General features: G+C 33.0%; 3 protein-coding genes across 4 annotated transcripts; 1 reads left to right on the top strand and 2 right to left on the bottom strand.

Annotated features, from left to right (window-relative positions):
* Positions 1-1,530: 1,530 nt before the first annotated feature.
* LOC134721865 (regulator of G-protein signaling protein-like) lies at positions 1,531-32,505 on the bottom strand. Of its 2 annotated transcripts, XM_063585126.1 has the most exons (20): positions 32,411-32,505; positions 31,597-31,679; positions 30,200-30,277; positions 28,447-28,579; positions 27,545-27,802; positions 26,409-26,912; positions 25,104-25,660; positions 24,069-24,131; positions 23,048-23,303; positions 20,928-21,038; positions 20,288-20,456; positions 18,386-18,579; positions 17,694-17,811; positions 16,102-16,219; positions 12,293-12,446; positions 10,126-10,243; positions 6,715-6,844; positions 4,462-4,586; positions 3,038-3,219; positions 1,531-2,032 (listed from the first exon to the last, which is right to left on the bottom strand). In XM_063585126.1, the coding sequence occupies exons 1-20, from the start codon at positions 32,427-32,429 to the stop codon at positions 1,566-1,568; spliced, it is 3,837 nt and encodes a 1,278-aa protein (XP_063441196.1). In that variant the 5' UTR covers positions 32,430-32,505; the 3' UTR covers positions 1,531-1,565. The 2 variants fall into 2 exon arrangements, with proteins under 2 accessions (XP_063441196.1, XP_063441197.1); XM_063585127.1 differs by lacking the exons at positions 23,048-23,303; positions 25,104-25,660.
* Positions 32,506-36,943: 4,438 nt separating this feature from the next.
* On the top strand, positions 36,944-48,896 carry LOC134721867 (uncharacterized). The gene is made up of 3 exons (XM_063585128.1): positions 36,944-37,258; positions 43,808-43,993; positions 46,585-48,896. Exons 1-3 carry the CDS (start codon positions 36,964-36,966, stop codon positions 47,325-47,327), a joined length of 1,224 nt encoding a protein of 407 aa, XP_063441198.1. The 5' UTR covers positions 36,944-36,963; the 3' UTR covers positions 47,328-48,896.
* Positions 48,897-53,001: 4,105 nt separating this feature from the next.
* LOC134723017 (probable E3 ubiquitin-protein ligase MID2) lies at positions 53,002-55,457 on the bottom strand. Its single transcript, XM_063586647.1, has one exon. It carries the CDS (start codon positions 55,455-55,457, stop codon positions 53,448-53,450), a length of 2,010 nt encoding a protein of 669 aa, XP_063442717.1. The 3' UTR covers positions 53,002-53,447.
* Positions 55,458-60,948: the final 5,491 nt, after the last annotated feature.

Raw genomic sequence — 60,948 nt, 5'->3', positions numbered from 1 at the left:
CACACATAAACTGCTGGCGACAGTCTTGTTGGACACTTAAACTTCTTGCTAAAACTTTTTTTATAAATTTTATAAATTGACCCTAAAATTGTGAATGGACAGATTATTTGTGTTATCCTGCAATCAGCCATCTATTGTACAAATTATAGGTATACAAATAAATTTTTGCTCTATTTGTACATGTACTAATAAAGTCTCCTGTTACCTCCGCTTCCATGTTGAGCACGCGGTTATGGGGATTTTTTTTCTTTTGTGAACTAGTTCATTTTTGGTGTCCTCTTCGCGGTCCGTGTTTAAACTGTCGATTTCTTTGAAACATTAGAGGTAATGATTTACATTTGACAAGTTTCGAGTGTTGGGTGTAAATTTTAGGATAAAAGCAATATATAAAATATGAAATTTATTTGTACTCGCTACGAAACAGGAGAAAACCTCGGCGGAGCCTCGCTTTTCGTCCTGTTTCTAATGCTCATACAAATAAATTTTATATTTTCCGATAATGTACATATATTGTATATTTATTTGCCCCCGTAGAACTTTATTCCCTTTGTATCCCAACTGTATGATTTAATTAAAAAAATGTATTTGTCTAAACAAATATGTTTTAAAGTTAATAATCTGCGACTGAATCATTAATTCCTGAACTCAAAACAAGGTATAAAAGGAAATATTTCAGACCGACTATAGATGATTTTGAGTTTGATATGTTGTATAGACTCTGTTTTCTTCGTCGGGTTGCTGTCTCATTGGTCTAGAAACCACACATTCTTTCATTTTTGTACTCACGTTTCGATTAAAAAATGAATAAGACCAACATACAACTTCATCGAATGGTGTGTGTATTTATTCAGATTTCTAGAATACCGCTTCGAATAAAAGCTATGTTAAAAGACATTCCAAGTAAATTTCCAAGATATTCGGTTTAATAATATTCATTTATAGAGATTACTGAACAAAAACATCTAAACTATAAATATGAAAATAAGGAGATATGACATGATTCAAATGAGACAACTATCCACTAAAGTTTAATTATAAATGGTTTTAATTAAGCAATTAAAGGCAAATGCATGACTTAAAAAAAAGAAGAAGAAAAAACTTTATAGTCGCCTATAAACGACCCTGCCATGAAAAATACGAAACAATATACTTGAGAAAAGTAACGGTCAAATGTATAACAAATTAATATACGATTTTTTTACGACAGAAGTTAACCAACAACAACAACTAAACTACAGGCTACTAACTTGGGAAATTAAAGGCACATACATATCGGAGGGTTGTTGTCTCTTTGGCACATGATTCCCCATTTCCATTCTCAATTTTACTTAAAGCATCTAACAGCGTTAAACATACGTCAAACATGTTTGTTCACTCAAATGTGTGCTTCAAATGGAATTAATTTGTGTAGAATATAAGACCTTTTGTTGAAATTATTTTGGAAGATCTACGGCTTCAGCTAAAAGCTCTATCAGGGTATAGCCTTTTAAATCAAAATTTTAATTATTTGACGGTGAATGAAAACAAAGATTAAGAATAGTATGTTTATTATGTCTGATGATTTTTCATTCGGTTCCAAATAAGTGTTGATCCATGTCCTCTTGTACTGCTGCAGACACAAGGTCATCTATTTTTCTAAGACGACTCGGTGAGTTGGACGATCGCTCCACCAGTTCATCTACAAGTTTCCCTTTGCCTTCTGCTGGTGTAAGCGAGCTCCTTGACTTGCTTGGTTTAACGGTTTGTGACGATAACCTTGAATCTGCTTCCTCTGTTAGAGCATCCATTTTCTTTCTTGATTTTGATTTCAGTTTATTTTTGTCCTTATCCTTTGTTTTTTCTTTCTTGTGTGAAGAATCACTCATTTTAGAATCACTTCCGGTAACAGTTTTATGGGAACCTTTCTCCATTAGACTCGTTCGTCTTGCCGCTATGCTTCCTTTTCGGTCTCGTTTTGTTACGTTTTTAGGTTGAGGAAGTAGAATTCGCATGCCATCAACAAGTGAAAAATTAATTATCCACTGATCGTCATCTACAAAAAGACAATGGTGCTTTTATAAACTCTGCATGTTTACGACAAACAACGCACGGTACATAAACATAATGTTTATATCACACTGTCATATTACAGAATCGTTAAAGACTTAGTTGCTTCTCAGTTTCAAAATAACTAACTTTTCAAAACACTAGTTTATTTTGATAGGATTTTAATAAAGAATTCAATAGAGTAAAAAAAATAATAGGTCAATGTGCTTATTTTCGAGATATTAGCCATTGAAATTTTGGCGGGAAAATATTTTCTCTTGACTTTTCATAGCTTTATCAGTGACAAGTTTAAGGTCTCAAAAACTATTAAAAAATAATATTTTTTTTTAACTCTTACAAATGGCTTATCATTATACTTGTAAAAGATTTATAAAAAGAAAAATGGGGATCAATGGGCAATTTTTTTTTGAGGCATTCAAATGGATAAAACCAGAGGATTCTAAAAATTTGACAAAAATCCAAAAACATGACAAGCGAACTTCCTTAAAGTAAGTATACTAATAACAGGCAAAGCAAAATTTTTTCGTGTTAAACTCTTATGCTTTATTTAATAATCGACATGATTACCTATTTATTTGAGCGGTATTGTCAAAGTCCGTGAAATATGTTTTATTGTAAAGATAAATCAGTTGCCGACAAAATAATGTATTTCCGTGCGCAAGAAAAGCAAGGAAAAATTATGAAAGTATCAGTGTGAACTTCAACTTGAAGCGAACACAATAACAAATTTTGTTAGCTTCCTTTTCATTTTTCGTAACGGTTGTGGAAATTAAACCCCACACTGCCAGAAACAATTGCATGTGAATTAAACATAGATAATTGAATAGCTATCCAAAATAATCTATAACATCTTACAGCAATGTCAACATGTTTTTATGTGCATGGTCCGTATAAGTTCCCCTCTCTTGACATACCCCCTGAATTAAGTGCATGATCCGTATAAGTCCCCCTCTCTTAACATACCCCCTTATTAATGCATAATAACATTTACCAATAATATAACCGGAAACGAATTGTGTGGCGACTTTTATTTGAGATGCTCTAACTCGAAGATAGTCCGGAACCTCTTCATATTTGTGTGGGGTGTGTGGTCTTTCCCATGCTTTTTCTTCTTTTTCTATCATCTCCATTAACTCTGCTGCAGTATGATTTTTCATCCAATCCTTCTGACATCTAAAGACAAGTTTAATACAAACAGTTAAAAACAATGTAAATACTACACAACTATATATTGTAGTTGTATAATATTATAAATAAATTTGGTGTATTTACTGTCTTCTGATTGGTTAAAAGTATTATTTTTATTTCAATGTTGTCCTTTTTTTTTTAGAGTGACACGCCCACTGTTACGTTATGTATTCATACGCCAACATGTGTGTACAATATTATTGTTAATATTAATAATATAAAAAGTTCTTTGAGCCCTATTTTTGACAGAAATTGATTCATAATGAATGGCAATAATTTATTATACATTTATTGAACCATAAAATTAATTTTTGACCCTTCACATTTTACATAATCTGTTTCAGTTGTAAGGAATTTGGTGTAAATGTGAACAAGAAATGAACTCTATACTCCGGAGTAAAATTCAAAGCGGAAAGTCCCTAATCAAATTGCAAAACCAAAAGCGCTAAACGAATGGACAACAACTGTCATATTCCTGAAATGGTACAAGTAAATTTGATTGTAGCAATTTGCCAAAGAAACACGTGCAGGACTAAGAAACACAAGATTTAATATTTTTGTAATGTCCGACCATATTCTTATAAATTGTATAACATCTGCTTTGTAATAGAAAATAAAATTTTCTGTAATTAGCACAAGAAGGAGTCACCACATACAAATGTTCGTGCTTAGGTGTCAGACCACCAATTAAAAATCCCTATCTGTTCAACCAAATTTTGTAATTTTCACAGCTTTCTAAATATTTTACCTTAAGTTTAACTTCAAGGAAACCAGGTATATCCTGAATTGTACATGTATCACCTTTCTAAATGCTAATTTTCAACTAATGTTTAAAGTCTTGTAACAAATTTCTGAATTTGAAAAGACAGGTACTACCAAAATAACTCCCGGTTTTCTGGAAATCTTAAATAAGTGTACTATGTGGCGCATTGATCCTGAATTTTTAATGCAAACTCATAGGCAAGTTAATTTTGGCTCAAAATGATCTCAATATAGTTCCCTTTCACCAAAAGTTTCATTTCTGCAAATTTGTTGGTTAGTTTAAGTAAACAATGACATCAAAAGCACTATTTTGTGTCAAAGTAGGACGACTACTTTTACATACGTTCTAAATTGGAGGGAGTAATTGGTGGTCTGACACCTGCTTAAAAGCCCGTCAGGCCGCATGATAGAGAGAAACCTGTCTTGATTTTAAAGGTGCACACGAACGAATGAACGAATACTCACTGTCTCCAGTAATGGTAAACTAGCGGGAATATTATGAGTAATGCATCATGAAAGAGTCCTCTGGTCGGTCCATCTTTTTCCAGTGAGTAAGACATATGTGATGCTAAGTCAGTGGAAATGTTGAGCTGAAAATGTATTAAATGGGTTAAGCTTGATATTCGCTGCAGATAGGTAAGGTCTTCTTGGTCGAGATTAGCGTGGCCAACTTTGAACATGTTTGAAATATTAATGGTCCGGTCGTGGCGAAATCAGGTTGTAGTAGGGAGAGCGCAGTAAGGTCGTGGTAACAAATTTCGCTGTTCGATCGCACTGCGCTTCCTCTACGACTAAACCACGTTTAAATCACGATATGTAAGACCAAATTACGATTCGAGCACGCCCATGCCGTTCTCATCACGCTCTTCTTACGACCTGATCACGTTTAAACTACGACCATTTTTATTGTCGTTGCCACATAAAATACTAGTATATAAAAGCTCTGCAGGTTTTGTTTGTCTGTATGTCATTGGACTTCTTGCCTTTTCTCCAACGGCCCAACCATGTTTGACCTACATGTGTCATCCCTACTATCGTCATTTGATATAGATGTACCAGAAATAATTTTTTTTGATTGGTTGGTCCGAGATATCTTCTGGATCAGGAATCGCTACTATTAGAGCCCCCTCTGTCTCTATCTCCACCCCTAACATCCCGCCCACGAATTCTAGTAGATTTTGGTGACATGTCTGTGTTGTTTCCGAGAAATCTACAATAACTCATTAAGTTGAAAGGGAAGGAATGGAACAATATTTATATGGAACACGATGTAGACGTTATTGCGATGAACGTAGTATAATCGTGCCAGAGCGTGGTAGGATCATGATTCAATCAGTTTGTACACAGGTTTTCTACACATTGATATCATAAAATATCAGCCGCGAGACACATTATGACCCTTCATTTTTGAAAAAGTTTCACTGTTTCGAGCTGCTGATATTTTACGATATCTAAACGAAGAAAACGTGATCATTATCTGTTTATAGTTATATTACTGGTCTTTTTCCTTTTCCTAAGACAGCTTTACGCTTGACGAAAATAAGCTTGATAATGTCTCCTCTTGCATTGTGACATACGTGATAATGCCTGATCTCGTTTTGAAGCCATTTTACGAGAATTACGGAGCATAAGGAAAGACGATACATCGTGGTATGGTATAGTGAGAAAGAGATGAGCGTAATTAGTTCGTGATAACCGTAGTGTGGTCGCAGTAAAAGTGTGGTGATAACGTGTCATATTCGTAGAGGGATCGTTGTAGAAGCGTAACAAGGAGATAATATCATCGTGAAAACAATGGAAATTTATATGTTCATGCCGCTCATACCGCAACCTCACTCCGATCTGAATTTATTTAAAATCGCAGTGAGCGTGGTGCAGTCGTGGTCTAACATGGGCTTTAAGATAACACAACGAAAATATAAAATGATCGATGTAGCATTTACAATTATTCCACTGCATGTTGATTTTGATGGTAAAATCAACATTTGATTGGTTGAAACTATCACACGTGACGTCGAACAAAACTTTATATTCCCCTCTGAATATCATATTCCCCTCAAAACATCATATTCCCCTCTATAGATCGGGACCTCGAGAAAACAAACGTATATAAATTAATATAGTATACTCAGTAAGTAAACGAAGCATGGGCAGTGGAATAAAACATTCATTTCCCTGAGCTTCGAGAGATATGAAGATTTGTTCACCCTCGAAAAATCACATTTCCCTCGGGCACAGCCCTCGTGAAATATGAATATTCTTGGGTGAACAAATCTTCATATCTCCCTCAGGAACGGGAAATAAATGTATAATATTACACATTTAAAAAAAAAATAAATTAAAAAAATGGTGAAACTCCGTCACATTTCTCTTTTTAGTATATTTTTAAATTATGTTAGATGGCTGGTGGATTCATCTAGATTATCTAGAATGATTGTTGTCTTGCTTTATTACAAATGGAATGGTAGTTTGAGAGTAGATTATATTTAAAAAAGTTAACTGACAATACATGCTGATGGAAGTCAAGTGACTAGAAAAATACACACTTGTTTTTTTTTTGGTAATGATGAACATCTACTAATTCGGTTCTGAAAAGAGCATGTAAATCTATCATAATGAAGATATTATTTTTACATGTTTTATTTTACAAACTCTGGATTAACATATATATAAAAGACTAGTTGTCAAACATCTAGAAGTTTTTAAATGTTACCTTACCTGATTTTTAGGTGGTATATCAGAGGCTACATAATAGTTTACAATTGTTTTTGCTTTCTCGTACAAAAAGTCCTGGTTGTCACGGGAAAAGTGACCGAGACTACGGATATAATCCACCATTTCAACATATCTGTTAAAATGTATAGAAAGTAATTAATAAATAGACAGGTTACGTAAGTCAACGTAAGATCTTTTATATGCTAAATCATCATTTTTTTCGGCTATAAAAAGGTCCCAAAATTACAACATGTGGAATAGTTCAAACAAGAAAAAACAAACCGTCTGATTCATAACAATACAATAACGGAAACAAATTTACCGGCAGCCATCAACAGTTAACACTAAAAACAAACTCCTGGCTAGGACCAGATAAACACATAAATGAATACGACGGGATTAAATTCCTTAACAATCTACTATGGACAGTTGTATTTAACCAAGTATCAGTGTATATAAAGTGCGAATCCAGCTAGTTCATTTTTACTGTTATATGCGGGGATGTCTATTGTAGAATAAAGGATCATGGGAAAACTGTATTTGTTTACGTTTTGAAAATATCAAGTTAAAGGATTTTAAGTTAAGTTTTAACATATTTTCATTGTGATATGTCTTTATAATATACAAACATAGCATTAAAGTTCAAATAAGTGTTATAAAAGCATCATAATATAGCATATCGATTATTGAAAGCGATCCATTTTAACTATTATAGATGCGATGAATTATCACTGTTAGTGCAGTCATTATTAATGTAGAATTTTCAAAGATGCGAGGAATTTTTATTGTAGAATTATGTGATAAATGCACTTGCAACAAATGAAAAAAAAAACTTATTTGATGACTTTAGGATTTATGATACATGTATTTTCAAATTGAAATACAAACTCCTCATTCATTCTTCATCAAATATATAGCTTTTCAAACTTGTTACATAAGCGATTCTCAAAATGTCATATTGTAATCTTCAGATTACGTTTCTCCTTGATTTTAACTTATATAGGGAATCACTGGAGCGTGACAGCAGCGGGCCCTCTTAAGCAGCCAGTGGGCCCCTACTTATGAAAAATTCTAGATCCGCGAATGGATACTACTGCAGAGGTAAAACCATGCACATTTGGGTTATTGTACACGAAATGCATGCTACAATTCATTTTTGTTGATTTTAGACCCTTTGGAACTCTATGTGGGCTATTTCAGCAACTAGGCAAAAAATCCCCAAACTAGATACACGGTTAGATTCAGCATGTCAACGAATTCCAAATATCTATATTAAAGGACTTTTGTCTATAAATTTGGACCCCACAAAATTGAAAAAGGGACCAAAAATAAAAAAAAATGCATGCATCGGATACATTTGATATTGCAGGCATGACTGTAACAATAGGATGAATATACAAAAATATCTTATTCTGGGTTCTCATTGGGGGGTTCTGATCCCGGATCCCGCTTACTGTTTTGGCAGATTCCCGTATTCCGCTTATTGTTTTGTCAGATCCTGTATCCCGCTTATACTATGCAATTCTAATTTTTTGTATTTATCCCTGTCCCGCTAGACATCATTTCCCGTTTATCACTACACAATCATATGACTTTCACCTGTCACGCTTGCAAAAAATCGGTAATCCGGCGTGACGCTTATACCCAAATGAGACCCACTATTTTACTCTATTTTGACTCATATTAAGCCCATTATAAATATATTAAAAAAGTAGCGTGGATTTTTTATCCCTTTGTATCCCGTCTCGTTTCGTTTTTGAGCCATATATAGATGTCATATGTGACAATGAGACAACTCTCCATCCGAGTCACAATTTATAAAAGTAGACCATTATACGTCAAAATACCGTCTTCAACATGGAGTCTTGGTTCACACAGAACAGCAAATTATAAAGGGGTCCAGAGTAAAACCTTTTAAACGGGAAAACAAAGGTGCAATCTATATCAAGATGTACGTAATTAGTGGTGAAGTGTCATGGAAATGGATAAAAAAATTAAGGATAAAGATCCCTTTACGCTTTATAAGAAACTAAATGGAATACATTTGAAATAAATGTTATTTCTATTGAATTTAATAGAGTGTTTTAAAACCAAACTTTCCTCCGTAAGTTTAATTTTATCAAATCTTTCTCTTACTTTATCTATTGTTTGAGCAAGTCGGCTAAATTAAGGCTTTACATCTAATTTCATAATACATGTAAAGCATGTAAATTAAGCAAAACTTTGGTTGGCTTGCTTGCTTTGTTTGTATAATTGTTTATACAAACTTTGTAAATAAGATTGACAATTAAACAATATGTCGAATCGGCATAGTTTAACCTGTATTTTTAATATTTGAATTAAATTGGGTGTTATCCAATAAAAAAAAAGCAAGCAAATCAACTAAAGTCTTGCTCTACATGCTTAAAGAAATGAGCTGTAATAGATAAAAATAAAATTATACAGTGAAAATGTACCGCATATACAATACTAATGATTCGCTCCACAGTAAAAATGAAAGAATAGTATCATTATTCGACAGTAAACATGACTAGCATTACGAAATCATCATAGTGGAATTTAGTTAAATATGAAGAAACTGAATGACAAAACATATTCTACGTTATACAACTTTAATAATTGTATTAAAATGAATATTTTTTACTGCAACAACATCTTACTTGTTAGTTATAAAGCACCTGCACGATCTGTTCGTGAAATGTCCTAAATATTTACCTATTTTGGTATATATTTCACAGCTGGATGGCTTTAGGCGCGATAAAACCCCGCTCGCATCTCTTACTTTGTTTTATTAGTATTATGTACTTCTGAACATATACATTTTAACTCATTTTCTTCATTTTTTTCAAAAATTTAAAAAAGTTCGTCTGTTTATTTATCATTCTACATTAGACATTTATGGCATATACAGTAAAAATGATATTTTAGGATCCGCACTTTACATACACTGAAGTATTAACAACACAATATAGCAACACTCTGTACAAACCCGTTGGAAATGAAATCACTTCTTAAATTGGAATGAAGAACAAAAAGAAACAACTAGTTGAAAGCAAATTACAAATGATACAATAAACCTGTTTTCCAAGACAACAGTATCATTCAAGGATGTATTTGATTCTTATAAGTTAACAAATATTTATATGTACTAGCACTTCAAAACATGACATATATAATTAAAAAAAAATCACAAAAATTGTTAACTCCGAGGAAAATTCAAAACGGAAAGTACCTAATCAAACAGCAATTCAAAAACTGAAACACATAACAGAGAAATATACTAGTATATGTAAATAAAGTTTAAAAAACCCGCAGCATTACACGAGAGTTTCGGTCATACGCTAGTTATTAAAAATGCCGATTTCACACGTTTCTTCAAATTTACACGTAAAGTAAATGTCAATAAGATCTAACCTTGCAACTTCACACCAAAATTTCAGATCCATTGGTAATTTGTCCATATATACAAGTCGATTTTTTAACACAATTCTCGTTTGGAACTGAGTATTAGATCCAGTATTGACAGCTTTATCTGTAAAACAAAAGCAAATAGTATCAGTGTCACATGGTTCGTCAATTATTTAACGTCAGCAACATTTGTCCAACGTAAGAAAAACAAATGTTTCACTTTGAAAAGATCCAGTACTTTTAATCCCCTGATGTCACTCATTAAGTGATTTTATGACGTTGTCAACGAAGTGAAATCAGAATAAAGTAATATTGACAAGCTCTAGTATTTTCTTTGATGAGTCTTATTATAAGATTTTATTTTCATAAGTTTTAATGAAATAAAAATCTTGCAACATGTGAGCAAATGCTTTTTTTGTCTCCTGAATTTCACATTAAAGGAATAAAGGAATGCAGACATGAGAGATGGGCAAATGATTCAATAAAACTAGTGTCCTCTTTTGTATCTTTATGGGTCATGTTCATAACACTTTTAAATTTAAAATTAAAAATAAAGATTTTTTTTCTCATTGAAAGAACAGAATTAACAGTATTTACTTTCTAACAAAAATATTTAAATAATTGATGCATCTCTAAAATGCTTGCAATATATATATTTATTGTATAGCAATATAATATTTCCCACAGAAAGTAACCAAAAGTAAGCGTGCAATAAATTCCCATATTGCACTAGTGCAATAAATCTTCAAAATCCATGACGTCATCAACGACAAAATTGTAGTTTAAAACAATTTTTACCTTCTAATATTATATTGCTATACAATAAAAGGGTTATCGCATGAATATTGGGGAATATTGCCCTCGTAGAACATATATTGCACTCGCAAGCTCGTGCAATATAAAATTCTACTCGGGACAATATTCCCCAATATTATTAATTCGTATAATTCAACAAATTTGATTCGTTTAGGGAGAGTCACATGTTAAACTATATTTTCGAAGGTAGAGAGAAAACGGCGTATAGCAAAAAGCATATTGACCGGCAAAAAGCATATCGCACGGTTATTTTTAGAATATCTAAAAACCGTTATACTTTGTGACGTCATGTAATGAATTTCAGGATATTGTTTAACGTTTTGAAACACATGATATTTGTTATCGATTATTTGATGAAAAAAATCTTCAAATACATAAGATGTCAAAAAAAAAAAGTAAATGAAATAACAACTAATATGTTGTTATTGTCAAGGAGACAAGGTAATATCTCCAAAATTCCAACAAACCTAAATGACGATTTTGATACAAATATGGTCAGAAATTACTAATATAACAAATATAGCCTTTGTATGAGGTCAATACAGGATGTATCGACCCAAAGAAGTATATCGACCTCGGACTTCGTCCTCAGTCAATATACTTCTTTCAGGTCAATATATCCTTGTATCGACCTCATACAAAGGCTATATTTGTATAATATTGCACTAGTGCAATAAATCTTCAAATTCATGACGTCATCAACGACAAAATCTTAGTTTAAACCAATTATTATTTTCAAATATTATATTGCTATACAATAAAAGGGTTATTGCATGAATATGTACCGATTATCAGGTTAGTTGCATGTTGATATCGTAAAATATCAGATGCGAGACATAATATGAAGCTTTTTGTCGAGTGAGCGTAGCGAACGAGATCAAAAAGCCTTCATATAATGTCAAGCAGCTGATATTTTACAATATCAATATGCAGATAATCTGATAATCGATTTATCGGGCTATATTTGTGTGTTTCAGAAGTGTTTTCTTTGTTTCACCAGCACACAAAAGATTACTTGATAAGTTCGGGTCAAAATTATTAACGTCGGTTCAAACATTATGACGTCGTTAATATGTCCGGGTCAAAGTTATTAAGGCCGGGTCAACGTATTTGACGTCACAAAGACATGATACGGAATAATATTAAGAGCTGAACAGAGTGATAAAGACAGTGGGACAACCGATATTGGGGAATATTGTCCCTCGTAGAACATATATTGCCACGCAAGCTTGTGCAATATAAAATTCTACTCAGGACAATACTCCCCAATATTCATGCAATAACCCTTTAATATAATAAATAAAAACATACCAATTTACCACAAATGAATTGCAATATTACTACGACACTATCTTACTTGACGGGTTATCATTTTGCTTGTCGATTTGTCTTTTGGCTTCTCGGCGAATTTCTTTCCTCATATATAGCTCTAGGAGTTGAACCTCTCTTTTGTCTTTCATTGACTTCAGGAAAGTACAAATCGTAGTTAGAAAGCTAGTCCATAGATATAGCTAAAACCAAATTAGTTTAAAAAGTCAGGGTAAATAAATGTATAAGTACAACAAGGATAATAATAATAAACTGGTATTGTGTTGTTGTTATTGTCTTCTTGTCGAATACATAAAAGTTTTTACATAATCTGATAAGTTCATTTATCTTACCTTCTATACATTTCTAGGAAGATGATTGGTTAAAAGCATCCTCGTGGAGACCGTGTATATTTGATATTAGGTTAGTAGGGGCGGGACTTATTTTATTGACGGTTAGTAGTGGTGTTACGTCCCTTTGAATTCTATATTAGGTAAGAAGGGAGGCGGGGCTTATTTCATACACGGTTATTAGTGGTGCTACGTCCCTTTATAACAACAATACGGTACCGAGAAAAACTCATAAAGGCTTCAACAGAGAATGACATTGATGATTAAGATTTAAATAAATAAATAAAACATATTTAAATCTAACAAGTTGTTTTGGTTGGCATCTGCTTTTGGTAGGATCAATTGAAGAAGTTTCTTAATGCTAACATCATTGATAAATTCGTTACATAGTGTGCTAGTGACGTAATGCGGTATATATATGGCCAATATGGAATTTACTGACCCCATATACACCGTATTAGATCACTAGCACACTATTAACTAATAATATTAGATGGCAATAACGATGAATCAAAATGGTGTTATTTTTGCGACGCGGCGTCTGTTGAATATCTTTGTAGAGTTCATGTTGCTAAGTCTTTTTACTTTCTATAATTTGTTTCGTGTATCATTGTTTTAAACCATGGCGATGTCAGTTTATTTTCGATTCAAGAGTTTGAGGTCCCTCTGGTATCTTTCGAACCTGTTTTGCAAGCAATGTTTACAACATATGCCATTTTCTGCTAAAATAAAGTGCTTAGGGTGCAATCAACAGTTTTTTTCTATGACGTCACATTTGGAGGGACCATGCATAAGTGACCCTTAGTGGTGGACTGATTAATAAAGATACTTGTATAAAACTAGATATCACTGGAATCAGAATGTTCTCTAGTTTATAATGAAATAAAAATAACGTGTAATTTTAATGTATTAAAAACATTCCATCCATGATTATTTTTAGTCGGGGAATAACCCCTAGTTTTTTTTATACGAAACTGTTTTAATATAGCACCCATATTCTGAATATATTTTGTGACATAATCTGCTTATTATCTGGTGAAGGTTCTAATTTTATAAAAAACTTATAAAACAAAAGATTTGACAATGTCACACAGTAAGACTAAATAAACCGGCGAAATGAAAGCAAACAGCTGTTATAATCCAACATTGGTACCGGACTATTTATAAAAAATGGTGGATATATTAAGAGAGTTTTATAGCTGGCTAAATATACCACTTGTATGATAGAAGTTTGTATAAATAATATGACCATAATAATGAATGATGACCCCTACAAGACTTAGTCTTCGGTTTATCATCGTTTGGTTACTGTATTAATGTCGTCTTCCTACAACTCCTTTTCTCATTCGAATTTCGGGTTGTAAATATAAGACCAAAATAATACAGCAAGAGCGGTGAAATTGGAGAAAAAAATAAAAACTGTTATTAAAATGTCAGAAAATATTTGCATAAAATATTTTAAATGCGCTAAAGGTAGAAATATGTTAGTCTTAAGGAATATGATGGAAAGCAATAGGAAACAATATATCAAGGTATCAATTTTTAATTAGCACAGAAAGACAAACTTATCTCAGGTTTGCACTGAAATGTTAAGATTAGAAAATTACAGATGATTAATCTGACATGTTTCAATAGCTTTTTTAAATTCAGTGTCATCGAGTTCTTGTTATTTCTAAGTATTGCGAATATGTGTCAAATGTCAATTCTTTTAAAGCATTTCATAGGAATAATAAAATATTATGATTTATCAGTTAAAAAATGCAAAATTTTATCATAAAAATAATAAGGCTGTAATAATTTTATTCCACTTCTCTGACGTCATACAACAATAGGTTTTGTAAAGATTTTTGGAAAACCTACATAGACAAATATATTTTTCTTTGCCTGTTATATTTTATTCAAATTCAAAAATAAGTTTTACGAGTACGATCACGAATTGGTTTTCCGATACGATGTATCTGTGTCTCAACTGACTAGCGGAAATATTTTGAGGTCTCAGGATCTTTGGATAATATAATAGTCGTCTGATCTTTATATTGAATATTTCGTCTTATTTCTTATTGTAACAGTTTGACTGAAGGCGATTCGTGCATTGAAGGACACACTCACAATTTAACATGTCGACCAATCCGATGTCCATCCTTTGGAGCTCAAACGATTCCCTCAGTGTTTGATTTGTTAACCTTGATTTGTTTGATTTGTTAACCTTGATTTGTTTGATTTTTTAACCTTGATTTGTTTGATTTTTTAACCTTGATTTGTTTCATTTTTTAACCTTGATTTGTTTGATTTGTTAACCTTGATTTGTTTGATTTTTTAACCTTGATTTGTTTGATTTGTTAACCTTGATTTGTTTGATTTGTTAACCTTGATTTGTTTGATTTTTTAACCTTGATTTGTTTCATTTTTTAACCTTGATTTGTTTGATTTGTTAACCTTGATTTGTTTGATTTTTTAACCTTGATTTGTTTCATTTTTTAACCTTGATTTGTTTGATTTGTTAACCTTGATTTGTTTGATTTTTTAACCTTGATTTGTTTCATTTTTTAACCTTGATTTGTTTGATTTGTTAACCTTGATTTGTTTGATTTTTTAACCTTGATTTGTTTGATTTGTTAACCTTGATTTGTTTGATTTGTTAACCTTGATTTGTTTGATTTTTTAACCTTGATTTGTTTGATTTGTAAACCTTGATTTGTTTGATTTTTTAACCTTGATTTGTTTGATTTGTTAACCCTGATTTGTTTTGATTTTTTAACCTTGATTTGTTTGATATTTTAACCTTGATTTGTTTGATTTTTTAACCTTGATTTGTTTGATTTTTTAACCTTGATTTGTTGGGTTTTTTAACCTTGATTTGTTTGATTTTTTAACCTTGATTTGTTTGATTTTTTAACCTTGATTTGTTTGATTTGTTAACCCTGATTTGTTTTGATTTTTTAACCTTGATTTGTTTGATTTGTTAACCCTGATTTGTTTTGATTTTTTAACCTTGATTTGTTTGATTTTTTAACCTTGATTTGTTTGATTTTTTAAACTTGATTTGTTTGATTTTTTAACCTTGATTTGTTTGATTTTTTAAACTTGATTTGTTTGATTTTTTAACCTTGATTTGTTTGATTTTTTAACCTTGATTTGTTTGATTTTTTAACCTTGATTTTTTTTTTAACTTGATTTGTATCGTCGTACTCCATTGATGAATTTGAATAGCGGTTAAAGTACTGTTGTCTCTATTGTTGACGAGATATACTAGTTTGGTACAACTATAATGCAACAAAAAGTGTATAATTCTGAAATATCCTGGGCGTCACCGAAAATACATTATTTTTTGAAAAGCGCTAAAGAATGTGTTGGATTTTGACGTTTAATTTCAATATATCAATTGGCCGAATCAATTGATATATTGGACAGATGAACACATGACACACACAACCAAAGTCTCCGAAAAAATAACATGAAGGTGATATCAAAAACTACACATGTTACACACACGTATAATGCGAATTACCGTTCGTTTTTTCTTGACTCTTCTAACCCTTGGCTTAGGTTCTTCTTTAACAGTAGGGGCAATGAATTCTGGTTCATAATCTGCATCGGGTGGGAAAGTTTCCAGGTATTTAGGATACCTGCAATATCGCATCACAAAAAATAAATAGAAATCCCTGATTAATTCAAACTGTAAACTGTTGTATTTTGCCTGTGCCAATAATGTTTGAATCGTGAATTGTCACTTTGTATTGCTCCATTTGAACGTACACCTTGGAAATCGGTATTTTTGATATTTGAGTTTTTATAATGTAATGCTTGACTCGACAATGTGATTTACTGACCTGTTCCTTACAGTTTACAGAAAAATAGTTAGCAAAGGTACCAGGATTATAATTTAGTACGTCAGACGCGCGTTTAGTCTTCATAAGACTCATCAGTGACGCTCATATCAAAATAAGTAAAAAGCCAAACAAATACAAAGTTGAAGAGCATTCAAGATCCAAAATTAAAAAAAATAGTTTTGTCAAATACAGCTAAGGTAATCTATGCATGGGATAAGAAAGTCCTTTTTTTCCGAAAAAATCAAAGTTTTGTTAACATGAAATTTATAAAAAAGACCACATAATTGATATTCATGTCAACACCGAAGTGCTGACTACTTCAATTGGCTTGTGATACCCTCGGGGACGAAAAACAAATGATGCGATCTCCTTGTGCACAACATATTTTATTCCTTCCAACTTTTATAACTTCAAATGCATTTGAATAGTTTAAAAGCATAAGTCTCTAACGCGTCATAAAAGAATTGTCAAGTCCGTCGATGGTCAACTTAGTCTGAAGGAGGTGCAATATTAGTATTAGCTTAATTGAATAACTTTTTGTAAGCAAAAGGAAACCGTGTGTGTGTCAATACAATTGATTACATTTGAATTGACAGTAGTATGCATATTCAATAGGTTACAGTTAGAGTAATTTAGGGTTCATAAGGACTTCTGGTAGTGCACGAAACTGTAAAATTCTTCATAACCATCAGATATAGTATTTACAGTTCTATATTAGTATCATACAATTTAGGCAATATAACGGATATTTAAGACACATCAGTAAGTTATATAAGTAACTGTTCCAAAATAAACACTAACAAGTTATATATCGTTCCCAATATTAATCATTAAGTTATATACTCCATCCTCAATAAACAATAGCATTTCTTTTAAACAACACAAGAAATGAAAATGGGCACCGGTGTTGGCATTTCTCACAATGGCATTTAATAAAACCTATCGCTATTTGTCCGCAATTACTGGACATCACAAAGTTCCCACAAAACTTGTACATCATAATACAAAATGTATGAAGCACCAATATAAAAGTGTATGACATGAATAGTTCATGCGGCGCAGATTGTCAGGTCAACCGGCGCAGATTACTTAATAAGGTGTATCAAGACTTGAATTAACGCAATGTTACTGCAAGTGTATTCACTCCTATATCATATTTAATATAACCTCTCAACTGATATCTATATACACTGAATAAATGACGAGATAAAGTCCTTCCCTTAATTTAGTTCAATAATTTTGGACAATTGTTTACTATACAACAACTTACCATTTTCGTTCCATGGCTCTGAACACACTAGCTTGAGCACATACTAAAACACTTAACGGAACTTTTTCCATGGAAGGAATCTGTTTTATAATATCGTCACTACAGTCTAACCAAGCACCTTGAGGAAATCACAATGGAATGAATAATTAATAGTTTTAAATTGCTAGATTGGATTACTTCTGAAAGATACCAATACCTCGTCCATAAAATATCAATAGTTACTCAAGACGGTAAGGAATCCAATATTTATCATTTAATGTAGTGAAAATATAATCTCCTGGAACACGCAATGACATACATTTGGTTTGATACTTAGAGCGGAGAAGTTATGTGTACTTAACATTTTTTTGGCAAAATCTTCTCAATACTAGACAAATTTTAAAGAACTATTTTTTTAAATGTCATTGAAAATACCATCATTTTGCCCATTTTTTATTCCCTTGATAAAATCTGTGTCTGTAAAATCCTTAAAAAGTGTCTCTTTTACAAACCATGATGTTTAAATACGGACTCGGAGACCCTATAATTTTATTATGGTTTACAAGTAGCAAAAAACATTAAATTGGATTAAAATTTAAATACGGCGAGAAAGACCATGGTAATGCACAAATAATGCCGTTCATCGCGGGATTTAATATATATAATATAGATATAGTGCAACTAATATGCTCGTACATATATAACCAACATACCTTGCTTTGCACTTTTGCTGAAATATTTCCTGATAATGTTACTGATCATATTATGACGCAGGCGACCTGGTGGCATTTCACGGAGTTCCTCAATATTTTTCCAAAAGGCAAGAGGATATGGCGTTTTAAAACTTGCCATAAATCTTCTGAAGAAATCTAAATGCAAGGCTGAATTCAGCACTTCCATAAAAGATCTACAAAAGAGGTCAATTGAGTACTAATTAAATGAAAAAAAACTGGCCACTGGGTTGACGTTTTCGGATAATATATACTTTTGCATCTCATGCGAGATTTATTAACATTAAGCGAATTCAGATTAGTTTCAGCTTACCGTTTCACTTACTTATGACATAACGTTTACTAACGTCACAAAAGAAATACATTAAAAAATGGCATCTGATTATACAAAATTCGTAAATTTTACAGACGCCGAGTTGGTTGACCGTCATGGAATAACCGTCTCACAGATGATATCGGATATGTTCCTTACGCCGAAACTACAATCCCCTTTCTTTTTATGAATGTGATCTAACGAGTTATACTATTTACCGGGTTAGTAATAATCACCCCCTGTTTTTGGTGGAGTACATGTTGCTTAGTCTTTAGTTTTCTATGTTGTGTTATGTATACTTGTAATTGTTTGTTTGTCTTTTATTATTTTTAGCCATGGTGTTGTCAGTTTATTTTCGATTAATGAGTTTGACTCTCCCTCTGGTATCTTTCGGCCCTCTTAAAGAACACATCTTCACGTAGCGGCAATAATAACGTGTTATCAGCAATGCATGTCAGTAAATATCTACGCAACACTATCCATAAGATCTCTGCTAGTCTATATAAAAAAAATTTCATTAATTCTTGGCTGTGGGAAAAGGGGTCACTCAATAAAACGACAAATGTTTTCCTCGTTAAAATTGGATAACAAATGTTTACTCCTTATAACATAAAACTCTAACACAACAAATGTTGTGCTTCTGAAAATAAGAAAAACGATTTTGTGCTGAAGAATCGTGCCTAAATCTATTAGGTACAATATATAAGGGATTTTTTTCCGGGTGCGTAGTTTATTTTGTCAACAGAATATAATTTTACGCCAAAAGTGAGCGATTGCAAATTTGAAAGGATATATATAGAAAACAATGATATTGAAGATACCATGGACACTTTAAGAAGAAGATATTGATAACGTCATGGGTAGGAGAATAAGATGACGAAAAGACAAGCAAATAAAATGGTGCATTCTAAGCAGGAGACGCCTACTCTGTCAGCACACCGGTCTTTCAGTCATAATACTTCAGCTTTTACTCGGAGTACATGAAAATGTGATCGGAACAGCAAATCCAATAATTTGAATGGTAAATTTCTGAATCCGTTTAGGAAATTTTACTCCAATGCGTCAGCTCTAATCTCGCAACTTTTAGTGTTCAGTTTATTTGCGTTTGCAAATAAAGGCAACATATTATTTGAGGCTCAATCTGCCATCGTTAACCAAATCAGGAACGATACTCTGAGGTGGGAACGTGGGAAGACTCACCTTCTGACGATTCATGGTAACGGAATTATGACTAGATTAGGTCAACGTGGTATGACCAGATGTTGCATGATTTTCGGAATGTTAGCGTCATGATGACTAAAACAGTCTGGACTTTTTACTGTATTTTTTCAACTGTAATGTTGTTATGTAATGAAAGACAACAATGATGGAACATTAAGTATAATCAATCAAATAGAACATATCTAAGAACATGGTAGAGCAGATTGGTGACCCTCATAACACATTGTAACCCTCACTTCGCCTCAGTTGACAATGTTTTCTCTAGGTAACAATCTAATCTACCATCCTCTCAGCTATGAGTTATTTATTTAATACTTACTAGTAATTATTATAATAACTTATAAGTTTACCTTGGTTTGGATGGCCTTTCAATCAAGAGACCGTCTCTTCTTAGCACGAGTCTAGTGTTCCGTGGTGGTTCGTTCTCGATTATCGTTGGCCTGTCTAATAATACCTGTCGTGACACCTTCAGGTTTTCTATATCTATCTTTGGCTTGTTCATAAGGTTGTAAAGGAATGCTAATTAAAAGAAGACGTTTACAAATATTTAAACATTTATCCTTAATTCGTTTAATTTTTTATTTTTGTCCGCAGTATATTACGCATCAAAATGATGAAAATAGGTCATAGAAAGAAAATTAAAAAAAAATTATCGAACCCCGAAGAGAAATTCTAAACGGAAATTTTAAATGGCAAAAACAAAAGCTCAAATTATAATACGAATTTAAAATGTTTGATATACATATAAATTAGATTGACAATGAGATAATATTACACTAGAGAACAAATGACGCGTAGACGTTATCACCTTTATTTCAATGTACAGTCTTAACAACCAAAAAAGGTCATTAACAACACAAAACCGAAACCGCAAAGAAAGCCATCATCTATTTTACTAGTGACTAGATATTGAAACGAAGGTAGGATGTCATAAATCATCACAAGAGTTGATAGATTTATTACTATCATTCTATAGATAAAGCAGCTTACGGTGTCTTTTCGGATGTACTTTGTTAATATGTAAACTGCCAAAATCACTGTAGAGAACATCCAAAATATCAGCTATCGTAGGTTTTTTGTACGTAAACATCCCGGGTCTCCCTGAAAATAATAAAATGCATCTGTAGAGCCCATTACGATCTGGCAATGTCAAGCATTGCATTTCATTGCATGGTACTATTGGGTACCACCAAGTTCACATCTTCAAACTTAAAGACAAATTGAAAGAGTTAGTAATGCTTTGTTTCATAAAAAATAATGGCCGACGTAGATACAGGTATCTTGTCTTAGGGAGGGATAAATTCTACTTTGTAAAGGATCACTCCGATTCAAACAAAATTCTCTGAATCTGTCTTTATCAAGATGCTTGATTTCTTGATTGACAACATATTTGTTACGCCAGGAGGACGTGTTTTTCAGCAGACTGTCGGCATTCCAATGGGAACCAATTGTGCCCCTCTTCTTGTCGACTTGTTTCTTTATTATTATGAGGCTGACTTCATACAGTAACTTCTTAGTAAAAAGATGAGAAGTTAGCAATATCCTATGGCTTTACTTTCCGCTATGTAGATGATGTTCTCTCACAAAATATTTCAAATTTGGTGACTAGGTTGTACGCGTCTATCCAATCGAACTGGAGATAAAAGATACAACGGATACAGTTAAGTCGGCCTCATATCTCGACATACATCTAGAAATTGACAATGAGGGTCATTTGAAAACAAGACTTTACGACAAAGAAGCTGATTTCAGCTTTCCAATTTTGAACTTTCCATTTATAAGTAGCAATATTCCAGCAGCACCTGCATACGGGGTATATATCTCCCAATTGAAACTATATTCCCGGGCTTATATTTTCTATCACGATTTTCTTGATAGAGGGTTGCTTCTCACAAGTATTCTATTAAACCAAGAGTTCCAAATGGTAAAGTTGAAATCATCCCTTCGTACATTTTTACGGACGCCATGACGATTTGGTTGACCGTTATGGAATAACCGTTTCAGAGAAGATATCGGATATGTGACTTGAAGAATAAGAATATTTACCGGATTTGTTATAACATGAGCAACACGACGGGTGCCACATGTGGAGAAGGATCTGCTTACCCTTCCGGAGCACCTGAGATCACCCCCCCCCCAGTTTTTGGTGGGGTTCGTGTAACTTATTCTTTAGTTTTATATGTTGTGTCATGTGTACTAATGTTGTCTGTTTGTCTTTTTCATTTTTAGCATTGATGTTGTCAATTCATTATTGATTTATGAATTTGACTGTCCCTCTGGTATCTTTCGTCCCTCTTTTTGAATGCAGTTACATTCTGTATTTGATCCAGTGTGATACATGTATGTGCATATACACTATATACCAATTGGAAGAAATATGTTTTTTGCTGATCTATGGGAACACATGATGCTTTAAATACTCCATGTTTAACTTCATCAAATTTGTGCTGACTCCCCCTTCCAGATATCGTCGGTAATTTTTCGTTATAAAAGGTTTTAATCATCTAATTAAAAAATAATGTTAATTTATCAATACCCGAAGACGTTCTACGTTCAATGTTTTTTTTTCAAATTACGCTGTCATCAAATTCAGCTGTCAGTGGTGTGCATGACAAATGTTCAATCAAAAATGTTCTGATTTTATAGTTTGTTTTATCCATATTAAGTGGACACGACTTTAGAAATGAAACACTCCAAGTATATTTTTCAGATCCAAAAGATAAGGTTATTCACTTTATTAAATTCATATTCCTCCCGATGTAGGTGTTCCGTGTTATTGTGGCCGCATTTCAGTAGTCCCTGGCTATGAAATGAGTATGTAGCTCCAATTTGATACGATATTACAAATTAAACGAAGATTGATTTCTACATTACTAGTATTTCCTGGAAATAGTATAGAGTTGTTCTGTAAAAGGAAATTATTGAAAACCGAAGTCATCCTTTTGAATGATTACTGCCGGCATGATAAATATGTTGGCCGTTATGGAATATTTGTATCTTTGATTACCACCAATGTGTTCCACTTGTGGAAGGTAGTCACACTCTCAATCTACTTTCGAAATAATTTGTGAATACCCCTTAATTGTATTTCCCGCCTTTTCATGCCTTACCGTACTCAGCCAATATAACAGTGAATTCAAATGCTTTCATGATCTGCTCATCCGTTATCGCCACTGGTAAGTTATCGGACATGCGGCTCCATGGTCTTTCGTCTGACATGGACCCACTCTTAGGACGGTAATCTTTTGACAACATCTCTGGACTGATACCTTGCGATGTATTGATAAACAGGAGTGGATCATCCGGATCTTTGTCCATATTTGGTGGATACTCCAAAACGTTTCTGTCAAAATGGCGGTTACCAACCTGATAGTAAATTAAATATGTGTACAAATTTGACAAAGCATATTAAGAACAAGTGTGCAATCAAAAGAACATAATCATTTGACAGGTTAATGTATTTGCCTTTTTATAGGGATAACTCATTCAATCGTGTAGCCAACATAAGTTCCAACCATCAGTGGCGAATGCATTTTAGATGGGCTACCCCCAACTTCCGAAGCAAGGTTGTCGGCTCTCCGGACATTCCCGAAGTCCTGCGTTTACATCGATTGCCGAGTCTATGAGCTTCAGTCCTTGCTTGGAAGTTGGGGCTACCCCCTGACTATACTGTAAATGTTTTGTGCTGAATATAACCAAAAAAGTTAATCTCCATTGGTTTGCATTACTTCAAGTATATGCGACTAATGTATGCAAAATTTACATTTTATTTCAGTAGCATATATCATAAACGTGTGACATTAATGTTTGGCAATCTCTGCATTTAAATAAAACTACTACAAATCTAATAATGGATTAGACACGAGTGACCATCGTTTGTTGTATAATGCGGCCTCACACTATTTCATTCGATTGTTGGTAACTAAACTCTGTTGTGATAGATTTTAAATACTTATTATTCAGATCACTGGACACAGTAATATCAGTCACGTAACTTAAATCTATATAAATTATATAGCAAGCTGCTATACAGCACATCAATTTATACAGATGTATGAAATAACTTCCCGAGAAATAGCAACACACACTGTCAAAAGGGGCACTTCAATCGGTACGAACCAATCTACTTACCACTTTTTTCCTGAAAGCTCTCCTTTCTGCAAACATGAATAATTTCCACGTGTCCTTTAAACTCTGTAAAATCAAGAGTAAACATCATAACACATTTAATATCTTATAACGCAATTTAAATTTTAGAAATATTGAGCTCACTCAATGAATCAGCAATGTGTATGTAATATGTACAAGATATTGTAGATGTGAGGTGATGTCATTTGGTAGTGTACTGGGAGTATCTTGCAGATCATAAAATATCATATTATCTTAAATCGTAAAAAGTTAGTTTTCCCGTTGATAGATCCTGGCTGGCTGGCGATTAAAATGCTTTATACCACATATGTGTAAAATTGTTTCGTGCTTTAACAAAATAATATTCAGTGTGGTAATTTGTAGCTTGTTCGTTATGTAAGATGCTTTTGGTGGCTTTGGTTGTGCCATCGTTGTTCTATCCTTTAAATTTTGAACGACATGTGGGAAGCATAATTCTCCATCTTTTCACTGAGTGTTTGCTTATTAGTTGCATTGGCCTCCACACCTAGTGGCTCCATCTTATGTTTTAATGTGGGAACTAAGTACTTGTATTAGTACTACGTTGACAATCAAAAAATAATCTATCTGAAGAACATTACAACCCGATTCCAACGGATAACAGGATAATATTGACAACCCAGACCCAAAAAGGTCTTAGAAGTAACGGCATTCAAATAGCGAAACGCCTAATTTTACAGATAAAGTATAAGTAAATAAACTAAATATTCTGAAGAAAAAGCAATGGAAGAGCGCCATTGTTACAGTTAGTCATCGTCGAGTTTGCATTGAGTCCCCTCCAGTTTCTCATCCTGAAATGGATGGTAAGTAATCCAAAAGAGATGTACATGTATATGAACCTTCTTCTTGGCATGCCTTTTTGTTTTGAACCATTACTAACGCTCAGTGTAAGATATCGACAAATATAATGCCTACCCATGTTAAAATAAGAATATAGCATGACATGAAGGAATTATGAAAAAATAACAGATGCATTTTTTAAAATTCTTCGGTATTTACCCCTGTGACAAAGTCCTGGACAAAACATAATAAAGTTGCATCATCTTGTCGCGATAAACTGGTATATATCGACATTTTCACGCTTTCAGGCAACAAATCGTCACTGCCGTTTACAAGATATTGGTTGAAGATGACCTGCGCCAAATTTTGTTTTATAGAATGACCAAATTCGTCTCGGTGTGAGTCGTCGGCATCTAGATACTGTCGAACATCGGTCCACAATTTGAGCAATTTTTCGTCTCTAGTCTTTCCTGAACGGTTCAAGAACGACTGTAATGGATTTCCCGCCAAATTGTCCGCGGCAAGAGCAAACATCACCTTACTGTTAGTTTTCTGGTCTTTCTTGATACGGTTTTTACCACTAATGTATGTAGCTAAGGATGGGGGAATACTTAGGGTTGGACGTATAAGAGTAAACGAAGGAGTTGTCGTCCGTAATTCTACGGTTTCAGAAGAACATGTCCTTGGTTCAGAACTGCCAAAATCCAATGAATCAAATTCTTGTGATGAGACACTTGATTTCGATTCTTTAGGCTCGACGTATTCTAGTCTTCCACCTACAAGACATAAAATTATCGTTACCATCCTCTTTTAAGAATAAAATTTTTTATTTGTTATAAGTTTTATAAGAACTTTTAATAAAATACAAATGTAATCCCTAATACCGGCCGAAGGAAAGACAATGGCATGATCAAAACAAATTAAAACAAAACAAAAACAGAGTTTTCATGGAAAACTATATAAACATGATTATCACAAACCCAACAAAATTTTGAAATGCACCATCAAGGTACTTCACAAATAGTGTTTACACAGTTTAGCGTTCTGTTTTGGACTGATTGAGGGATATGTGACGCCAGAGTGTCGTATATGTATAAACATTGAAAACAATCAGAACCTTTATTGGGAATTAAACAATCTAGCAAACACCTTTATGCTATCAATAGTTTGCTTGTTTTACAAGAAGAGTTATTATAGTGACCTTCATCCATAAAGTACATAATCTTAATATATATCTTGCCAATCAAGCAGTCTTTCAACCTCGTCCTGAACATGCATGAAATATGAAATATTTGCCTTTAGACAAGAAATTTAAATAGGAACGCTAGTGATCAAGTGAGCAGTGAGTTAACAAATTTTGATGTTAAAATCTGGAGATTCTAATAGAAGAACATTACCCGTCTGTGGTCAACTTGAATGTCTGATAGAAAATTTGAAATGATTTCAACTTCAAAGAAATCATAATACCTCCAGCTATTGAAAGAAATATCTGAAATCATTTCAAGTTCAAAGTAAGTGTAATACCTCCAGCTATTGAAAGAAAATCGCTAATTTTAACATCCTCTCCATCATCTGGTATACTACAGGACTCTAATGACATTCTGTCTGAAAGACTGGAACCAGTATATTGTGTCCTAGGTTTATCAGACCTTGCTGACAAAGGTTTGATCCGTATGTTTTTCATTTCACCGTCAATGTTCGACTCGATTAATTTCGTCGGTGATGAATCCGCGTGATATATGTTTGGAAACATTAAATTACAAGTCATTTGCCGCTGTTCTTGTAGTGCACGTTGATCATATGGAGTTCCTCGCTTCAGAACGGCCAGATATTGCTTTGGTACAGTTTTGAGAAGATTCAATAGGTATCTGGGCACCCAATACATTCTCAATGCTGCTAATATCAAACGTTGAAGCTGCTGGAAGGCATCGTCTGAATTTTTACGGTAGATTACATTTCCGCTTCCAAAATCTTCAATAAGCTGATTCTGTATTTCTGTTTCTGGGATAAGTTCAAAATTTAGTTTTCCTGTAACAAAACAAAGGGGATTTTATTTGATTTGTACCGTTAAAAAACCTATAACTAAACAATGTATAACGTATTACCTACAAAATGTTGTGATGTAACACTTTGTAAATAAACTTAACAGCATTTTTGAATGTACGTTCATGTCCTGTGCATGTCATGTTCCATTGAATCCTTTGAAGTTTCAGAGAAACAGATTTTAAATATTAGCATCTGTGGTCTATAAATAGCATTATGTTCTATGCAGATATAGCCATATATTGATCCTGTGTCGATTGTTTTGTGTTCTTCATTTATTACCCTTCAATAATTTACTAGTTTTTTGGTAAAAATTACTTCTGAAAATTATCCATCCTAATAAACGTCTTTAAATGTCCTGTTCCAAGTCAGAAAATGACCATTGTTATATTATAAATCGTTTCTGTGTGTGTTTCATTTTAGTGTTATGTTTCTGTTGTGTCGTAGTTCTCCTCTTACATTTGATGCGTTTCTCTCAATTTTAGTTTGTAACCCTGGTTTTTTTTTTTCTCATTCGATTTATTAATTTCGAACAGCTGGTATACTACTGTTGCCTTTAATTATATGTCAATCATGTCATCAAAATAAACTTCCTTCGAAAAAGTATACATTATAACCTTCAAACGCAGCGTGTCTTCCAGCAGTCTTAAGTTCATGTATAGCGCCATCTGCCAAGTAAATATTCCTTATGTATAGCATCAGTCTCTGGCGTTGCTCCCCTTGAGGCATGCGCCGATGTCTTTCGAGGTCAAGCCAGCATCGATAGCATTTTTCACCCGGAGTGCCTATTAGGGATTCACGAAATAACTGCATACCGACTGCATTTCCTAGAATGTTTCTGGTAAGAGTTGCCTGATCGTCAGCTTCGTCAACATCTAGAAACAAAATGTCATGTAATTGAAATTAAAGGTACAAAACCTATCGCCCAACCTGATATTAATAAATTATCCAGGGAGAAGAGGGGTGCTTCATGTTCATACCTCCATATTATTTATATAAATATCCAAATGAAAAAAAGTACTTGGCATGCTTAAATATAGTAATAGTGATGTGCTGTCTAAGCTGTCAATTTTTATTCAAAAGGTAGAAAAGATGCTTGTCTAATTTAAAACTGTAATAAACTATTAAACACAAACTTATTTCTGAAGATGTATAATTTAAAAATGTATTCTGTTTGTATTATGAACTATGTTGTAATTAATACTGTGTATATAAATATGCTCCTGTTACGCAGTCTTCTGCGGCTGAGTTTTCTCTAATAAACTAAACTAAACGTATATGAAATCCTACCGAAGGGGTAGTGCTAGATCGGATGATACTATACCATTTGCATGAGGTCGGTACGAGGTTATATCGATAGAAGAGAAGCATATTGACTGAGAACGAAGTTGTTATAACACATATATAGCATGAAAAATGTAAAATTGGGGATATCTAGAATATCTTATAAATATGAAACTGAATTCGAAATTGAATTGAAGGGCACACAGAAATGAAAGTATCACATATTTGTACTTACTTTTACCTGGAAGATTTAAGTTTACATCACGAATTTTACTGCTTAGCATGTACTCTGTACACAAAGTCGATTTGGAAAAGCCTGGGTATCTCTTTGTGTATAACCAATATACTACTTCTCTCCGGTCCACAAGCTAAAAGTACACGTGATAGAATGAACGAGTTATCAGTTTGCTCTTTCAAAATCGTTTATTTCCTCCTTTTAAACACTTTTATAAAAGGTTCGATGATGACACACTTTTAATCATATCAATCAATTCATGACACGGGTTATGTTCTTCTCATATATGTTATGATGGTATGATACTAAACCCCTTACGGGAAGGATTGTGCCTGATGTTCATATGATGAAATCATAATCTTTCAGTCAGTTTAATTGAAGTCTGGAGCTGGCATGTCAGTTAACTGCTAGTAGTCTGTTGTTATTTATGTATTATTGTCATTTTGTTTATTTTCTTTGGTTACATCTTCTGACATCAGACTCGGACTTCTCTTGAACTGAATTTTAATGTGCGTATTGTTATGCTTTTACTTTTCTACACTGGTTAGAGGTATAGGGGGAGGGTTGAGATCTCACAAACATGTTTAACCCCGCCGCATTTTTGCGCCTGTCCCAAGTCAGGAGCCTCTGGCCTTTGTTAGTCTTGTATTATTTAAATTTTAGTTTCTTGTGTACAATTTGGAAATTAGTATGGCGTTCATTATCACTGAACTAGTATATATTTGTTTAGGGGCCAGCTGAAGGACGCCTCCGGGTGTGGGAATTTCTCGCTACATTGAAGACCTGTTGGTGACCTTCTGCTGTTGTGTTTTTTTATTTTGGTCGGGTTGTTGTCTCTTTGACACATTCCTCATTTCCATTCTCAATTTTATTTGGTTTTTGTGTTCTTTGTCTTATGATATTGAGAGAAAATTATATTTTTGAAGGTTTTCTTTGCAAAACTGTATATATATAGACGTACTTATGAATATAATTAATTTCGGTGACTGTATCTTACATTAATTTGTAGGATCCTTTACTATAGATAATTTAGCTGATCTGTAACAATAACATCTTCTTGCCTTATATATCATGTACTGTAGTACGCCGCTAGATTAAAACTGACGTGGAAAAGTAACACATGGCCAGCGAAAGCTCTTTTTTTGAGAGCCCAGGTGGTCGTGTGGTCTAGTGGGACGGCTGCAGTGCAGGCGATTGGGTGTCACGATATCACAGTAGCATGGGTTCGAATCCCGGCGAGGGAAGAACCAAATATTTGCGAAAGCAAATTTACAGATCTAACATTGTTGGGTTGATATTTAGACGAGTTGTATATACATTATGTTCACAGCCATGTATCACCATCATTGATGGCGATCCGATGGTTACATCTGTTGTAGAGTTGTCACTGACTCAGACGTACTTATGAATATAATTATTTTCTGTGACTGTATCTTACATTAATTTATCATATTTTAACTTATTTTATATGTTTCAATATCATTGTTATTGTTTTAATGTGCTGTTATTTTTTTTCGGGAAACAATTTAAATTGGAAACTTTCTGTTTTTACCTGAAAATTGTATATTTCAAACTGAAATATCACGAAAAGTAATACATGAAGTTATATTCTTCTTTGTATATTTCGAGTATGAATATCATACTTATTTTCTCCCGAAATTTCGTAGGAATGATAAATGGAAGCCAGTCTCATTTCTGTGTCAAAAGTCTTTTTAAAAAAACATGACTTTTATCCTTCTACCTACGTACTTACATTTTTCTTCTTTCTAATTGGTGGTTCATAAGAGAACGCCCTTTCTATGAAATTGTAGATCACGTGTTGTCCAAATATCTGCAACAGAACAACAGCTAATTTGATTTCTTGTAAATCACGTCATATAAATTGTGATATTTGCAGGAAACTTGACAAATGAATGATTGAGAGTTATCTTTAACAAATGAATAAAAAAAATAGGAAACTTTACAACATTATAAAAAGCTCGTTGACGTATACATGTACTTTTTGGTTTTATTTTTAAAGAATACACCATACTTATCCTTTGTCCTGTCCCTCTTCTCGTTTCTATGAATAAATCGACAAAATATATTTGTTTAATACTGAAACAGTATTTTACTTTTGCAAATTGTGTTTTTGGGGGAATGACATACAGCCTTATTTTTTTATATTTTTTTTAAGGATGGAAACACCTTTAGATTTCAATCGATCAGGCACAAAATATATTCCTGATGTGGACAGTAAATCATGGATCATCAATGGAACATGTGATAATTGAAATAACAACCAAATAATTTTAATTTTGGGGAAAATCCAAAATGACTGAAGTTGTTATACTGCATGTAAAAACGAAGTCAACAACTATAACTCTCTACAGTGGATAATTCAGCCATACACTTAATTCAAAGTGTATAAAGAAATATAGGAAGTATGATTGCTGGTTAAGGCCATGTCTTGTTTTCGCGATTTTGCCTTCATAATCTATAAGGGCGAAAAGGCGAAAAGACGAAAACTCGAGACAAAAATGCGAATTCAATATCAGTTTATAATGTATTTGTATACATATAATTGGCTCCTGACTTGTTACATGAATCTTTATTTCATTTATGTGTTGTTTTAATATTATAATTGTCTGTATTTGGATCACGCCTCTATTGTGCTCTTTCCAATAAAATATTGAATTGAATTGAATAACATGAAAGGCGAAATCAGGAAAAGGCGGGATGTCCTTAACCGTTAACCGGCCATACTCAGGAACGGCATATTTCCCAAGATATATTTCAAACCAGGGTTGTTGTTGTTTTTTGTTTTGTTTTTTTTTGTTTTTTTAAAAGTTTTTTAAAGTTTTTTTAATCTATACTTATAGATTCATACAATCACATTACAAACTTTGTTTAACTATGTTCCAACAGTTGTTTGTCTTGTTTCTTAACAGATAGACAAATAAAGTAAACAGAAAAGATAAACCAAATCACAAGTTGACATAACTTTATATAATGTCGAGTTCTATCCGCTGTACGTATGCTATAGACTCTTTCATTGCTTTTTGGTAAGTGCGTGCAGATATTATATGTAATGAATTTATGCATCATATCCTATGTTTATAAATATTTGTCTAAGTTGATAAATTTCTTTTTATTGCATTCAATACATACCGGTAGACTTAGATATATGTTGAAATAATCCACAAATGCACGGTCTTCTAGCAGGACCACAAAATCGTCTTCCGATATATCATCTGAAAACGAAACATTAGGGTAATTGCTATAGTATTATTTAGAAAGGCTATCGTTATGTATAGGTTAGGATGAGGTAAGTAATACCTCTTTACGGGTTGGAGGCTTTAAAAAAAAGTTTAAGCATACATGATAGTGTGACTGTAATCCAATAACAAATGCACTTACCCTGCACTACCAAAATATTTAGATAATTTAAGCCCAACGACTGAAAAGCTGTCTAAAAGCACCAGTATTTTACGACGAACTCTGGATTTATTTTGATCTGAGACAAGACAAAATTTAGCTCACCAAGATATTGTAAATTAAAAAAATAAAGAGAAAGTTTAACGATTCTATTGAAAAATGTCAAAACTGTCTGTATAATGAATGAGCTATTCAAAATATATTTACCAAAAAGTTCAGCTTACATCACTGAAAATTCAGTAAACTGTAGGACTTCACACAGGAGCAAAGCCAGCCATTTTAAAAGGGGCCGGGGAGAGGGGGGGTGTCCCAACCCAGAGTAAATGAGGGTTCCAACTATATGCTCCCATTCAAATGCATTGATCGTCCAAAAAAGGGAGTCTACCACCGGACCCCCCCCCCCTTTTTGGATCCACCACTGTCACACAGAACTTAGACTTACTTGTTCTAGGTGCGTAAACATTGTCTGATATTATATATTGTACATAATATATAATAACATTTGATAGAAAATGAATACTTGAATAATTTGCTACATAATACATACTGTTTTCTAGAATCCCCATGCTGTATAACGCGTCCGACCCTCTCCCCAGAAGAAGCCTTCTTGTTGACGTTGTTGTTAGGCGGCCATTCAAACATTGTGACGTTACCCTAATAAGAAACGTCACATAAACCATAAGGAATAATTGAGGTAGATATGTTAGTACGTATAATTAAATCAGTTAGAAGCTGACTATGTGGTATGGGCTTTACTCATTGTTGAAGGCCATACGGTGACATATAGTTGTTAATTTCTGTGTCATTCTTGGTCTCTTGTGGACAGTTGTCTCCTTAGCAATCATACCACATCTTCTTTTTTTATAGGTAAAATAATTATTTTTTTGAAAATTATTTTACATACTAATTTACAAATGGTTACGATAGTGTTGGACTTTAACGATACATTACGGAAGCGTATTAGCGCCACACATTTTTTTTTAAATTTTTCTTCCTATGTTTGCGTTATAACGCAAACCTTTGCGTTATAACGCAAACCTTTGCGTTATAACGCAAACATTTGCGTTATAACGCAAACCTTTGCGATATAACGCAAACCTTTGCGTTATCACGCAAACCTTTGCGATAAAACGAAAACCTTTGCGATATAACGCAAACATTTGTTTTATCTTATTTCTTATTTAAGATTCAAAGGAAACAGTAGTTATTAATGGAGGAGGCTGGATATAATAAAATTTATCACCTTTGTAGTAATTGCAAAGTAAACTACTTGAATAATTAGATCATATCAATGACTAATAATGAGCATAATAATATAAGAAGATGTGGTATGAGTGCCAATAAGAAAACTCTCCATCTAAGTCACTATTCGTAAAAGTAAACCATCATAGGCCGAATTACGGTCTTCAACACGGAGCATTGGCTCAAACCAAACAACAAACTATAAGGTCCCCAAAAACGATATCCAAGTTACTACTAGTATATATTACAAAGAAAATTGAGTAAATTGAGGTTATACCTAAGAAACAAATCAACCCTGCTAATATAGCTATAACCGAATATAAATATACTTCCAAAGTAAGCTCTCGTTTGAGAACTGTGTAAAGTAGGTTACATTTAAACAAGCTACCCTTTGGCAATAAATGTATAGAATGAAGATGTTTCATTAATAAAATTATGTTCTCTCTATTCAAATTGCTACCCAAGCATCTTAAAAATACTTCATTATATTGAAATGAAAATTCAATGACTTTCTATCAAAGAATCTTGATCATATTCTGAGATTTAAAAAAAAATGTTTCCTTATTAATAATTCATTTTAAAGCAGATAGATTATTTTGTCTATTTGACTTGGAGGTTTCACAATTGTATGACATTATTTTTGATCTTTCAATTATAATATGACTATATACTATATCTATTTTCTTGTTAAATTATATACTTTTCTGATGCACAAATCAGTCTTAATTTATGTATAATTGCACTTCAATTATTCCATTATTCCTATGCATATTTATTATAATGATTTGGCCTTGTATGTATGTTTCTTTTTTTATATACTAGTAAATCACATCCGAAATGAATGACAGATGGACATATATACAAAACTTAATGAATAATTGAAATAAAGATGTTTGCGTTATAACGCAAAGGTTTGCGTTATATCGCAAAGGTTTGCGTTATAACGCAAAGGTTTGCGTTATATCGCAAAGGTTTGCGTTATATCGCAAAGGTTTGCGTTATATCGCAAAGGTTTGCGTTATATCGCAAATGTTTGCGTTATCACGCAAAGGTTTGCGTTATATCGCAAAGGTTTGCGTTATAACGCAAAAGGTTTGCGTTTTAACGCAAAGGTTTGCGTTATAACGCAAAGGTTTGCGTTATATCGCAAAGGTTTGCGTTATAACGCAAACATAGGAAGAAAAATAAAAAAAAAAAAATGTGTGGCGCTAATACGCTTCCGTAATACATAGCAGAACTTGAAATGGTTTATTTCTAAAATGTGTTAGCAGAGGCTTTATCTGAATCTGAATAAATACGTTGCAGGGCCAGTATATGGCATCAGTGGCAACGGGAGAGAGGCGCTGGAAAATTAGTCCAACGTTGTGAGAGCAACCAAAGTTTTAAAGCTCTCAATTGTCTTAGCACACACGAGATTGTCTGGTAGTCTATTCCATTCGGGTATGGTTCTTACAAAGAATGACTGTTTGTATTGATCGGATTTGCTAGGTGGAATTTTAAAGCACCGGCTGTTGTTAAGAGCAAATTTGTCTACAATGTTTGTTGTTTTATAGTCACTAAATTGTTTTGATTTAATTTGTCGTTTTGGTCTCTCTTTGACTAATACTGAGTCTTGTGGTATAGCTGGTACCAACTCCCCGGCCACCTTGTAGAGAAAAGTAAGTCTTCTGTGACGACGTCTGTTTTCCAGTGTTGGAAGTTTTAGTTCATTCATAAGTCTCCTTATACTACCTTCCTCTCTGCTTGTATAATCCCCACTGATGAAGCGCACTGCTTGTTTCTGTACTCGTTCAAGTGCATTTATGTCCTTGATTAAGTAAGGGTCCCAGACTATGGACGCATATTCTAGTAGTGACCGGATGAGTCCTATATACGCCTGTTTCCTGCAATCCTTAGGACAGTGACGGAGGTTTAGTCGCAAGAAGCCTAGAGTTGAATTGGCTTTCTTCACGGTTTTGGTGATGTGGGCGCCCCACCTCAGATCATCTGAGATAATAACACCAAGATACGGATTTTGTTGTACCTGTTGCAGGATGTGATTGTCCAGTTTATAAAAATGAGATGATTTGTTATTGACGCTCATCACGTAACATTTTTTGGCATTAAATCTCATACCCCATTTTATGGCCCATTCTTCCAACGATGCAAGGTCGTTTTGTAGCAGTTGGTGGTCATGTTGTGTTTGGACTTTCCTATATAGTAGGCAATCATCTGCGAATAGACTTTTATAGTCTGACTTGAGATTTGACAGTTTCAGGTAAGTCATTAATGTGACATAGGAACAGCAGCGGTCCTAATACCGTGTCTTGAGGTACTCCTGATGCTACACCCACCGATTCAGAATTTTCGCCATCTACCAAGACTCTCATAGATCGTTGTGTCAGGAACATGTTGAGCCAATCTAGTATTGGACCATCAATACCATAACTTTCAAGTTTGGCTAACAGCCTATTGTGCGGGACCCCCAGCGAGGCGGGACCGTATCGAAGGCTTTGGAGAAATCTAGTATAACTATATCTGTCTGCAGGCCTTTGTCATCGAGTTGGAATAGATCGTTCATCGTTGTTAGCAGTTGAGTAACAGACTATTGGTCATATTGTACTATATATGTTTATTATTACAAATTGCCTACTTCATTTGCTTTAATATTATATTAATCAACTAAATCAAAATCAATCATATTATGTACTTTGTTTAACCTATTTTTTAATTTATTTTACATTATGTTTGAAAATTATATTGTAATTATTCTGCTCATTCTGGGCGCCGTGATTGGCAAATAAAATATTTGTTGTTTGTTGTTGTTGTTGTGTTTCGCGGGAGAAATCTGAACGGAAGCCAGGCTGGAGAGATGCGGTGAGTATGTTGTTCTTTATTAAACATTTGGGTAGGGAGCTATTTTTTTGTGAGGATGAATGCCCTTGGCTTTGCATTAACGTTAACAGCACTATATAACCTTCGGTACGTGAAAAAATATTGTTATAATGATTAAGATTCTTTAAACTTTTTTCCTAAGCGACACCTAATATTTCATTTCGGTCAAATAAAAAAAGCAGCATAATTTACTCTTTTGATGCCATTGTTCTTTCATTTTTCATTTTCGTTGGTCCGCAAATTATGTGTTTTGTGTGGTGCGTGTAATAATTCAGTTGTATATCTGTACGTGTTATCTTGGAAATTTCGACTGTAGATTAATCATGAAGAAGTATTAAAATACAGTCGCTTTTTAATTCTGATTTTAAACTGTTGAGGTTGTTTAAGACATGCATCCAAGATTGCATCATGGTGTTCCTAAATAATCCAATGAGTGTCATTCAACCCCGATGCACTCACACACGATGTGCTCCTTGATACTTACCCTCATCTGAAATAAACAGATACTCTTGTTTTATCTTATACCAAAAAAATAAAAATAAAAAATGTAATATTTAAAACTAAATAAAAAATTGTATAAATTAAAAACAAAGAAAAATTGTAAAAATTGAAAAATACGAAAATATGTGACCAAAAGCAACAACTTTGAACAAGAAATATTTGTTAATTTATGATTTGACAAAAATTATTCAGATAAATTTATTTTGAAAACATTAACTAGGCATGCGCCGGAAAGTTAACATCAGTACGTTGGTGGTTTTCTGTAACAAAAGAAGAAGAGAAGACAACAATAGACAAATGCATGCCAATACTAGCACCGTTGTCTCGGGTCCCAAGTTGCGATCTTAAATGGTCTTAAATAGATCTTCTTGTATAAACGCAGGATTACTCATCAAATGAGGTGCTCCTTCATCATCGGAAAGAGATTCGATATTGAGTCTCAGTTTCTAGTTTCGTTCCCCAGTACTAAACAGTTCGAAGATTATGGAAATTAGAAAAAATCTTGAAAATATTTTTAGGCAGTGCTTTAGTGATTATTCAGTTGAAAATGATTTATTTATTAACAATAGACTTTTTCATAACATAAAGATATTACATACAAATGCACAAGACAAACAATCATTTCCAAATGCAAGCGTTGAGTACTCTGTCGGAGAAGGGTTACCCTGTTACTGGTTTTGGACGAAAGCTATTAAAGAAATTACGGAGAGTTACTGTGGAGAGAACAAGGAAACTTTAAGAGATTGCATTATTAGGCTGTTTAATTTTTTACAAGATGGTATGTAGAGTTCAAATACAGTTAAATCATAATATGGCATATTAAAATTGAAATAGAAAAAGAAAGCCACTGTAAATTGGATTTTTTTAACCCCAGGAAATTGGGGTGTACTCTGAAAACAGGGGATACCCCACTTTTTCTTACATGAGCCCAAACTGTCATTTTGCCTGTTGTATAACCTCGTTCATAAATTATTTTTTAATTCTTTGTTTCTCTACCATTGGCCATGTTGGCATTGCTAGACATCTCAGCTGTTCTTGTAAAATATAAGGCCCAGCCACACTAGTGTAACCGAAGTTTCTTAAGTCAAGTGTCAAATGTCACAGATTTCCTGGTCTCTCTAATTAGCGACAAGAAGTATTTTAGCCACAACAAATGAACAAGAACCTGCATCAAGAATCGACATGTAGAAAAATATTAGCGTCAAGAAAAAAAGAGAGCATGAGAGAGTTAATTTACAATTTAAACAACAGATTATCATTTGATTATAAATACTAAAGATCCATCAAAAGTAAAGAAAAGTAGCAATCATTCTTATATTTTTTTTTAAATTGTTGTTATTTTTTTTATCAAGCATGGAGGGGGGGGGGGGGGGGGGAGGGGAGGCTCAGAGGGGTCTTGATGGGGTTAAAACGCCTTGAGATCCTGATTTTAAAGTCTTTTAGATCTCAACATCCGGAAATTCGAAAAAAAGAAGTCCCAGTTCCCCAAAGTATCATCCCGAAATTCCTAGCTTTAAAGCACCTGATCCTGGAGTTCCAATTAAGGTCTTCCCTCTCAAACATTGACATGCATATCTTTATTTTTTATTTAGGAGGCTTGCGGGTACAATGTACATCATGTACATGTATAAAAAATTCAGCAAAAAATAAAACATTTTTTCATTACAAATTTTATTTATTACACTATTTAGTTATTACTTTATAGTATGGTACAAAAATCACCAAGACATATCGATTTGGTTTGGCCATAGATGATTAAAAATGTTTCTATCATTGAAAAATCTCAAAATTATCTCCCTTTGGTGCAAAAATGTCAATTTTTAATGTTTGAATTGAAATCTTTTTTAACAATGTTTAACTCATCGATGACCTGTATTTTTTTATTATTGTTTCCAAACAAGCTGTACATAGACTAAATAATTGTAAAATTTAAGCAATTTCTGTAGTTTAGTTCTTTTTTTATTTCGATATTACCGATACTTCCTTTTAGTTCAACAGAAAAAAAAGGACATTTACAAAAATGTATGCTTCTTTCGGAGGCAGATTTGTTACTTAAATGAACAGTGACCCCATATTTTTATTTTATATTACTATTAGGTTTAAGATAAAGTTTAATCATAGAAAACATAGGAAAATTCCTATTTAAGAAAAAAAAGTTGATTTAGACCCGCAAGCCCCCTTAACAATCTTTGACAATGTAAACGTTTAAATTTTTCATCTGTGTAATGTACTATATACATTTAAGGAGAATATCATATGGCTTTTTCAATATTGCATCTGTATCAACCCGAGACACCAATATAATCCCAAGAGCTCTGCTCGAGGGATAATTTTGGTTGAGGGTTGATACGGTGTGTGATATTGAAAAGGCCATATTATATACACTTTATTATATATACCTCAAGTAGATGTTATTTATGTGACATGACATGGCGTCATACAAATAGTGAGGTTTGAAATGACGTCATACAGATTAAAGGTTTGACATGACGTCATACAGATTAGGGATTTGATAAGGCCTTTGCAACAGTGACTGCAATTGATGACGTAACGTCATACAGATTAAAGGTGTGATAAAGCTTTTGCAACTGTGCTAATATCGATATCATCACAGTTGGCTGATACAGCACACTTGCCATTGATTGTATAACACTTACAATTTATCTGTATTTACTACTTAGTATATAATAAGTATCGATTATCAGGTTATCTGCATGTTGATATCGTAAAATATCAGCTGCGAGACATGATATGAAGCTTTTTGTCGAGTGAGCGTAGCGAACGAGATCAAAAAGCCTTCATATTATGTCAAGCAGCTGATATTTTACAATATCAATATGCAGATAATCTGATAATCGATTTATCGGGCTATATTTGCATGTTTCAGAAGTGTTTTCTTTGTTTTACCAGCACATAAAAGATGACTTGATAAGTTCGGGTGAAAGTTATTAACGTCGGTTTAAACATTATGACGTCGCTGATATGTCCGGGTCAAAGTTATTAAGGCCGGGTCAACGTATTTGACGTCACAAAGACATGATACGGAATAATATTAAGAGCTGAACAGAGTGATATAGACAGTGGGACGACCGATAAATAGATGTATTGCCCTTGTGAGTCTCAAGTAAAATTATAAAATCATGATTATTTAAGCACATAATTTATTATTTGGTTTGAATCTTATCTTTGATATACATAATACATGTACATTTTGTACATGTACACCAACTATGACATGTCAAATCTTACATAAATATTGATTTATTCATCTATAAACTTATAATGTATATTATCACAAAACTACCTGAGTCCTTGATAAAAATTTACACAGTTTTTTTCTTGCATATCAAAAAAAGAATATTTATTGATCATGTTGATTTAGAATAATTTAGATTTAGATTTTTTACATCCAAATTTACTTTTTTGTCACTTACTTAATTCTTGATTTGACGCTACATCATTTGTTCATGTGGGTGATTGACGTTTCTTGTTGCCTTATAAGGAAGACACCAGATCTCCTAATTATTTGATAATATGAATAAGACCTAAAATAAAATATTGTTTGTTTCCTCAATCCTGTCCTGACTGACCCTGCAAAAACAGTGTGACTCATAAAATTTTATTGTCAAAACTAATTCAAATAATATGTTATTCAATTCTGATTTTCAGGTTTGCCCATGTTGCCGGATCGACATTGTTACAGCTTTTTGAAAAAAGAAATTATTTCCCTACCTGGCTTGGCAGGTTGGAGATTAGGGAAACAAACAATATATTATTTAAGGTCTGCAAATTGTCATCAATATCATCAGATCAACATGATCAATAAGCTACATGTACAGTTCCACAGCTACATATTTGTATTATGTGCTACATGTAACAATCTACCATGTATCATGTTTATAGTCCTGACATGACCAATGAGCTACATGTACAGTTCCACAGCTACATATTTGTATTATGTGCTACATGTAACAATCTACCATGTATCATGTTTATAGTCCTGACATGATCAATGAGCTACATGTACAGTTCCACAGCTACATATTTGTATTATGTGCTACATGTAACAATCTACCATGTATCATGTTTATAGTCCTGACATGATCAATGAGCTACATGTACAGTTCCACAGCTACATATTTGTATTATGTGCTACATGTAACAATCTACCATGTATCATGTTTATAGTCCTGCCATGATCAATGAGCTACATGTACAGTTCCACAGCTACATATTTGTATTATGTTCTACTAGTAACAATCTACCATGTATCATGTTTATAGTCCTGACATGATCAATGAGCTACATGTACAGTTCCACAGCTACATATTTGTATTATGTGCTACATGTAACAATCTACCATGTATCATGTTTTTAGTCCTGACATGATCAATGAGCTACATGTACAGTTCCACAGCTACATATTTGTATTATGTGCTACATGTAACAATCTACCATGTATCATGTTTAAAGTCCTGACATGATCAATGAGCTACATGTACAGTTCCACAGCTACATATTTGTAATATGTGCTACATGTAACAATCTACCATGTATCATGTTTATAGTCCTGACATGATCAATGAGCTACATGTACAGTTCCACAGCTACATATTTGTATTATGTGCTACATGTAACAATCTACCATGTATCATGTTTATAGTCCTGACATGATCAATGAGCTACATGTACAGTTCCACAGCTACATATTTGCATTATGTGCTACATGTAACAATCTACCATGTATCATGTTTATAGTCCTGACATGATCAATGAGCTACATGTACAGTTCCACAGCTACATATTTGTATTATGTGCTACATGTAACAATCTACCATGTATCATGTTTATAGTCCTGACATGATCAATGAGCTACATGTACAGGGTCACAGCTACATATTTGTATTATGTGCTACATGTAACAATCTACCATGTATCATGTTTAAAGTCCTAACATGATCAATGAGCTACATGTACAGTTCCACAGCTATATATTTGTAATATGTGCTACATGTAACAATCTACCATGTATCATGTTTATAGTCCTGACATGATCAATGTGCTACATGTACAGTTCCACAGCTACATATTTGTATTATGTGCTACATGTAACAATCTACCATGTTTCATGTTTATAGTCCTGACATGATCAATGAGCTACATGTACAGTTCCACAGCTACATATTTGTATTATGTGCTACATGTAACAATCTACCTTGTATCATGTTTATAGTCCTGACATGATCAATGAGCTTCTAGTACAGTTCCACAGCTACATATTTGTATTATGTGCTACATGTAACAATCTACCATGTTTCATGTTTATAGTCCTGACATGATCAATGAGCTACTAGTACAGTTCCACAGCTACATATTTGTATTATGTGCTACATGTAACAATCTACCATGTATCATGTTTATAGTCCTGACATGATCAATGAGCTACTAGTACAGTTCCACAGCTACATATTTGTATTATGTGCTACATGTAACAATCTACCATGTATCATGTTTTTAGTCCTAACATGATCAATGAGCTACATGTACAGTTCCACAGCTACATATTTGTAATATGTGCTACATGTAACAATCTACCATGTATCATGTTTATAGTCCTGACATGATCAATGTGCTACATGTACAGTTCCACAGCTACATATTTGTATTATGTGCTACATGTAACAATCTACCATGTTTCATGTTTATAGTCCTGACATGATCAATGAGCTACATGTACAGTTCCACAGCTACATATTTGTATTATGTGCTACATGTAACAATCTACCTTGTATCATGTTTATAGTCCTGACATGATCAATGAGCTTCTAGTACAGTTCCACAGCTACATATTTGTATTATGTGCTACATGTAACAATCTACCATGTATCATGTTTATAGTCCTGCCATGATCAATGAGCTACATGTACAGTTCCACAGCTACATATTTGTATTATGTACTACATGTAACAATCTACCATGTATCATGTTTTTAGTCCTAACATGATCAATGAGCTACATGTAAAGTTCCACAGCTACATATTTGTATTATGTGCTACATGTAACAATCTACCATGTATCATGTTTTTAGTCCTAACATGATCAATGTGCTACATGTACAGTTCTACAGCTACATACATGTATTATGTGCTACATGTAACAATCTACCATGTATCATGTTTTTAGTCCTGACATGATCAATGAGCTACATGTACAGTTCCACAGCTACATATTTGTATTATGTGCTACATGTAACAATCTACCATGTATCATGTTTATAGTCCTGACATGATCAATGAGCTTCTAGTACAGTTCCACAGCTACATATTTGTATTATGTGCTACATGTAACAATCTACCATGTATCATGTTTATAGTCCTGACATGATCAATGAGCTACATGTACAGTTCCACAGCTACATATTTGTATTATGTGCTACATGTAACAATCTACCATGTATCATGTTTATAGTCCTGACATGATCAATGAGCTACATGTACAGTTCCACAGCTACATATTTGTATTATGTGCTACATGTAACAATCTACCATGTTTCATGTTTATAGTCCTGACATGATCAATGAGCTACTAGTACAGTTCCACAGCTACATATTTGTATTATGTGCTACATGTAACAATCTACCATGTATCATGTTTATAGTCCTGACATGATCAATGAGCTACTAGTACAGTTCCACAGCTACATATTTGTATTATGTGCTACATGTAACAATCTACCATGTATCATGTTTTTAGTCCTAACATGATCAATGAGCTACATGTACAGGGTCACAGCTACATACATGTATTATGTGCTACATGTAACAATCTACCATGTATCATGTTTATAGTCCTGACATGATCAATGAGCTACATGTACAGTTCCACAGCTACATATTTGTATTATGTGCTACATGTAACAATCTACCATGTATCATGTTTATAGTCCTGACATGATCAATGAGCTACATGTACAGTTCTACAGCTACATACATGTATTATGTGCTACATGTAACAATCTATCATGTATCATGTTTATAGTCATGACCAAGAGCAAATTACTGCAGTAAATGAAATTACATTTGAAAAATTAATTAATTTTTATAGCTGAACTGATCTGAGAGATATACATGATATAGCATAATCAGCTTCATATAAACTTGCATGAAATATCTGTAGATATATGTACATGTATATGTGTTAGTAATTTTTTTTTTCAATTTTTGCTGTCTATTCATGTTTTATATTATGTAATACATGTTGTTAATCTTGCCATAGCATGTCCATCCTTTTGCAATAAAGATACATTCATTCATTCATTCTATTTCAGAAAACAACAACAGTCTGTTGTTAAAAGTTAAAAAGGCAACCACTGTGACAGAAATACAGGCAATTCTTAGCCACCATTTGTTTGGACCATTAAGTTCATCAGGAGGTTATATGAATGATAAACAGTTTCCAAATCAGAAATGTCCAGCATGTGGTGAAGATCTTAAACTGGGAGAAACATCTTTTGGTAAGAAATGATATATTTGATTTATAAACATCTTAAGGATGTACTTACATACATGTAGGTGTGGTTAGGTAAACATTAAGAAATTAAAATTGATACTATAAGCTGGTAGAGCATCAATTAAGGATAAAGATAAGCTAAAAATATTGATAGGTCATGGACCTCCTTTTCAAGATATTTTAGATTTAAAATATTGCGGGAAAAGGCTGACTCAGACTTTTACCTTATATTTGCAATGGTATTATTTGGGTCTCAAAACAAAAGAAAGAAAATCAAGAATCTTCTAAAATTTTGGTAAATGACCTTTCATGAGCTATTAATTAAGTCTTATATGAAAAAAAAATTGATGTTATGGGGCAAAATATTTTATATTGTATTGTATGGAAAAACACCAAGGAGTCCAAACATTTGACACAAATTCCAAAACCTCACCTAAGAACATCCTTAATAATACCTGTAATATATGTATGTATTTTGTATATATATGTGCAATATATATATATCACAGAAGGGTGTATTTTTGCCATGTCCGTCTTTCTGTCTTGAATTAATTTCTTGTCCTTTTGTCTATCCTTTCAACCATCTAAAATTTTGTTACATATTACTAGTACACAGCTTGGAACTTTGTAATGGAATACCAATATGATATTTGGTCTTTCATTTTGAAATGTTTTGTTGTATCATATTATACATAAACTATTTTCATATCTCACAGGCTTTCTTTTTTTGTTCATGTTGTTTGACCATATAATTTTTTTTAACACCTACTTAACGTATTTTTTTTAATTTCCTGCATCATGTAGATGAAGACTTCAGCTTTTACATGTTTAAGTAATTATTTGAAATTTGGTCTGTAATTTTATTATGATGATTCCAATGGAAGCTTTTATCTGTTGCTACCTTTTTGATAATACATGAGCACTTTTCATTTTCTATATCCCCTAAGCATAGCATTTGTTATCATTGTCTGATAAAGTTGTCAAAACTTGGAAAAATATAACTAGGGTTTTACCTTTTTTCATTTAAAATAACTTGTTCATTTCTATCAAAGTTGAAATATATAACAGTCTATTTCATTTGATTTTCTAAACATCAGCATTCAGGTGATCACTTGACAAGAATTGTAAGAGAGAAATGACAACATTCAGGTGATCACTTGACAAGAGTTATAAGAGAGAAATGACAACATTCAGGTGATCACTTGACAAGAATTGTAAGAGAGAAATGACAACATTCAGGTGATCACTTGACAAGAGTTATAAGAGAGAAATGACAACATTTAGGTGATCACCTGACAAGGGTTATAAGAGAGAAATGACAACATTCAGGTGATCACTTGGCAAGAGTTATAAGAGAGAAATGACAACATTCAGGTGATCACTTGACAAGAGTTATAAGAGAGAAATGACAACATTCAGGTGATCACTTGACAAGAGTTAGAAGAGAGAAATGACAACATTCAGGTGATCACTTGACAAGAGTTGTAAGAGAGAAATGACAACATTCAGGTGATCACTTGACAAGAGTTACAAGAGAGAAATGACAACATTCAGGTGATCATTTGACAAGAGTTATAAGAGAGAAATGACAACATTCAGGTGATCACTTGACAAGAGTTATAAGAGAGAAATGACAACATTCAGGTGATCACTTGACAAGAGTTATAAGAGAGAAATGACAACATTCAGGTGATCACTTGACAAGGGTTATAAGAGAGAAATGACAACATTCAGGTGATCACTTGACAAGAGTTACAAGAGAGAAATGACAACATTCAGGTGATCACTTGACAAGAGTTGTAAGAGAGAAATGACAACATTCAGGTGATCACTTGACAAGAGTTACAAGAGAGAAATGACAACATTCAGGTGATCACTTGACAAGAGTTGTAAGAGAGAAATGACAACATTCAGGTGATCACTTGACAAGAGTTATAAGAGAGAAATGACAACATTCAGGTGATCACTTGACAAGAGTTATAAGAGAGAAATGACAACATTCAGGTGATCACTTGACAAGAGTTGTAAGAGAGAAATGACAACATTCAGGTGATCACTTGACAAGAATTGTAAGAGAGAAATGACAACATTCAGGTCTACATGTATTTCTATGTTAATCATTACACTCAACCCACTTCATCATATTTATTTATAAAAAAATCACTGATAAGGGCCAAAAACCATTTTAGGGTATACATGATATTTTATACATGTACTGCCTTTGAATAAAGGCAAAATTATAGCTACATGTTATAAAATTTATATAAGATTAAGGTACCTAAGCTCAAAAGCCAAAATTTATGAATTTTGGATCCTAAATGGTCTTCAAATTTGTACTTTATTTGGTCTAACTTTCATGATTAGATCGTCACTGATGAGTCTTTTGTAGGTGAAATGCGAGTCTGGGTACCAAATTTGAATCCTTGTATTTATGATAAGGTAAAGTTTATTTAGAAAATATGCTACTATAGAAACAAAACTGATCTCTCAGATGCTGCATTTGGTGAGTTAATCAGTTTCAGGTTAAGTCCAATAAGCTGTAGAAAAAATGTACTAGTATTAAATCCTATATTCAATTTTATTTTATTTCTAAAGGTAACCATAAGGTATGGCATGGTCATCCAGATATTACAATAGACAGATGTCTTGTTAAAATAGGAACTGAAAATGATGGCTCTGGAGAGAATACAGACATTCTTGAATATGATTTAACAGATCCAGTTGCTAAAAGGGTCAAAATACAGGATGATGCTGAAGACACAGGAGGTTTGGATGAAGATACAGAGTTAAATGATCCTGTTTACAATGAAAGCTTCATGAGGAAACACAATGAAGTTGAAAATATCATGGATCAAGTATTTGCTCAAACTATAACAAATGCATTCTATCAAGCAAAGGCCAACTCTGAGCTTAAAGATTTATTTATTCCTTCATTCCTGGCCACAAATGAAAATGTAGAGATTCTTATGTATAATGTAGAAAATGACAGAATGTTGAAGTCTCAGGATATGGAACTCTTCAGTGATATAAGTGACAATGGTTTGAATAATGGAACCGTGATCTGTATATGGATGGCCTTAAACTTTATGGACTTTCAGCAAAGAGATTTAGAAAATGAATTTGAAGCTATCAAATTTGAAAAATCTGGTTTTCAAGAAAGACTGCCAGATGATATTCTTTCTATATATCAAAGTGAGCTGATGAGACCCTTGCCAAAATACGACAGTGAGAAAAAAAATCAAAATATTAAAGGAACTGCCTATCACCTGTGGAATTCTGCTCATACCAGAAGAATGAAAGAAAGGTTGGATGCACTGGATGAAAAGTATTGGACATAGTCTCATCATTAGAAATACAAAATTATATTTTAATATAGAAACGAATATGGTCATCAAGGTACTGTAAATTCAGAAATTATTGCGATTTTTAGATTTAGACAAAAATGTGATTTGATTTTTTGCGATTTTCAGAAAAATCCTGTTTGATTCATTTAAACATTTTAAAATGTATGTAAGTTTTAATTATTGCGATATTTATAACATTGTTGCATTTTTTCACAATAATAAAAACATTGCAATGATTTCTGAATTTACAGTATTTAAACCATCCTTATTATGGTCGTTTGTCAACCAACATCACAAACATTCTTGTAATAAATTCAAGAAGAGAAAATGTCTGACACCACAATGTTTAAGTCATGTAAGTGATTGTTTTATATAACAATGTATAATGTCAATAAACAGGTGAAATATTGCAGATACCTGAATAGTATAAGCTCAATTTTGGTTGTGAGACAGTTATCATTTCCATGAAACTTAGGTGAATTGTTTATATCTATTGACGTAAGCTCCCTTTCGTATTTTTAAATTTCAGATTTTAAGTTTTGGATTTATGGGGCTTTATTCATAAAAAAGATGATCCGTCGTCCACACTTCAAACAATAACTCAAAAAGGCTTTCACCAATGTCCATGAAACTTTGGTGAATTGTTTATATCTATTGATGTAAGCTCCCTTTCAATGTTATAAATTTCAGATTTTACATTTCCTTGTTATGAATTTTTATGCTTAAAAAAGGGGGGATTTTCCAGTTTTGGGACAATAACTAACACTTTCACAAAATTTTATGCAACTTTGATAAATTGTTTATATCTATTGACAAGTTTTAGATTTTACGTTTTCTTAAGTAATGAATTTTAAATTTATACTTAAAAAAGGGGGATTTTATGCAACTCTGGTGAATATATCAATGTAACAGTTAAAAGAGCAACGGGCGTATCATGCGCTAAAGCGCAGCCCTTTATTATTTTTTTCTGAAGCCACTAGACCGAAATTTGTAACAATGATACTGTTGATGTTTAATTTAGAGTTGATTTAGTTGTGCTCCAACCGTAACACCTGTCAACTCAACTAAAAATTAGGGTAAAATGTTAAATATTATCTAAACAAATCCTGAAATCCGTTAAAGATAATAAAATAAAAAATTATAATAAAACTGGCAATTGCTCAATGTTGAGAATGTCAGCATATATGTACTTTCCAATTAAAAAAAAAAAATACCTAAGGGTGTTCAGGTATGAATGAGTACAGATAAATATAGAACTGGGCATGCCCAAAAACACAATATCGGGCATGCACAATTTAGCAAGTTTTACACGTTCTGAGCCATTGTGAGGATACGAATACATACTAGTACTTGACAATAATGGAATGAATAGACTAAAACATCGAAGAACATCATCATGAGCAACACAAGTAAATCAAAGGACCATCACTTGACTCATTATAAGAGTTTTTGTTGTTAGATGCTGTTGTGTTGTGTCAACTTTTTTTGTCAAGTGCGTGATATAGGCTCCTTCAGGGTCAGTAGTATATGCAAATGTATAGTCTATAAAATGTTTTTTATGACCATTATTTTTTTATTCCGTTAGTTTGTTAATATGAAACCAAATTTGTTTGCACTGTTTACTCTTTATGCTTGTATATATTGGTGTAATTGTTGGTACAGATATCAATATGTGTTGACTTGCATCGTCAAAGTTTTGGATTTTTGGCTAAACTATCCTGTGGATTATGAAAAGGTTATGGAAATTGTTCTCGTCATGACCATGATGACTTTTATGTGTACATTGTGGAGAATAAAAGACGAATTTCGCTCCCCGGCGTACATAAGTGTATAAGGATGACGGTCAGGTGTTTCGTTCTAGTTAACACACTTTAAAATAACAGACTTATATAAATTAGAAGTGATGCGTTTATTTTTGAATCGTTTAGAAGTAGTTTTATGGAGTGTGTCTTTAATAAAAGGGAACAAACAAAAGAAAACAGGCAGAGGAGCAATGTCGGTTAATATAATGATTTCAACTGTCTGATGATGCAAAAAATGCTATTTTTTATTTGAACATTTTGTTCACTTTTACAATAAACGCATATAGAACGCATATAACCCGTTTAGGTCCAAATTGACAGAGGGAGTTCCAAGTTGAAATATTTTGAGCAATATTGTACACGCCGTTTTACAGCTACTTTTTTTAGCCAGCCTGATCGTATCGGCCATGTGATGTATGAGGTAAACCTCTAAAAAGAAAGAAAAAACGAGTCTGGACGTTCCCTTACCAAATGGCATAATCCAAAGGTCTAAACACATTAAAGGAACAAAACACAACTGTCATATTCCTGACTTGGTACAGGCATCTCATATGTAGAAACAGTATGACCTTAGAGTATCCAGTTCAAATGTACTGTTGCATTGTTTTTTGTCGATCCTGCGACCTTTTGTTGCAGAAAGCTCGACAAAGGGATAGTGTTCCGGCGGCGGCTGCGGCGTTAGCTTACTTCTTAAAAGCGTTATACTTTAGAAGGTGGAGGCCCTGGATGCTTCATATTTTGTATTTGAATGCCGAATGCCTCATGCTACGAAGTTTCCGTCAGTCACATGTCCAATGTCCTTGACCTCATTTTCAGGGTACAGTGACTACTTTTTTTGTAATGTTAAATTCTTTCTTATTATAAGTAATATGATAACCATATTTGGTATCTGCATACATTGAAAGGTCCTCATTTCCGTTAGACAGTTTTCACTTGACCTTGACCTCATTTCATGGATCAGTGAACAAGGTTAAGTTTTGGCGGTCAAGCCCATAACTCAGATACTATGAGCAACAGTCTGTGTATGAAAGGAATGTAAAGTGTTATCTGACCTTGACTCATTCGCATGTCCCAGTGGTTACAAATAAGGTTTTTTGTTTTGGTCTGTTTTTCTGATACTGTTTGCAATATGTCTACTATATTTGGTGTATGGAATGATTCTAAGGTGTACATGTCTAGATCACAAGTGTCATCTGACCTAGACTTCATTTTTATGGGTCAGTGATCAAAGTTAAGTTTTGAGTTTTAATCTTTTTTCCCACATACTATATGTTACAGGTCAACTATAATTGGTGTATGGAAATATTTTATGATTTGTTTGTCAGTCGCGCAGGGTTTATTTGACATTGACCTCAATTTCATGATACATTGCTCAGTCTTAAGTTTTTGTGTTGTGGTCTGTTTTTCTTAAACTATAGGTCAATTATATTTGTTGTATTGAAGAATTGTGAGCCGCATATGCCTGCCTGGCATGGTTCATCTGACCTTGACCTCATTTTTATTTTCATGGTTCATTGGTCAACGTTTAGTTTTCTTGGTTTATAGTTATTTTATGTGACAGTTGTAATTAAGTTTTATATTTAGGACTATCAACATACATGTAATATCAATAATTAGTAAAGACGAGACATTTCAGCGTGTGCACTTTTGTTTGTATATTTCTCTGTCCTGAATGATCTTGCATTTACTTGTACTGTATTCCTGTCATGTAATGTTGCCATATTAGTAATATATTTGTATATCTAACATTACCATAAAAGTGCGAGGTTTGATTCAACCCACCATTTTTCAGGAAAATAGCAGTTGTTATCTTATTGGTCGTTTCTGTGTATGTTGCATTGTCGTTTGTTTTTTTGTTGCACTTAAGTGTTTCTATTGTTTCGTTGTTTTCCTCTTTATGATTGGTGTGGTTCTCTCGGTTTTAGTTGTTAACCATGATTTGGTTTCTCTCAATCGATTTTTGTCTTTTGAACAGCGGTTTATTATTATAGCCTTTATTTAAATTATTTTTTTTCATATACCCCACTTTAGAGTGTGTGTTATACTACAAACACATCGTATTTCTGGACAGAACAGTCTTCCATATTAAGCAAGCAGTTTGATTTGTAAATAATAATTAATTTGATTTTTCAGACATCTCCTGTCTGTCAGTCGATAATTTAGTTATATCTTTTTACAAAGCAGTGTAACCCAGATGGCTAGTGGAAATTTCACCATGACATCAAATTACCCTGACGAAAAATAAGAGAATCCCCACCAACATCAAGTTACCCTGACGACAACTTCGTCACACGTGAGATAATCACCATGCTAAACAAGCTAAACTGACAACACGTTACAGACAAGTTGGAGAATTACCATGAATAAAGTAAAATCACACAACAATAATAAAAACTCTAAGAAAAAATAAAAGCTCAAGCACATCAACTGTCATATTTCTGACTTGTAAAATGGTGGATTTAACCTGATTTTAAAGCTAGCTAAACCTTTCACTTAAAAAAACGAATTACCATGATGACCAGTTGGAGTATTACCTTGAAAAATAAGTTATCAGTTATCCTGGCCCCAATTGGGTTAATAATCAGAAAAAGTAAATTTCTTTTGGTTACAAGTAGAAGAATAACCATGTAAAAACGTCCGGTGGACTGCAACAGTAGTATACCATTGATCAAAAGTCATGAATCGATTGAGAGTAAACAATTTTGGGTTACAAAATAATACCGATGGAATCATATCAACTATAGAGGAAAAAAAGGTAAAACAGAAACGCTGAAAGGCGTAACAAAAACAAACACCTACATTCAAAACGCTGTAATCTCTAATGTGACTTATCGTCATAATTTGCTACTTCAGATATTTTGCAGGCGTCATCTCACATGAATTTAACTGCACTTTTAAAACTTTTGTATCATTTTGTTTGATATAAATTATTATAATTTATTGCTGTGAATGTATTGATTTGCTTTTTAGCAATTAGGCAAAATGGAATAATTATTAAGGGTTATGGTTTTAAAATCATTTCTTTGCTGTCTCATTAACAAATTCCGTTCTTTTCTTGTATTTAACGTTAAATTTACACTTGCACTAGCATGTCAACACAGAGATGAGTTTGAACTCCGCTTATAGCAATTTATTAGGAATAAAATTCAATCGTCAGTTTTCTTGTGGTATGACATATGTTTACTTCTGCTGTTGTTCCCTAAGGAGTAGGTTCAGTAAGACCCCTTTTTGGCCCCAAAATATAGCAGTTTTAGAAGTTGTGAATATGTAATCGTTAAGATATTTGTCGAAAAGTAGAATGCTGTTGCTACATAAATATGGGCTGATAATACAATGCAAATATATCGAACACTAGCATCATTATGTCGTGCTAAGTTACTGAAATCTTCACAATTTGATCATTTTAAGTTACATTTTAGACGGTTTCCGCGGCCACTTTCATTTTTGACAAAACCATCTGAAAAGTGACTATTGTTTGCGTATTTGATAGATTTTTCATATTTAAGCTTGAATCGGAACGTTTCTAATAAGGTAATCAGTTGAAATCTTTCCATAAACTAATTGAATCAATTGGAATAGACACTTGAGTGTTTAAAAAATGTCTAAAGTCTTTCGTTAGATGAACTTGAAAATTGAGGCCGAAATCAGGCCTTACCGGACCTACTCCTTTTCTGATAAACTGAATATGATATTGTATGGTGCGATAAAAAAGGCATTAAACATCAAACATTCAAGCGTTCATCATTTTATTTGTAATTCAACTCACTATTCTTGTTAGTTCATTCAAACACATGATTTTAGGTTCTGTAGAGCCAAGAAATGAAATAATGATAAGCATAACAAATAACGTTTTATTAATATTTCATTGTATATAACAAGTTGTAGATGTTGTAACTTAAGAACAAAAAAGCCATATTATTTAGACTCCTGGTCAATGACTATACTATTAACAAATTTGCTAAAATTCACTGGAAAAGTATTTTTTTCGATATAATTAAAAACTGTTCTTTCGAGTTTTCTATATTTTGTTGTCACCTTCCTCAGATATTCAAAACAGTGCAATCGCACAGCATTCTTATAAAAATAAAGAGTGTTCACTCATTCTTAATATATAAATAAAAATAATTTCCTATTACATATTCCACTAAATGTAAATGAAATTACGCTACTTTATCTATCTATCTTATTGTATCATCATTTATCAAAATTATCTGCATTTTTCTAACTTTTAACGCTATATGAATCTATGCATAAGTACACTGATTGATTATTAATAAGTGTTAAATCAAAAATTAATCAATGTCTTCAAATGTTATATCTTTTGTTTAGCAGAAACAATGTCATATACTTCTATGAAGTCAGGTCCACAAATAACCGAACTCGTATTATATTTGTTTAAACAGATATCCCAAATTGGGACCACCTTTTTGCCTTTCTTGATAACAGTCCTTTTTTTCTTACCGTCTTTTGATAAAAGATATACGGAGCCATTAATATCACCTATCAATATTTCACCTTGTGAAAAGATGGCTAAACAATAACTTTCCATATTATGATCTTTATAAGAAAAGATTTTATGACCCTCTAATGACGAACACACTACCTCATAATCTGAAGATGTGTATAGTAAACGTTTATTCTTGCAGTCAATTTCAAGTCCGTTAAGAAATGTAAAGACGGTATCAGTCTTAAAACACGTTTCTGGAATGACGTCGTTCTCTAAGGTGTCGATGCTTACTTTTTTCACGATTTTTTCGACAATTACATACACATTATTTTCAAATACACATGTACCTCCAACGCTTTTGGTTATTCTTTCGAGATTTACATGTGCTCTGACATCATTGACTAACTTCAAATAGTGAAATTTTGAACCATCGCATGACACAAATAGAGATGCACTCTCGAAATCATAAGCAAGTCTTTTGACTATGTCCGCAATAATATATTCGGATGTGATATTTCCAGTTGATATGTCAAGAGTCTTAATGTTTCCTGTTAAGACATCCTTATATATCTCACTTCCGCCTAAAACAACTTCGGTTTCTGAAACAAAGACACATCCGTAAATAGTAAAGCCTTTTAAACTAACAGTCTTGTTACGTTTAAATGAAATGTTATTATAACAGAGTGGAGGCCTACTTTTGTCAAGTAAAATACTTTTTGATGGATATAACTGTCTAGTAAATTCATCACCATCGATCGGATTAGATGTTGAAAACTCAATATCGCCAAGAGAATCAACGCTGGAAATTTGGTCCAGTGTTTTGCTAAAAGTAAATTCAGCATTATTAACTGATGTTTTAATGATTACATATTTTACGTCACGAACTACAGATTTTAGCTCGGCTTTGGATTGTTCAAAGAAAATAAATGTTTGATTTAAATTGCACTGATCTTGAACCGTTTTTGACACGTTTTGTAATTGTTCAATATATCCCGAGAGATTATCAACTGCCTCCAACTTTTCTTCAGAAGATAGTCTCTCTTCGTCACGGGTTAGGTTCAGTTTCTTTATAAATACATCCAATAAACTATCTAGTTTCTGTTGCAAACATAAAACATGCTGTTTCGCATTTGATTCAATTTCTGTGAAGATGAAATCTAGTTGTTCCTTGTGAAACCATCTTGCTTCTTTTAATTCATATACTTTACTTTTCATTTTGATTAGTTCCGATTCTAGTGATGACAATATATCACTTTTGTCCAGATAATAAATTTCATCTATCGCATGAACAGTTTCACATTCTCTATGTTGTAGTGTTAGACAAAGAACGCAGCATAGTTTCTGGTGATTAAAACAGAACGCTTCAAAGATTTTTGACTTGTGAATCGGACACGAATGAGAAATTAATCTCAAATCAGACTCGCTTCCACTGGCACACTCTTTTATATCGTCGATCTTTACAACTTTATGATCTGCAAAAAACTTCATAAGATTATGGAGACGTAAACATTCCTTGCAAAACGCCTCAACACAGTCCCGACACCAGTGTGTTGCTGTATTTAATTTGTTTTGCTTTTTGCACATGTGGCATTCCTGTTCAGTTCTTTCTGATTGACACATTTGTTTACTTTGCGGAAGAGACAATAACCACTGCGAAGTATCGTTACCCGGATCGGTGGGCGTAACAACTGATCTGCAAACGGGACAAGGGTAACTCGAAAGTTTATGTCCTGATTGACGTTCTGTTGATGAAATAAACTCACCGATACATATTTCACAAAAACTGTGTAAACATGGTAGACTTCTAGGAGATTTTAGTGTTTCTAAACATATGGGACAGGTAAAAATGTCGCATTCATTTTCCAGTTCGGCCATGCCAGGACAGGTAAAATACTTCCGTGTTCTCAATAAGATAAACTCCCCTAATAAAAACAATGACCGATAACATACTTAAACATTACATTCATAAAACAAATCTAAATATAGACAATAAAGCCATACAGGTTATTTTATGAAAAAACTTAAATAAGGCTTGGCACCCAAGGGATATGAGAGATCACTTCACCTGAGTTTATCTGCATTTATTATTTTTATATTATTTATTTTTGCTTAAAACTTTTCAGGTTTATATATTACGGGAAATTTTTATAATTAGGTATTTTGCTGCAACAAACATAGGAAATAATTCTTTATAAAAAGAAAAAAAGCAACAGTAGTTCACCGCTGTTCAAACGTCATACATTGATTAAGTGAAAACAAATCCGGGTTACAAACTTAAAATACGGGAAACGCATAAACTACTAGAGGAAAACAATTGAACACAGAAACGCTGAAGCGCAACAAAAACAAGCGGCAACAAAAACTTATTAAATTTATTAACTCGCAGGTAAATATTTTACAAATATTTGTTATATCCTTTAAATAATAACAAGTTCTAAAGATTCATTTTAACGTTTTCATCGAAATGAAATCTCTGAACATCAATTCTTTTCAAATTATACATATCCATTTACTTATGCGCCTGAAAACAAATATACCAATATGATGAATGAATTAACAAAATAGTTTAACAATTTCCCCAGTACTCCTGAACAAAATGCTTTGTCTAAGAAGGAGCATCTGTCTTTTATCAAGTACCAGTACTGTTTGGTGTCCCTAAAGACACAGTTCTTGAACCTCTTCTGGTCCTGGTCTACATAAACGACATGACAGAAACAGCAATGTCATCAGAAAATAAATTATTTGCAGAACCAACAAAACATACTTAAATATAGGCAACCGAACAAGTGCAGAAAAAGGCAGCTAGATTTTTAAACAACATCTTCATTGACCATCCACCTGACTGTGTATCAAAGATGGTAGTTTTTTTAAAAACGGAAAGCCTTGAAGACCACAGGAAATAAATTAGGATATGCGTGATGTTTACAATTCTACAAGATTTAATAGACGTAGATCGGTGCAAATATATGACAAACGATAGCTAGACCAGAGGTAAAAACCGCTTCTACTACAAAATGGATACAACAGACAAAAATGCACGTGACTAAGTATTAAATTCTACATTATAAAGTTTCTTTCATTTCATTTCTAAAGGTAACCATAACGTATGGCATGGTCATTCTGATATTACGATAGACAGATGTCGTGTTAAAATAGGAACTGAAAATGATGAATGTGCAGAGGATACAGACATATTTGAATATGAGGTAACAGATATAGTTGCTAAAAAGGTCAAATTAGAGGATGAAGCAACATAAACAGGATTATGGGATGAAGGTTCAGAGTTCAATGGTAATTTGTACAATAAAAGCTTTATGAGGAAAAACGATGTTGAAAATACATTGTATCAAGTGTTTGCTCAAACTATCAAAAATGCATTCTATCAAGCAAAGGCCAACTCTGAGCTTAAAGATCTATTTTTTCCATCATTCCTCGCAACTGATGAAAAAGTACAACTTCTTATGTATAATGTAGAAAATGACAGAATGTTGAAGTCTCAGGATATGGACTTCTGCAGTGATTTAAGTGGCAATGGTTTGAATAATGGAACCGTGATCTGTATATGGACAGCCTTAAACTTTATGGACTTTCAGCAAAAAGATGTAGAAAATGAATTTGAAGCTATCAAATTTGAAAAATCTGATTTTCAAGAAAGACTGTCTTTCTGTATATAAAAGTGAACTGATGAAACCCTTGCCAAAGTATAACAGTGAGAAAAAATGTCATAATGTTAAAGGAACTGCCTATCACCTGTGGAATTCTGCTCATACCAGAAGAATGAAAGGAAGGTTGGATGCACTAGATGAAAAGTATTTGACATAGTCTCATCATTAGATATATAGAACCATATTTATAGACACGAATATGGGCATCAAGGTATTCAAATCATCCTAATTATGGTCGTTTGTCAACCGACATGACAGACATTATTGTAATAAATGTCGGAAGAGAAAATGTCTGACACCACAATGTTAAAGTGACTGTTTTATATAATATCAATGAATAGGTGAAATATTACAGATACTTGAATAGCAGAAGGGCTATTTTAGTTGTGACGCCATGGCTTGAAATGGCCTTTGATAGTTTGTTAATCAGATGTAAATGTTGGAAATAAACCTAAAAAATTAAGTATATGTGTAATGCTGTCAAGTTGTATGATAAAAAATTTAAAGGTTCACTGAATCTGAAGTGTAGTCAGGGTATTACAGTCATAAACATAATAGCAAATAAAAACAGGATATTGGGTACCAATCCATTACAAAGAATCAGTACAAACACAGCAAAAGAACCACATAAAGCATTAGTGCTTAAACTGCCGTTCTTCATCTCAAAGTCACAGTGCTCTTTATTTTGAATGAATATGAGAGAGTAGGAAAGAAAGTTTCATATTTGACATGGGTCCTGGGTCACCAATTGTTGGATGTTCATTTCATGTGTGCAAAATTACTCAAAGAAAGTCGGTTAGTTGTTTTAGGGACATTATGAATCATTTCCTATATATATGAATACAGTACTAGTGTTAGTTTCTGAGTTGTTGATAAACTGTTTTCTGTCGTTTTAATGGTATACAAAAATGCTTACATGAATAATAACCCTACTCAATTATCTCATGTTGAAGTGAAGTAGTTCAGACCTTATACGTTGAGAATCAATAATTGTATAAACTAAAAGACACCAAAGGTAAACAAAAATTGACAATGCAACTACAGGTAACAGTATGCAAAACACTACACAGAGACATGTATAGTCGAAATGCGCAACTGGTGCAAGAAAATTGGTACCGTTAATTTTATTTAATGGCTGTTTAGCTCTCCAAACCCTTAATTGGCATTTGACCCACTTCAAAAAATCATATCATTTCATATTGTACTATTTTTTCTTGAAAACTATAATGTAATGTATACAAACTGTGAGATTAAAAAAAATAATAGCTAGATAATATCGTAGCTTATAAAAAGTTGAAATATAATGATGTCGTTTTGTAAATTTAATGAAGTGCCACATGTGAAGCAGAATGTGCTTGTTTTTTTCTGGAGCACCAAACATAATCTCTAGTTTTAGTTGGAGCTCGTGTTGCACAGTCTTCAGTTTTCAATGTTGTATTTGTATATATATTATTGTAGAAAAAAAATTAAAACAGCATGTTTTGATTGTCATGCGTCAGAAGCGCTTTTCTGGAAATACCTTCATCAAGAAACGCTGAAAGCTGAATATTTAAAAGCCAAGGATGTACCTCGGTACAAGAACATATACAGTTGAAGAGTGATGTGACGAAAAAGGCCCTACAAAATAGCCAAATTCATATAACTTTGCTTGAGGGAGTTAACGTTGAAATCTTAGTTGCTTAGAAAAACAAAGGTAATGGGTATTCATCCATTACATCAATGTCAAAATCAGTACATGCAGAACAAAACATTCACAAGCAAAAAAGGGACGGTGTTTTTATTTCACAATTTCATCTCAAAATCACACTAAGGCCTTGAACACGGAAAAAATCAAAAACAAAAATAAATTACTTCACTTCAAGTTTTAAGGGGCACTAGCTGTTAATTTCATGTTCACCGATTTTAATCAAATTCTCATATTTGATTTATAACAGTGTAAAACATTTATCCAAACTATTAAAAGTCTAAAATAAATCAATTAACATGGCACGGTCGCAAAAATACGTAGCTTCGTTTCGTGTGTAGTTCAGTTTAGATGCCATTTAATTAACTATCGAGTCTAAAGTGACCTGATGACCATATAAGCGATGTAAACATAAATATAGATATAAAAATAAATTTAGCAAACTCGTGCTGTTGGATTTTTGTATGTCTATTCAATTTCATTTAATAGATGAAAAATAAATGTTTATCATCTTTTTTAACTGTATAAGAAAGATTCTTTTTTGGATTTCATCAGTCAATCAAATACATATCCTTTGTTTTACTTTCGATGTTGAAATTCGTATCCTTTAAATAACTTTACACATACAATTCACGTGTTTTCCATCTCAAGCTAAGGCATTTATTTGAAGTTCAAATGAATACGGAATCAATGAGGTAGACTGATTATTCATTTGCAAGTAAGTAGTTCATTATCAATATTTGTTAGCTTATTTTGACAAAATTAAACCATACTAGCTGCTAAAAGCGAATTACTATTTTACTATTTGCATTTCATTAATGATTGAGCAAAAAAATAGTATATTAGATTTTTCATATATCTCCAAGCTAGTGTCCTTTAAAGACGGCCTTTAAGTCTCCGGTTTGAGCCGATTTCTTTGCAAAATGACTTGGGCGGATGTTGATTGTCCTTTGGTCGCTTTGTGTATTCTGTCATGGCAATGTCAGATCGTTCTTTGTTTATGAGTTTTAATTTCCCCTTTGTATCTTTCGCCTATCGTAAATAGTGAAATGGTGACAGGGAGCGCCTATGATACATGAAACATACAAAAAAAGTCGAACTTTTATATTTATGAAAACTTTCTTCAACAGCTCCTTTTTCCCAACTTGTCAATTTTTAGATTAGAGTCAAGATAAAGCAAAATAATGCTAGCTTCTTAATAAGCCAACTTTACACTTATTATAGTAGGGTGCCTAGTATCGAAAAAGTCTAGTTAACGAGTTTAAGTTAACGGATAACACACGGCTATATTTATATGCAAACTATTGGAAAATCATTATATTTTTCAATCATGAATGTCGTCGTAAGCTACCGTGGTCACGTTTTTCAAAATTTTGTGGTTTTTTAGGGTACCCAAAGATACCTCATTATACAGCCCATCTTCAACACGAAAAATAAAATTATTGTGTTATAAAGAAAGCTAAAAATATTTATATAATTCAAGTATAAGTATTTCATTATTTTAGTAGGACTATTTTTTTAGCCGAAATTTACCACATTTTGAACGAAAGCAAATTTATTGCGTGTTACTTTCACTGGAGTTTTACTCTAATAACATTGATAAGACATGGTTCATATATGTGCCAAATATCTTTCGTGTAATATTAATCGGTGAGAAGAAAATAGCAATTGAGAACACAAATTTAGTCATAATTTTGCCTTGATTCAAACACGCCTTTTCTCGTGCCGTTAATCGTTTTATAGCTTGCACTATTAGGTAATTAACTAGAACACTTGTCACTAACTTCATATCTCTCTTTTTTGCTTATTGAATGGTCCATTTGTTTGTTTTGAATAGTCCAGTTTGTTAGAAGATCGTTGTTTTGTAAAAATTGAAATATTATTTTGTTGGTTTTTATAACTTTTATTATTTTTTTTGATTGATAATTTTGTTATAATTGTAATATACAAAACAAATCCTTCGGTCACGTTTCAGACCCGGAATATTGCACACATTCACAGTCCTGTTAAATTATGC

This window comes from Mytilus trossulus, chromosome 6 (assembly GCF_036588685.1).
Source record: "Mytilus trossulus isolate FHL-02 chromosome 6, PNRI_Mtr1.1.1.hap1, whole genome shotgun sequence".
Taxonomy (NCBI): Eukaryota; Metazoa; Mollusca; class Bivalvia; order Mytilida; family Mytilidae; genus Mytilus; species Mytilus trossulus.
The sequence above is the reverse complement of the archived record's forward strand: the minus strand, read 5'-3'. Positions and strand labels throughout refer to the sequence as shown.

Excerpts from the sequence above, each read along its gene's own strand:
- LOC134723017 (XM_063586647.1), bottom strand. The coding sequence starts at position 55,457 with ATGGCCGAACTGGAAAATGAATGCGACATTTTTACCTGTCCCATATGT.
- LOC134721867 (XM_063585128.1), top strand. The coding sequence starts at position 36,964 with ATGGAAATTAGAAAAAATCTTGAAAATATTTTTAGGCAGTGCTTTAGT. Across the intron at positions 37,259-43,807 it reads GTTTAATTTTTTACAAGATG|AAAACAACAACAGTCTGTTG; the intron begins GTATGTAGAGTT and ends ATTCTATTTCAG. Across the intron at positions 43,994-46,584 it reads ACTGGGAGAAACATCTTTTG|GTAACCATAAGGTATGGCAT; the intron begins GTAAGAAATGAT and ends TTATTTCTAAAG.
- LOC134721865 (XM_063585126.1), bottom strand. Across the intron at positions 12,447-16,101 it reads GAGTCAAGAAAAAACGAACG|CTATATCTATGGACTAGCTT; the intron begins GTAATTCGCATT and ends ATTTGGTTTTAG. Across the intron at positions 4,587-6,714 it reads ATATACCACCTAAAAATCAG|CTCAACATTTCCACTGACTT; the intron begins GTAAGGTAACAT and ends ATACATTTTCAG.